This window comes from Theropithecus gelada, chromosome 2, assembly GCF_003255815.1.
Source record: "Theropithecus gelada isolate Dixy chromosome 2, Tgel_1.0, whole genome shotgun sequence".
Classification (NCBI taxonomy): Eukaryota; Metazoa; Chordata; class Mammalia; order Primates; family Cercopithecidae; genus Theropithecus; species Theropithecus gelada.
Genome location: NC_037669.1, coordinates 193,832,540 through 193,904,628, shown reverse-complemented (window position 1 = coordinate 193,904,628; position 72,089 = coordinate 193,832,540). Strand labels below are relative to the sequence as shown.

General features: G+C 42.0%; 2 protein-coding genes across 7 annotated transcripts in view; both read right to left on the bottom strand.

The window, feature by feature from the left end:
* LRCH3 (leucine rich repeats and calponin homology domain containing 3) overlaps window positions 1-32,476 on the bottom strand; it is a 101,425-nt gene extending 68,949 nt beyond the window's left edge. For all 3 annotated transcript variants that reach the window (XM_025377726.1, XM_025377725.1, XM_025377727.1), the window contains exons 1-2: window positions 32,179-32,476; window positions 2,320-2,464 (exon numbers count right to left, since the gene is read on the bottom strand). In XM_025377726.1, coding sequence (XP_025233511.1) covers window positions 2,320-2,464; window positions 32,179-32,440 — 407 coding nt within the window. In that variant the 5' untranslated portion in view covers window positions 32,441-32,476. The remainder of the gene's footprint in view (window positions 1-2,319; window positions 2,465-32,178) is intronic.
* Window positions 32,477-39,516: 7,040 nt separating this feature from the next.
* On the bottom strand, window positions 39,517-71,165 carry FYTTD1 (forty-two-three domain containing 1). 4 transcript variants are annotated; one of them, XM_025374940.1, is made up of 10 exons: window positions 71,067-71,165; window positions 64,359-64,523; window positions 63,968-64,099; window positions 54,804-54,952; window positions 53,262-53,374; window positions 50,438-50,534; window positions 49,965-50,026; window positions 47,046-47,120; window positions 45,532-45,658; window positions 39,527-41,991 (listed from the first exon to the last, which is right to left on the bottom strand). In XM_025374940.1, exons 2-10 carry the CDS (start codon window positions 64,381-64,383, stop codon window positions 41,893-41,895), a joined length of 879 nt encoding a protein of 292 aa, XP_025230725.1. In that variant the 5' UTR covers window positions 64,384-64,523; window positions 71,067-71,165; the 3' UTR covers window positions 39,527-41,892. The 4 variants fall into 4 exon arrangements, with proteins under 4 accessions (XP_025230723.1, XP_025230725.1, XP_025230726.1 ...); XM_025374938.1 differs by lacking the exons at window positions 64,359-64,523; window positions 71,067-71,165 and adding an exon at window positions 70,644-70,968 and having other exon boundaries at window positions 39,517-41,991; XM_025374941.1 differs by lacking the exons at window positions 64,359-64,523; window positions 71,067-71,165 and adding an exon at window positions 70,644-70,945 and having other exon boundaries at window positions 39,527-41,987.
* Between the last annotated feature and the right edge of the window lie 924 nt (window positions 71,166-72,089).

The window sequence follows — 72,089 nt, the reverse complement described above, 5'->3', positions numbered from 1 at the left end:
TAAAACACATCTATCGGCCGGGCGCAGTGGCTCACGCCTGTAATCCCAGCACTTTGGGAAGCCAAGGCAGGTGGATCACCTGAGGTCGGGAGTTCGAGACCAGCCTGGCCAACATGGCAAAATGCTGTCTCTACTAAAAATACAAAATTAGCCGGGCGTGGGGGCTCACGCCTGTAATCCCAGCACTTTGGGAGGCCAAGGCAGGTGGATCACCTGAGGTTGGGAGTTTGAGACCAGCCTGGCCAACATGGTGAAACCCTGTCTCTACTAAAAATACAAAATTAGCCGGGTGTGGTGGCGGGCACCTGTAATCCCAGCTACTCAGGAGGCTGAGGCAGGAGAATGGCTTGAACCCGGGAGATGGAGGTTGTGGTGAGCCAAGATCGCACCATTGCACTCCAGCCTGGGCAACAAGAGCAAATCCCTGTCTCAAAACAAAAAGAAAATACAAAAATACAAAAAAACCCCCACATCTATCAAGATTAAAATAAACTAGATTTTTACGTATGTAAATTCAACCTTATTCCTTAGGACCAATTGCCTCCCCATTTGTAAGATCTTTTACTGAGATCATAAGCCTTTAACACTTCTTTTTTTTTTTTTTTTTGAGACGGAGTCTCGCTCTGTCACCCAGGCTGGAGTGCAGTGGCCGGATCTCAGCTCACTGCAAGCTCCGCCTCCCGGGTTTACGCCATTCTCCTGCCTCAGCCTCCCAAGTAGCTGGGGCTATAGGCGCCCGCCACCACACCCGGCTGTTTTTTTTTTTTTTTTTTGTATTTTTTAGTAGAGACGGGGTTTCACCATGTTTCACCAGGATGGTCTCGATCTCCTGACCTCGTGATCCGCCCGTCTCGGCCTCCCAAAGTGCTGGGATTACAGACTTGAGCCACCACGCCCGGCCAAGCCTTTAACACTTTTTAATCTAGTAACAATTCCACTCCCGACATCTATCTTATGGAAAGAGAAAAGTAAACATTTACATACAAAATTCTCTGCTAATATTATTTTTATCATGGTAAAACACTGGAAGAAACTAAAGATCCCAGAGGAAAATGTATTTTCAACAGTATATAAACTGTACAATAATTACATACAAAAATAGTTTTAAATAATGTTTCATAAGGGGAAAACTCATTTAAAAATTTGACTAAAAACCTGGAAAGGCCAGGCACGGTGGCTCAAGCCTGTAATCCCAGCACTTCGGGAGGCCGAGACAGGTGGATCACGAGGTCAGGAGATCGAGACCATCCTGGCTAACACGGTGAAACCCCGTCTCTACTAAAAAATACAAAAAACTAGCTGGGCGAGGTGGCGGGCGCCTGTAGTTCCAGCTACTCAGGAGGCTGAGGCAGGAGAATGGCATGAACCCGGGAGGCGGAGCTTGCAGTGAGCTGAGATCCGGCCACTGCACTCCAGCCTGGACGACAGAGAGAGACTCTGTCTCAAAAAAAAAAAAAAAAAAAAAAACCTGGAAAAACAGAAGGAAAAGATCACTTATAAAATTCAAATACATTTTGATGAATTTCCTTTATATTTTTCCACACTTGCACATTATCTTCAATGAACATTTGCAAATATTTGTTGTCAAATAAAACAACAAAAGAGTCATTTTAAGATGTGAAAGTGGAGTAGACTAGTTTAATAAATGCATTCATACATTCAGAACTTAACATGCAAAAATATACAGTCACAAGAAACAAAGTAATTTCAGATCTATTATTCTTATTTAATGAAGCTAATTAGAAAATGTAATTGGAGAAGCACTGCTACAAGACTGCTGCAAGCTCATTTGGCAAATGGCTAGTAAGGTTTGTTAATTACAGGCATTCCCAACTAACAGCAGCTGACTTACAATTTTTCGGCTTCATGATGGTGGGAAAGCAATACATTCAGTAGAAACCATACTTTATTACACTATCTAGTAAATTGTATGAGCTATTCAATACTTTATTATAAAATAGGCCTCGTGTTAGATATTTTGCCCAACTGTAGCCTACTGTAAGTGTTTTGAGCACATTTAAAGTAGGCTAGGCTAGGCTATAACGTTTGATGGATTATGTGGGAAATGCATTTTCAACTTAGACGGGTTTACTGCGATGTAACCCCACTGTAAGTCAGGGAGCATCTGTACTGCAAAGCCAAAGACAAACCGAGAAACTGGAGGGACATGGAAATACTGTTAATATATCCAAGAGCACATACAGAAACTGCTGACACGAAGAGATAGCATATATAGAGGTAAATATTTTAGGAAAAGAGAGGGGAAAATTGAAAAGACCACATAAAACCAAAAATTTAAAATAGAAAACAACATCTTACCTAATATTTAAAAACGTTAGAGCTTGTAGGTTTAAAATTGCCTCTGGAATATACCGAATACAATTTTGGTACAAGTTGAGATTTTCCAGAGAAACAAAGTGACATGCTTCTATAGGAATTTCTGAAAGGCGATTTCGTGACAGGTCTAAAAGAAAAATTAAATTAGGTTTAAAATCAGTCCTTGGAACTTATTTTATTGAAATGTTTTGATTTTCCACATAAACTAAAAAATGAAACTATTATTCTTTAAAAGTAACACAACCTCTAAGGCATATATCTGCTTACAAATTATATCAAAGATCGTATCAATCAGTTCCAAATATCCTAAAACAAACAGATCTCTAAAATCCACCTTCCAAAAGGCACAGAAAATATGCTGAGGTTTTTGAAAAGCAAAACAAAAAATACTGTCCCTTTATTTACCAAAGATGATCAAGGTCAGGTCAAAAGGACTCAGGAAGCATCTTTGCTCCCAACGGCCAAAGATGAGGCAATCTGAGCTTTGACAAAGATGACTGCAATAGACTGAAATTCATCACATATATTGAACTACATGAGTTTATGACACACACCTGAAAAAGATGACAGAGAACTAATACAGTATCTTGTAAACTGGTGATATGGTTTGGCTGTGTCCCCATCCAAGTCTCCACTTGAATTGTATTCCCCAGAAATCGCACATGCTGTGGGAGGGACTCAGTGGAGCGGTAACTGAATCATGGAGGTCGGTTTCTCCCGTGTTATTCTCATGATAGTGAGTAAGTCTCACGAGATCTTATGGGTTTATCAGGGATTTCCACTTTTGCTCCCTCCTCATTTTCTCTTGCGCTGCCGTGTAAGTACCTTTCACCTCCCGCCATGATTCTGAGGCCTCCCAGCCATGTGGAACTGTAAGTCCAATTAAACCTCCTTTTGTTCCCAGTTTCAGGTATGTCTTTATCAGTAGCATGAAAACAAACTAATACAACTGAAGGAAAAATCAAACATTTGAGGAAATTAACAGAAAAAAAATCAAACATTTATCCTGCCTTCCCTATATAAAGGTATCATTGAGTAAACCATAGATGAATGGGAGCATCTCACTATAAAAGTATTCTAGCTATGAATAAAAAAGAATGATAGAATATCACAATTGTGAAACCCCTATGAATTAATGGATCTAGAATTAAACATCAACGGCTGTTATCTTTACAAAAGACAATCAGAAATTACATGCCTCAGGCCAGGTGCGGTGGCTCATGCCTGGAATCCCAGCACTTTTGGAGGCCAAGGCAGGTGGATCACTTGAGGTCAGGAATTTGAGACCAGCCTGCCCAACATGGTGAAACCCCATCTCTACTAAAAACACAAAAATTAGCTGGGCATGGTGGCACACACCTGTAATCCCAGCTACTTGGGAAGCTGAGGCAGGAGAATCACTTGAACCTGGGAGGCAGAGGTTGCAGTGAGCAGAGATAGAGCCACCACACTCCAGCCTGGGCAACAGAGCGAGCTTCTATCTCAAAAAAGAAAAAAAAAAAAAAAAAGAAAGAAATTATACGCCTCCCATTAGAAGAACAGAACATTACCTGTGGTCTTGCCAAAGGAACAGAACCTGAGTCTGATTAAGCATCTGGATCAGCTGCAAACTTTCAGAAAATGCAGAGGACAAATGAATATGACAAACCATCTCTCTATCGATACCCACTCTGATTTAATTAATTACTGTGAGATTCATTTGCTTACCACGTTTTCTCTTTTTTTAAAATCATAAAGTCACTGTCGGGAATGACTACAGTCAATGATCATTTATTGTACATTTTGAAATAACTCAAAGAGTATGATTGGATTGTAACACAGCATCAATGCTTGGGGTGATGGATACCCCGTTTACCCTGATGTGATTATTCCACATTGTATGGCTCTATCAGAGTATCTCACAGACATCAATGCTTGGGGTGATGGATACCCCGTTTACCCTGATGTGACAATTCCACATTGTATGGCTCTATTAGAGTATCTCGCAGACCCCATAAATATATGCAGCCATGATGCACTCACAGAAATTTTAAGAACTACAGTAAGATACCACTTCATACCCATTCAGACAACTATTATTAAAAAAGGAAAAAAACAACAGGTGTTGGTAAGAATGTGGAGAAATCAGAACCTTTGTGCTTTGCTAGCTGGAAAGTAAAATGGTACAGCCACTGTGGAAAAGAATATGGCAGTTCCTCAAAAAATTAAACATAGAATTATATTTATGATCCATACAATCCAACAATTCTACTTCTGGGTATATAATGAAAAGAACTGGTTGGGTGCAGTGGCTTGCGCCTGTAATCCCAGCACTTTGACAGGCCGAGGTGTGTGGATCACTTGAGGTCAGGAGTGTGAGACTAGCCTGGCCAACATGGCAAAACCCTGTCTCCACAAAAGACACAAAAATTAGCCAGGCATGGTGGCCATGTGCCTGTAATCTCAGCTACTTGGGAGTCTGAGACAGGAGAATCACTTGAACCCAGGAGTCTGTTTGAAGGCTTCTCAAAAAACTAAAAACAGAGCTACCATATGATCCAGCTTGGTTGCAGTGAGCCGAGATGGCACCTACACTCCAGCTTGGGCGACTGGGCGACAGAGCGAGACTCTACCTCAAAAAAAAAAAAAAAAAAAAAAGAACTGAAAGCAGAGACTTGAACAGATATTTGTAGGCCAATATTTACATCAGCATTATTCACAACTGTCAAAAGGTGGAAACAAAACAAATGTCTACCAATGGGTGAACAGATATTTCCATAAATGTGTTATACTCACACAATGGAATATTATTCTGCATTCAAAAAGGAATAAAATTCTTTGACATGCTACAACATGAAGTTTGCAAACATTATGGTAAGTGAAATATGCCAGACATCAAAGGACAAATACGATTCCATTTATATGAAGTCCCTAGAACAGCCCAATTCATAAAGACATAATGCAGAATGATTACCAGGAAGTAATGGAGAGTGAGTGTTTAATGCATACAGAGTTGCAGTCTGGGAGAATGAAAAAAGTTCTAGAAGTGGATTTAGTTGGTGATAGCCGCACAAAGCTCTTAATACCACTGAACAGATGCTTAAAAATGGGTAAAATGGCATATTTTACCACAATTTAAAAAATCAAATATGTAGTATTCAAAGTAGAAAAGAAATGTAATCTGCCTCTTCTTAGTGACATGTACCTTAAAAATCTCTAAAATTATGGATTTTTCTAATAACCATATCTTATGTCTCAGCAATAAAATGAATAATACAGAAATTACAGAAACAGAATTCCAAAGTATTCCTGAACTTCAAATCTCAAAAATTAGTCTCACAACTGTGTAACGGAGACTGGCAGTTAGTAACTTCTTTCCTTCTTAACCCCATTTCTCTCTGCCAGGGAGAAAAATGCTTAATATTTCATTCTATTTGGCTATGTAATTATGACATTAGGACTTATTTCTTTAAATCTCAGTAACTAAGCCAGGAAAACCACAGTTCACTTCAGTCCAAACACAAATTAATGTTTTCAACAGTATGGCATTTATTAAGAAATGCTAGCAGTCAAAAGTCTTATGTTCTTCTAGTAACTCCTTCAGGCAATCCCACAAAGTGACGTCATCCTTACCCAATCAGCCCATTATGCAAAACCCACATATACAGTACGCTCATTTTCTGTGAGAACAGACACTACTATGAGCCCATTACGCAAAACCCACATGTACAGGACAATCATTTTCTGTGAGAACAGACACTACTATGAATGTGAAAATGGCCAGAGATGATGACAAATAATCTGCATAAGAGATTTTCAACACTGAGCAAGGTAAAATTGTAAAGAATAGTATAGGAATAATATCCTTTAACATATAAAGAAATGGTAAATGCAAACTATGAAAATTTCTACAATAACACAATCAATATGAAATAAACTAAAAAGTAATTTTCAAAAAGTCAAGTTCCTCAAGATTTATATAAAAGTAATAATTTAAAATACGATTTGATAGCTATTTAACAAATCCCAGTGACACTGTCCGTGGTGCGTCCCACAGACTGAAGAACACAAGCAGCAGCCCAGTAACTGAAGACCCTGCGACGAGTCACCAGAGTGTGTCACACTCTTCAGACTTTCTACTCACATTTGTCACATTTAAAAAACACTCTCTGCTTAGGTATTTCCTTTTCGTTTTCAACCACCTTACCATTCCCATGAAAATTTTATTGAGATAATGCAATAAAAATCATTTTAACTATTAATACTAATTATGTAACCCAGGGAGATCACAAAACATAGTTTTTCTAATGCTTTTCATTCAATAGTCTTATTTTTTTTTACCTGACTTTAGTTTACTTTTAAAAACCGTTAACTTTCATTTTATCAAAATAGTAACTTTAAATGCCAATTAGTGACTTTTCCTATTTTTTCTGTATATTTTACCACAATAATTTAAAAAATTGAATGTGTATACTCAAAGTAGAAAAGAAATGTAATCTGCCTCTTGTTAGTGGCATGTACCTTTAAAATCTCTAAAATTATGTAAAATTTTAATTTATAACTAAAAACCCTAGGTAACATAAATAAAACAGATATAAGGTTGAGAGAAGATGGTTAGGGACCTCAGGACTCAAGGAACAACAGCAATGAATTCCCTGGGTTTTCTTTTTGCCACATGTATCCCAGACTTGGAGCTGACCTCTCCAAGTTTAAAAATAAAATAGCCAGGCATGGTAGTTCATGCCTGTAATCCCAGCATTTTGAGAGGCAGAGGCTGGTGAATCACCTGAGGTCAGGAGTTGGAGACCAGCCTGGCCAACATGGTGAAAGCCCCGTTTCTAAAATAAATACAAAAATTAGCTGGGTATGGTGGTGGCCACCTGTAATCTCAGCTCCTCAGGAGGCTGAGGTAGGAGAATCCCTTGAACCCAGGAGGCGGAGGTTGCAGTAAGCCGAGATCATGCTGCTGAACTCCAACCTGTGAGTGAAACTCCATCTCAAAAAATAAAAATAACAAAATAATAATAAAGCACCAGGAAAGGGTAGCTAAGCAAGACAGAAAACTTTTAGAAAATAACTGCTCTATTCCACCCAAATATGTCAGGAAAAACTGGAAAAAAACAGGCTTCCCATGCAACCTTTGAGAAGCCTCACCCCTACTCAAAGGTTACGTGGGGAGCCTAAATTTCCATCCTTGCCAGACTGTAATGACTCTTATAATCCCCAAAATGCACAACTGAAAACATTTATAATACTAAGCACCAGGAAGATCTCAAACTGAATAAAAAACAATAAATGCTAACACTAAGATGACAGAGATGCTAGACCATCCTAAGAATGCTTCAGAGAGCAATTACAAACTCTCGTAATAAATGAAAACCAGAAAGCCTCAACAACAACAAAACAGAAGGTCTCAAGAAAGAAGACATGAAGGGGAAACAGACAGACAAAGCTCAACAGACGGCTCCACAGCAGAGTGGAGGGCAGAGAGGAAGCAATCCGGGAGCCGCAAGGCAGAACAGAAATTACCCAGCCTCAACAACAGAGAGAAAACAGACTGGAAAAAAAAAAAAAACCTGAACAGAGCAAGGACGATGGGACCGCAGCAATATCTAACACTCATGTCATCGGAATCCTGGAAAAAGAGCAGGAGGTCAGCGCGGACACTTCAGCACTTCTCAGGGCTGAAAAGTGAACTGAAGAGACAGCTTCCCAAGTCTGGCAAGAGTCATGAACCCATAGATTCAAGAAGCTAAGCAAACCCCAAAGAGGATAAACCCAAAGACATCTACAAGACACATTCTAGTCAAACTTCTGAAAACTGAAGACAGAGAAAAAAAATTTTTTTTTTTTCCCCAGACAGGGTCTCCCTCTGTTACCCCAGCTGGAGTGCAGTGGCACCATCTCGGCTCACTGCAACCTCTACCTCTCGGGCTCGAGAGATCCTCCCACCTCAGCCTCCTGAGTAGCTGGGACTACGCCACCACTCCTGGCTAATTTTTGTACTTTTTGTAGAGAAGAGGTCTCACTATGTTGTCCAGGCTGGTCCTGAACTCCTGGCCTCAAGTGATCCTCCTGCCTTAGCCTCCCAAAGTGCTGGGATAACAGGTACAAGCCACCGTGCCCGGCCAAGAAAAAAAAAATCTTGAAAGTTGTAAGAGAGAAACAATTGAAATGATAGTAGATTTCATATCAGAAACCACGGAAGCCAGAAAGAAGTGGCACAATATCATCCTTTTTTTTTTGAGACAGTCTCACTCTGTCACCCAGATTGGAGTACAATGGCACGATCATGGCTCACTGCTGCTCTGATCTCCTGGGCTCAGGTGATCCTCCCACCTCAGCCTTCCAGGTAGCTGAGACTACAGGCATGTGCCGCCGTGCCCAGCTAATTTTTTGTAGAGATGGGGTTTTGCCATATTGCCTAGGCTGGTCTTGAACTCCTGGGCTCAAGTGATCTGCTCATCTCGGCCTCCCAAAGTGTTGCAATTACACTATGCCTGGCCCAACATCTTTCAAACACTAAAAGAAAAGACTGTTCACCCAGAATTGTATATATATCCAGCAAAATGTCCTTCAGGAATCAAGAGGAGATGAACACATTCTCAGATGAATGAAAACTAAGAGTCTGTAGCAGCAGATGTAATCTAAAAGAGTGAGTCATGGAAGCTCTCTAAATAGGAAGTGGTGAAAGAAACGAATCTTAAAACACCAAGAAAGGACACAGCGTATTAGTTTGCTAGAGCTGAAAACACCACACAGTGGGGCAGCTGAAACAGTACAAATGTATTTTCTCACAATTCTGGAGGTTAGAAGTCTGAGATGAAGGTGTGAGCAGGGTTGACTTCCGAGGTCTCTCACTGGCTTGCAGATGCTGTCTTCTGAGTCTTCATATCATCTTTCCTCTCTGTCAGTCTTTGTCCTAATCTCCTCTTATGGGGACATCACTTCCAACTAAATGATGCCATCTTGATTTAATTACCTCTTTAAAAGTACTATCTCCAAACACCATCACAGGTACTGAGACTTAGGACCTCAATGTATGAATTTGTGGGTAAGGGATGAAATTCAGTACATAACACTAAGCAAAAATATGGGTAAATATAAAAGACTTTCCTTCTCTTGAGTTTTCCAAATTATACTGGAAGCAAAAATTATAAGATTATTTTATGTGATTCTAATATTTAAATATTTATAGAGAAAATATTTAAGACAACAACAACAGGGAAGGCAAAGGGACGTGAAGGGAGTAAGGTTTCTATACTTCACTCAAACTCATAAAATAACGATACCAATAGACTGACAAGTTAGACATGTCTCCCAATACCTAGGGCAACAACTAAGAGAGCTACACAGAGATACGCTCAAAAACACTACAGAGAAACAAAAATGGAATTCTAAAAAACGTTCCAGAAATCCACGGGAAGGCAAGAAAAAGAACACAGAAAGGAAAACAAGGGAAACAACAAACAAAACGGCAGACTTAGGCCCTAACATATCAATAATAATACGAAATATAAATTATCTAAAAGAGCAAATGACCAAAATGCAGAGAGATTAGCAAAGTGGATTTAAAAACATGATGCAGCCAGGCGCGGTGGCTCACGCCTGTAATCCCAGCACTTTGGGAGGCCGAGGCGGGAGGATCACGAGGTCAGGAGATTGAGACCATCCTGGCTAACCCGGTGAAACCCCGTCTCTACAAAAAATACAAAAAATTAGCCGGGCGCAGTGGCGGGCACCTGTAATCCCAGCTGCTCGGGAGGCTGAGCCAGGAGAATGGCGTGAACCCGGGAGGCGGAGCTTGCAGTGAGCTGAGATCGAGCCACTGCACTCCAAACTGGGCCACAGAGCCAGACTCTGTCTCAAAAAAAAAAAAGATGCAACTCTATGTTATCTACGAGAAACTCACTTCAAGTAGGACATAGGCTGAAAGTAAAAATTAGCACCCAAACAGGAGAGGTCTAATTCCTCGTTAACTCCCAATACCTGCCCCTAAAGCAATCACTTTTAACTCTTTTGTGTGTGGGTTTTTTTTTGTTTTTTGTTTTGTTTTTGACACAGGGTCCCGCCCTGTCGCCCAAGCTAGAGTGCAGTGGTGCAATCACAGCTCACTGAAACCTGGAACTCCTGGGCTCAAGTGATTCTCTGACCTGAGCCTCCTAAGTAGCTGGGACCACAGGAATGTGGAACCATGCCAGGCTAATTTTTCTTTCAAATCTTTTGTAAAAATGGGGTCTTGGGGGTCGGGCGCAGTGGCTCACACCTGTAATCCCAGCATTTTGGGAGGCCGAGGCGGGCGGATCACCTGAGGTCAGGAGTTCAAGACCAACCTGGCCAATATGGTAAAACTCCGTCTCTACCAAAAAATACAATGAGTAGTGCAAAAGATACACAAGTCACAAACAAGCCACAAAAGATGTACAACTCAAAGATGCAAATGAGTCGATTTCATCTGCAAGGTGCCTCCCATATGTATCACAAAGGCCCACCCAAAATGTAGTGGTTATGCCCCTGAAATAGGCTTGCTGCCCTCCATATGCCTGGGCTGAGGGAGAGCCACGCCACCTGTCTGCAGTCCAGCTGGCACTCTGCAGGGCAGTGACTCCAGGACAGCAGGCACACGGTTTCCTGATCCATGGCTCACGGCGTCACTAACTCCACGGCAGGCTTGTCAGCACGCGGCTGTGACATCGGTGTTCTGAACTCGTACAACGTGCCCTAGAGTAGACCTTTTTTCTTGTTTCTTTTCATTACACAGAACACACCCTTTCCACCTAGAGTCTTGTGTTCCTCAGTTTTAAAAAACTGAAACAAGGCCGGGCGCCGTGGCTCACGCCTGTAAGCCTAGCATTTCGGGAGGCCGCGGCGGGCGGATTGCCTGAGCTCAGTTCACACGGTGAAACCCCGTCTCTACTAAAATACAAAAAATTAGCTGGGCGTGGGCGGCGGGCACCTGTGGTTCCAGCTACTTGGGAGGCTGAGGCAGGAGAATAGCTTGAACCCGGGAGGTGGAAGTTGCAGTGAGCCAAGATCATGCCACGGCACTCCAGCCTGGGTGACAGAGCAAGACTCTGCCTCCAAAAAAAATAAAAATAAAAACTAAACGAATTATTTCCTCCCCCTTCTTTGTATTCTGTTTTCTCAATCCGGAACCTAATAGATGTCGAACCTCCTAGACTGATATATTTTTCTGTTTCCTTTTTCCTGCTTTCTGGGAGATTTCCTCAACTTTATTTCTGAACACTTGTGCTGAATTTTCTTTATTTCTGATAGATATGGCGCTTTCCATTTCCAAGAGCTCTGTCTTATTCTCTGAATTCCTGTGCCTTTTATTTTTTATTTATTTTTTTTGAGATGGAGTTTTGCTCTTGTTGCTCAGGCTGGAGTGCAATGGCTTGACCTTGGCTCACTGCAACCTCCACCTCCCAGGTTCAAGCGATTCTCCTGTTTCAGCCTCTATACTACACCAGACTAATTTTGTATTTTTAGTAGAGACAGGGTTTCACCGTGTTAGCCAGGCTGGTCTCAAACTCCTGACCTCACGTGAGGTCAGGCTGTGTCTGGCATTCCTATGCCCTTTTCTTAGACACCCTTACTATATTTCATGTTGGCAGTACTTCCTTTCTGCCTTTTAGGATATTGATTCCAGATTTTTGGAAGTTTTCCTTTTGTCGGCACTGTCTGTTTTCTCTGGGTTCCTTTTGTTATGTTCTTCTCTGTGTTTGATGTCAGAAATGTTCTTCAAGACCAGGCACTCATGCCTGTAATCCTAGCACTTTGGGAGGCCGAGCTGAGAGGATCATTTGAGCTCAGGAGTTTGAGACCAGCCTGAGCAACAGAGTAAGAACCCCTGTCTCTACTAAAATTAAAAAAAGACAGAGAAATGTTCTTCAAATAGCTAGTAGTGTTTAGTTTTCTTTTCATATTTAAAAACACAGGCCAGGTGCAGTGACTCACACCTATAATCCCAGCACTTTGGGAGGCTGAGGCGGGCGGCACCTGAGGTCGGGAGTTCGAGACCACCCTGATCAATATGGAGAAACCCTGTCTCTACTAGAAAAATACAAAATTAGCCAGGCATGGTGGCACATGCCTGTAATCCCAGCTACTTGGGAGTCTGAAGCAGGAGAGTCGCTTGAACACGGGAGGCAGACATTGCGGTGAGCCAAGATCCCACCACTACGCTCCAGCCTGGGCAACAAGAACGAAACTCCGTCTCAAAAACCAAAAAAAAAAAAAAAGTAACATTGAAATTCTGGTTGGAAGTTCTGTGTCTACACTTCCCTGTAAGGTACAATGTAGGGACCTGGCTGTTTCATTTGGGTTCCATAAGTATCGATACCTTAAAATCTTTTCTCTTTTCCCCTAGATTTTCTCCAAAGACAGAAACTCCAATAACCAGAGGAGTATATCAGCCAAGTAGAGAGATGCCTGGAGATCTTGCCATTCTGTATGCCAGTTGTCATTAGGTTTTCTGGAGATATGTCCCCATCTTCGGCAAGCCTATACCCAATTCCAGACCCAGTTTTAGTCCCAGCCCTCTGAAGAAAAAGCCTCCTTGATTTTTCTGTTGCATATTCTTCTCCTTCAAAAATATAACAGAGGTAAGACCCTTAAGAAAATAGTGTCTTACTGGAAAAGTTAAAGGATAGTCCACATATCATGTTTTATCAGTTTGCATCCATTTGATCCTCAGGAAAAGCAATCACATATTCTAAATGACTCGAAAAAATGGCTTTCTTGGCCAGGCACAGTGGCTTACGCCTGTAATCCCAGCACTTTGGGAGGCCAAGGCGGGTGGATCACTGAGGTTGGGAGCTCGAGACCAGCCTGACCAACATGGTGAAATCTCGGCTCTACTAAAAATCCAAAATTAGCAGGGCATGGTGGTGCATGCCTATAATCCCAGCTACTCGAGAGGCTGAGGCAGGAGAATCACTTGAACTCGGGAGGCGGAGGTTGAGGTGAGCCGAGATAGCACCATTGCACTCCAGCCTGGGCAACAAGAGTGAAACTCTGTCTCAAAAAAAAGAAGGCTTTCTTCTCCAGTTATGTTTTCCACATATCCTAGGAGAGTGGGATGCTGAAAAATGTATGTAGGCTGATTAAATTTTGGTACATACTTCCAAAGCTCAGCTATGAGAAAACTTACAAGGAAATTTAACCAGAGAAATAAAAAATGAAATCAAACTCAGATTTAATTTAGCTAAGAGAACTATCCTTGTAGTCTATAAACCTGGGTTCTAGTCTTGCTTAATTGGTGACATATGTTGGACTGGGACAAGGTCAATGTCACTTAATTGTGAAATGTAAAAATTGTATAACAAAAACAAATGAAAGCTTTTCTTTGAAAAGGTGTTTTATGAGGTATTATTACGATGAAAACTTTGCTGCCAAACAAAATTATTTGGTAACTTCTCACTTCAAATTTTAAAAAATCTAAAGATCACTAAAATAAAGACTTTCTCTAGAAATTTTAAAAGAAAACCTTTAAAATGATAACCAAAAATTTCAAGGTAAAACAAAATCCAAGTACAATTCAGGAGGGAACTAAGTGATACATTACAAAAAATGACTTCAGCAAAAAACTCCAGGAAAATATGATATTAACTACTAGTAGTAACCAGTCAACTATCTTCACTATTCATATCAGAAGGAAGATGTCGGTTTAGGATCATGGCAGTTACAATACAGCAATTTAATCCTGTTATATATTTTATAACATCATAATGAAATGTAGAGTAAGAATAACAAAACTAAAAGCTTTAATTTTTTTTTAAATATTACTTCCTCTCCACCCTCCCCACCGCACTGTTACCAGAAAGAAGCTCTCACTCTGTCACCAGGGTGGAATACAGTGATGCAATCATAGCTGACTGCAGGCTCAAACTCCTGGGCTCAAGCCATCCTCCTGCCTCATCTTCCCAAGTAGCTGGGACTACAGATGCATGCCACCATGCCCAGCTAATTTTGTTTACTTTTTGTAGAAACCAGTGTCTCACTATGTTGCCCAGACTGGTTCAAACTCCTGGCCTCAAGCAATCCTCCCACCTTGGCCTCCCAAAGTGCTGGAATTACAGGTGTGAGCCACCATGCCTGGCCTAAAAACATGTTATAACAAACTGGACTTGGTTTATTTAACATTCAAAGAGCATAATTCAAAAGCTATATCCATGCCTAGAACAGTGACTGAAACACAGGCAGAGAATATATTTTTACTAACTAAAAAAATACAGCACTGAAGCAAGCAGAGGAAGGAAAAGAAAGGTGAAAATTTTTTAAAAACTAACATTTGCTAAGCACATATATGCACTGGAACCTGTATTGCTCCATGTGGCTATAATCTCATTTAATCTACAAAACCTCCTTATGAGGTAGACATTGCACAGATGAGGAAACCGCCATTTACAAAGGTTAGAAAACTTTCCTATGAGTCACACAAAGCTAGTAAGAGACTGAATTGATACACAAACCTAGATTTCTCTGAATTCAAAGTCCATGCATAAGTATACTAGGTCTTCTGTACAAAGCACTATACTATAAATTATTTTAAAATGCTGAAAAACAGGTAAGTGACTAACAGGCAGCTGCATTATCCCAGTAAAAATGAGGGATTTTGAAAGAGGTATCATTTAGTGCAAATATTAGATACCATCATTAAACTACCTCTTCAGACACAGAGATTCTTACTTAATATCACCTTTAAGATGCATAGAGATTATAGGTTAGTTAACTATGGTATGCTTGCACTCCGCCATGCCATTGCACTGCATTTTTCTTCAGATCTTAAGAGAGAAAAGTCAAAAAAAATTATAATGGGGGCTGGGCACGGGGGCTTACGCCTGTAATCCTCCAGCACTTTGGGAGGCCGATGCGGGCAGATCATGAGGTCAGGAGTCCGAGACCAGCCTGGCCAGCATGGTGAAACCCCGTCTCTACTAATACAAAAATTAGCCGGGCATGGTGGCGGCGTCTGTAGTCCCAGCTATTCGGGAGACTGAGGCAGGAGAATCGCTTCAACCCAGGAGGTGGAGGTCGCAATGAGCTGAGATCGCACCACTGCACTCCAGCCTGAGTGACAGAGCAAGACCCCATCTCAAAAAAAAAAAAAAAAAAAAAAAAAATTACAATGGGAAGAAATGGGGGCTATTTTCTGAGTCTTACGCAGGATCCCTGCCCTACCACCTTTCAATATCTCCTGGAATTTTTATTCTTTTATTCTCCTAGGGGTAGAGGTAGCAATAGGGAGGTCATTATAATTTTTTTAAAGTATTTAATACATTTTTTTTGTTTTTGAGACAGAGTCTCGCTCCGTCACCCAGGCTGGAGTGCAGTGGCACGATCTCAGCTCCCTGCAACTTCTGCCTCCCGGGTTCACGCCATTCTCCCGCCTCAGCCTCCCGAGTAGCTGGGACTACAGGCGCCCGCCACCATGTCCGGCTAATTTTTGTATTTTTAGTAGAGATGGGGTTTCGCCATGTTGGCCAGGCTGGTTTCGAACTCCTGACCTCGTGATCCACCTGCCTCGGCCTCCCGAAGTGCTGGGATTCCAGGCGTGAGCCACCCTGTCCGGCAATAAAGCTTTTAATAAAATGTTTCATATTATAGTCAGTGCTTTATCCCTCCCCGACCCCAAAATGACTCCAAAAAAGTAACAGGAAGCTTTTCAGGTTTTTAACAAAACAATATGGGTTGGGGGGAATGATGTAACCAAACGTCACAGTTTCCATGTAACAAAAAGCAATGCACTAGGACTTCCAGATGGAAAGCTATAACCATGAAGAAAATTTAAAAATGCTAGTCCTCCAAAATTGGAAGTCTAAAATTTAGATAAATTTCTCTGTGAACTGTCAAAATTACTATACTAAATTTGTTGGGAATTTTTTATGAATAAATTATACAATTACCATGAGATTTTCTACATTCCACAGCAGTGGTTATCCAGCTTCAGCAGGCATCAGACTGACCTGGAGGGCTTGTTAAAACAGACTGCTCAGCCCTACCCTGGAATTTCTGATACCACATGTCTGAGGTAACATCCAATAATGTAAACCTCTAACAATTTCCTAGGTGATGCTGCTGCTGCTGGCCTAGGAACCACACTTTCAGAACAGTGCTCTGTGGCAGCTACTGTGTGCCCAAGAGAATTGTATACTGGCAGAACAGGTCAAGATTTCTAGTCCAAGAAAATGACTGGAATATTTACAACTAAGAGCAATAGTTGTTTGCTTCCTCCTGAGAGAAACTAAATGATTGGGTTTGTAACGATCTCTGTGTGTCTCTGTGTTCACCCACATTTGGAAAATGTACTAAGAAACTTGAACACAATATTACTAAGAAGTTGCAACTGTGATATAGTTGTATGTTGCAGGAAGGTTTCTTCCTCCAGAAAAATGTGAGAATAAAAATAATTCAAACCTTTGATACATACTCTAGTAAAATAACAAGTTAAGCAAAGTGGAAAGTTACGTGTCATACCAAGACCTCTGGAAACGAAAAGAACTGCCTTTTGGACAGGGCAGCACAATGTAAGACAGCAAGACATCGACTGCATTCCGCAAAGACCACCACTGCTCACAGAAGCACAGGTTTTGTGAAATAATTAAGTACTGTGTATTCTAAATAATAAAATTATTTTACCTTGAAATTAAGTAATGGCTGTTACACGACCTAGTATGTTAGTTTAAGTAACTCAGGTTTATGCTAGAAAGTCATCATGCATATATTTCATAAGTAATCCTTTGTTTAAAGAAAGAAAATAAATCCTTGATGAAACTGGCCTTGAATTATCTGCTGAATGGGGACAGGAAATCAGACTGACCATACTGAGTAAACCCAGGTAAGTAAAATTTAGGAGCTTTCAAATATATGGGCCCAGCGGCATCACAAAAAGGAAATTTATTAAAAATGAGCAATCACAAGGCGACATTTAAATGTTGATATTTCTAAAACTTTTGATGGTATTTTAATTCAAAATATGCTTTGGTATAATATATACTAACACAGCCCATAAAATGTGACTATGCTGGGAATGAAAATGGGAAAAGTTGGTAACACCGATCATAAATGAGTATCCATCGAAAAGCTTCTATATTAGGGTAAAAAAAGAATTTGGTAAAATAAGGGTTAAAATTGACCACATTCATGATTTTGAAAGGCTCCTGTTCCTTCAAATGAAATAAGCTAAACTGTCTTTATTGTTATCTTGTCTGGTATCAGTTGCCATGTGAAATGTCAGACAATGAGCTCCAGGAGACAGGCTGTAGTCCTGGATCCTATTGCTCACTAAAATGAACCAAGGCTCCTTAAGGATAACTGCTTTGTTAGGAGAGGGGAAAACAAGATGAACCTAGAAAATCTTTTTGTTTTTGGAATATAATTTCCAGGTTATCAGCAGTAATCAACGTTGGAATAGGAAAGAAGTTTTGCCACACATGGTTTAAGCAATGATATGCGAGTATGGAATGCAGCAGGTACAGTCAGTTGTTAACATTCTGAATCTCTCAGATTCATAAAGATCCTAAAAAGAAAAGGTAATATGAAGGGTACTATGAAAAAATCAATATGTATTATGAAAAAATCCCCTTCTTGTGTGAAAAAAGGAGTGGAGGCCGGGCACGGTGGCTCACGCCTGTAATCCCAGAACTTTGGGAGGCCAAGGTGGGTAGATCACGAGGTCAAGATATCAAGACCATCCTGGTCAACATTGTGAAACCCTGTCTCTACTAAGAATACAAAAATCAGTGGCCGGGCGTGATGGCTCACACTTGTAATCCCAACACTTTGGGAGGCCAAGGTGGGTGGATCGCTAGGTCAGGAGTTCGAGATCAGCCTGGCCAACATGGTGAAACCCCGTCTCTACTGAAAATACAAAAACTAGCTGGGCATGGTCAGAGACGCCTATAATCCCAGTTACTTGGGAGGCTGAGGCAGGATAATAATTTGAACCCGGGAAGCGGAGGTTGCAGTGAGCCAAGATCATGCCATTGCACTCCAGCCTGGGCGACAGGGCAAGACTCCATCTCAAAATAAATAAATAAATAAATAAAATTAGCTGGGAGTGGTGGCGCACACCTGAAGTCCCAGCTACTCGGGAGGCTGAGGCAGGAGAATCGCTTGAACCCAGGAGGCGGAAGTTGCAGTGAGCCACGATCATACCACTACACTCCAGCCTGGGCAACAAAGTGAGACTCTGTCTCAAAAAAAAATAAAAAATAAAATAAAAAAAGGAGTGGATAATCAAGGCACAGATAGATTCTATTGGAAATGCCTTTAAGTTCTATTTGTCATTCTTATGTTAGAAAATAAGGAAGTGTTGGCCGGGCGCGGTGGCTCAAGCCTGTAATCCCAGCACTTTGGGAGGCCGAGACGGGTGGATCACGAGGTCAAGAGATCGAGACCATCCTGTTTAACACGGTGAAACCCTGTCTCTACTAAAAAATACAACAAAACTAGCTGGGCGAGGTGGCGGGCGCCTGTAGTCCCAGCTACTCGGGAGGCTGAGGCAGGAGAATGGCGTAAACCTGGGAGGCGGAGCTTGCAGTGAGCCGAGATCCGGACACTGCGCCCCAGCCTGGGCGTCAGAGCGAGACTCCGTCTCAAAAAAAAAAAAAAAGAAAAGAAGGAAGTGTTTACTAACTACAAGTATTATGATAAAACAGCAAAATTAACAAACCTATGATGGTCACTGTTGATTTGACCACAAGAATGTTTGTAGTTCCTCGTGTTACTAAACATTGTCTTCACAAGCAAGATAAGCAACTGAACAAGTAATAGTCTTTTAAAAGTAGGTACTAGAAACAAATACACCAGTGAGAAATAGAGCCCTGTTTCTGGTATAACAATTTTGGATAGAAAGCCCCAGTCCTCAGGATAGGAGTGAGGACAAGATAATTGAGCTCTGGATACACAATGGGATTTCTGCACTCTGGATCCTTACCACACCTATTAGGAGGACATATGAAGGCTTTTTTATTTTCCAGTATAACTTAAGGAGGGGTGCAGCTGAGGCAAGGCCAGTCTAAAAGGGCTTGCTAACATCAAACTCTAGCCATGTACATATCCATGGTATGTCCAGCGCATCATATTCTAGGAACAAGGCAACTGGTGTCGTAACTTTCTTCTTTGCTTATTGCCACCCCAAAATGTGTGAGTTTTTTTTTTTTTTTTTTGATACAGGGTCTCACTGTGTCGCCCAGTGCAGTGGCACAATCTTGGCTCACTGCAACCTCCACCTCTGCGGTTCGAGCAATTCTCCCACCTAGCCTCCCTAGTAGCTAGAACTAACTTAGAGGTGCACGCCACCACTCCTGGCAAATTTTTGTATTTTTTGGTAGAGATGGGGTTTCACCATGTTGGTCAGGCTGGTCTTGAACTCCTGACTTCAAGTGATCCGCCTGCCTCAGCCTCCCAAAGTGCTGGGATTATAGGCATGAGCCACCGTGCCCGTCCCCTTTTCATTTTTTAATAGACTGATGTTGAAAGTATTCAATTTGGTCGCCCCATATCATATGGGGTTAAATTAACTAAGGCCAATTATTTACTTACTGAGACCCTTCGGAAAAAGAGTTACCTGGTTAACGTTAGAGCAGTGCTTCTTAAGCTGAAATGCAAATGCAGATTCTTATTCTGAGATGAGGCCTGTAATTCTGCATTTCTCACAAGGGCCCGCGAACCCACATGGCATGCCATAGAACCGGATGTGAAAAACTGCTACCCTCCAAAATAACTTTTAGAGTAAAGGAGCAAATTCTATTTCTTTTTTTTTTTAAACAAAAAACAGTCTCACTCTGTGGCCCAGGCTTGAGTACAGGGGCGCAATCTCAGCTCACTGCAACCTCCACCTCCCAGGTTCAAGTGATTCTCATGCCTCCGCCTCCCAAGTAGCTGGGATTACAGGCACAAATCACCACACCTGGCTTAAAGTAGCAAATTCTAAGGAAGTATTTTTCAAGTGGTTCTTAACCACCTGCACCTAGTACCATCAGGATGCTTGTTAAAAACGTAGTTTAATGAACTCCACCCCAGATCTCAATCTCTCTAGAAATCAGACCCAGGGACAAGTATTTTCTTCAAAAAGTGCCCCAGGTGACTTTATGCACAACACCAAAGCCTGAGAAGCAATATGCTGCAGCTTGTCACTTGATAATGGATGGCCAGAAGCCACAAATTTTCTAGGCTAAAAGAAGCATAACCACATTATCTAAGATTTTCCTTACACAAGTGAGACTTATGTAACTACCAAAGTTGAAAACACTGGATAAACAGAAAGCCTCCTTCACTCCATATAAGGTTTAACATTTTTATTCCTTTTATTATAATCAATGAATCTATTGTGAAAGTTTCCAAATACCTAGAAATTGACATTTATTTTGAGAGACAAACTCTTAGCACATGTAACATCATTTCTCTTATCCTCTATGATACCAATTTAAAAAGTTCTGAATGCTTGACTTTTTCACACCAAAGAGAAGCATACCCACTAGTATTATCCTTGAGAATGTTCTGATTGAATTCTACGTATCATTGAAACCTCCAGGGTCCCCACTGAAACCAGTTACTTTATAGTGCAGTCAGGTGTCACTATTTCCAAAGCTATGAAAGTGAAGAGGCTCTCAATCATTCTTTTCGCCTTCTCATTCACGCATCCATTCATTCAACAAACACTCAAAAGTTAAACACCAACAAACTGGATAACTCAGAAGAAACGCATAAATTCCTAGGAACATACAACCTGCCAAGATTGAATCATGAAGAAACAAAATCTGAACGGATTAATGAGTAAGGACTGAATTAGTAATAGCCTCTCACCAAAGAAAAACCATGGTTTCACTGCTGAATTCTGCCAAACAAATGAAGAACTAGTAACAATGCTTCTCAAACTCTTTAAAAAAACTGAAAAGAAGGGAATACTTCCAAACTCAGTTTACGAGGCCAGCATTACCCTGATACCAAAGCCAGATACAAAAAATAAAATTACAAAAGCCACTATCACTGATGAACACAGATGCAAAAATCTTCAACAAAATGTAACACAGCAAGAAGGCCCTCACTAGATGGCAGCACCTAGATCTAGATCTTTCCAACCTCCAAAATTGTGAGCCAACAAATTTCTACTCATTATAAACTGCTCAGTCTGTGGTATGCTGTAATAGCAGCAAAAAATGGACGAAGACACCAGTCTAATCCCTGGAACTGTGAATACAGGATCTCATACCCCAGGATCTTCCTTATGTGGAAGAGGGGAATTTGCAGATGTCACGACGTTTACTAATCAGTTGACTTTAGAATTAAAAGAGGCACAATCTTGGTAAACCCAGTCTCATCACATGAAGGCTGTGGATAGCAGCAGCAGAGGAAGTCTGAGAAACTGGAAGCACGAGAAGTGTTGATGACACACCAATGCTGGCTTGAGGATAGACAGGGCCATGTTGTAAGAATGCAGGTGGCCTCCAGGACCTGAGAGTGGCCTGAGGCTGACAACCAGAAAGGAAATGACAACCTGTTTTATAACCACAAAGACTGAATTCTGCCAAAACTTGAATGAGCTTGGAAGCAAACTGTTCCCCAAAGCCTCCAGGTAAGAGCCCAGCCTGCCAACACATTAGTTTCAGTCTTGCGGAACCTTGAGTCCGGACTCCTAACCTATGGAACTATAATAAATGGGTGGTGTTTTAAGCTGTTAAATTTGTAATAATTTGCTACTTAGCAACAGAAAACTAACATACCTCCTCCAAGAAGCTGCCAATTTAGTAGAAGAAAAGATGATATTGTGTACTGTGACAATAGAAAAATGTGCACAGGGTATTAGGGAAACAGTAAGTGCCTAACTGAGGGGGAGGACAGTAGAGAGAGGACGAGAATTTAAAAAGAGATGGCCATGAGTTAACAATGAGGAAGTTAGCCTCAACAAAAGTAGAACATAAATGAAAAGTGAATAAATCATAAACGTACAATTCAATTTTTAAAAAGTAAAACATGAACAACCATATAATCACCACCAAGGTCATGAAACAGAGTATTTCCAATACTTCAGAAATACATCCCTGACTCCCAACACAAAGCCCCCTTTCCTAATCACAGCCTTTTGCTCCTCCCCTAGAGGGAACCATCGTCCTGATTTTTATGGTAATTATTTCCTTTTCTTCGTACTTTTAGCACTTACATATTTTTTTGTTTTTGAACTTTACTAAATATATTTGTACTATATAAACTATGCTTCACACTTCACTTTCTCGACATTATGTTTCTAAGGTTCATTCCTGCAATTGCATATAGTTACAGCTCATTCATTTTCTTGTCTTTTTCTTTTTTTTTTTTTTTTGAGATGGAGTCTCACTCTGTCACCCAGGCTGGAGTGCTGTGGTGTGATCTCAGCTCATTGCAACCTCCGCCTCCCAGGTTCAAGCGATTCTCCTGCCTCAGCCTCCCGAGTAGCTAAAATTACAGGCGTCTGCCACCACGCCCGGATAACCTTTTGTATTTTTAGTAGAGATGGGGTTTCACCATGTTGGTCAGGCTGGTCTCGAACTCCTGACCTTGTGATCCACCCGCCTCAGCCTCCCAAAGTGCTGGGATTACAGGCGTGAGCCACCACACCCGGCCAGCTCATTCACTGCCACACAATTGATTTATCCATTCTACTGGTGATCATCACTTAAGTTGTTTCTATTTTGTCAAATACGAATAATGCTATGGACAGTCTTATACATGCTATATATCCTGGTATACATACACACAACTTTCTCTGAGGGATATATCTCAGAGTGGAATTTCTGGGTCACAGAATATGTATAAATATATGTATTTATATGTATTATATGTATGTTAAACCTTCCTGGATCGTTCCTAAACATTTTCAAAGTTGAGGCACCAGTTCACACTCCCACAAGCTCCCACAGCATCGTGTGAGTCTCCACTGCTCCACGTTCTTTCCAGTACTTGGAATCATCAACTTTTATAGTACCCACTGTGGTTTTATTTTCTATTCTCTTGATTACTGATGAGGTTGAGCACCTTTTCAAATATTTATTGGCCATTTGGAATTCCTCTTTAGTAAAGTACTAGTTCAAGTGTTTTCTCAGTTTTCTACTGGGTTGTCTTTTTCTTGTTTGCAGAAATTCTATAAATATTCTGGATATAATCTGTTGCATTTATTGGAAATCTTAAGAAGACTGTGGCTTACCTTCCCACTCTGTATGATATGAAAATCATTTTTTAAAAACTGTGGGGTTTTTTTGTTTTTTTGAGACAGAGTCTCACTCTGTCGCCCAGGCTGGAGCGGAGTATAGTGGGGTGATCAGCATGATCTCAGCTCACTGCAACCTCCACCACCAGGGTTCAAGTGATTCTCCTGCCTCAGCCTCCCGAGTAGATGAGTTTACAAACACCTGCCAGCACACCTGGCTAATTTTTTTTTTTTTTTTGGTAGTTTTAGTAGAAACGGGTTTCACCATCATGGCCAGGCTCGTCTTGAACTCCTGACCTCAGGATCCACCCGCTTCGGCCTCCCAAAGTGCTGGGATTACAGGCATGAGCCACTGCACCCAGCCTGTTTGTTCTTTTTGTTTGTTTGTTTGTTTTAATGGAGTCTTACTCTGTCACCCAGGCTGGAGTGCGGTAATGCGATCTCAGCTCACTGCAACCTCTGCCTCCCGGGTTAAGCAATTCTGCCTCAGCCTCCCGAGTAGCTGAGGCTGGGATTACAGGCACGCGTCACCACAGCTGGCTAATTTTTGTATTTTTAGTAGAGATGGGGTTTCGCCATGTTGGACAGGGTGGTCTCAAACTCCTGACCTCAGGTGATCCACCCACCTCGACCTCACAAATTGCTGGGATTACAGGCATGAGCCACCGCACCTAGTCAAAAACCTGTTTTTAATGGGAAAATCTATTATCCAGTCTTTAAATAAGAAGTAAGTTAAAATCCAAGGTTTAAGACTTCCTTCAAACAAAAATTTAGAAATTGTGAAAAGAAAGAAGAAAGTTAAAAGTGAATAGGGAAATGCTTTAAATTTTTAGGACTAGTTTGATTCTAAAATTAGTTGCACCTCATTTGATATTGCCGGCTGCTTCAGGAATTCAAAATAATATTCCTTTGTGTGAATTACCACATTGACCATACATTTTTCCCAAGCACAACTGGGATATTTCACAAATGAACTGCAAAGAATGAGAAACATGTATATAACCATACCACTTAAAGTCATACTTGATGTTATAATATGAAGTAACGTTAACCATCCAGCTCCCAAATACAGCCACTGTAAAAGGAACTGGAACCTGGGAAATCCTTGGCCCCAACACTGCTGCCACTCCCCTACTCTCAACACTGGTCTGATGGTCATCTATGGTTCATCTTCTTGCCTCCCCTAAAGAAACCATCCTACTACCTCCCCTTCCCTTTTAAAAACAAGGGGAGTCTAACATACTATCCAACATAACTTCCAGCAGTGATGAGAAAGTTCTATTATCTGTGCTGTCCAACATGACAGACAGGAGGTGGGTCCAAGGTACTGTCCAAAATGACATATGTGGCTAGTGAGCACTCGAAATGTGGCTACTGCAAATGAAGAATCGAGTTTTACATTTCTATTTTAATAACCACTTACGGCTAGTTGTTACCATACTAGACAGCACAGTTCTAGAAAAATTCATAGTGCATATACTGCGATTGTTACAAAATAGACATAAACAACGATCCAAGAAAAAACACAATCTCAAATTAAGACCTGGTACTCTAGTCCGTATTTCCAAGACTAATGAAACCATAATTTTGTGAGTTACGGACTGCCGCCTTGGAAAATTAAACGGCATTTTAGCAGTCCTCATCCTTCTTACCTAGAAAGTATTAATTTCTTGAAAATTTTCTCATAGCTCCAATAACACTGCATTACTTTGGTTCACCTGCTGCATGTCAATTTGTTTCCTTTTTGTGTGTGTAACCTTAGTCCACCTCCCCATAGCATCCTGCTCTCACCTGTAGGCTTTACCGCAATGTTGAGTCTTTGGTTTCTTGTTTTCTGTATTTCATTCAAGTTTTCTTCAAGCTTCAGCTATGACTCTTATTTGCCTTCTGTAAAACAGTATCACCTCACTATATAACCTTAAGAATATCATTTAATCTGAGATTGCTTCTCTCTTATTTTTATTTATTTATTTTTTGAGACAGAGTCTCACTCTGTTGCCCACACTGGAGAGCAGTGGCGCCATCTCCACTCACTGCAGACTCAGTCTCCCACCTCAGCTTCCCAGGTAGCTGCGACTACAGGTGCATTCCACCAAAACTAATTTTCGTATTTTTTTTTAAGAGATGAGGTTTGCAACGTTGCCTAGGCTGATCTCCAACCCCTGGGCTCGAGCGATCCACCTGCTTCAGCCTTCCAAAGTGTTAAAGTGCTAGGATTACAGGCGTGAGCCACTGCACCCAGCTTCAGATTGCTTCTCATTTGTGAAATAACTCAGAAGGTCACTATGGTTCCTTTTAGGATTTTTCTTTTCCTTTCTTCTTGAAACAGAGTCTAGCTCTGTTGCCCAGGCTGGAGTGCAGAGGCACCATCTCGGCTCACTGCAACCTCCGCCTCCCCGGCGCAAGCAATTCCCCTGCCTGTCTGCTAAGTAGCTGGGATTATAGGCGCCCGCCAACGGCAACCAGCTAATTTTTGTATTTTTAGTAGAGACGGGGTTTCACCGTGTTGGGCAGACTGGTCTCGAACCCCTGACCTCAGGTGATCCACCTGCCTCGGCCTCCCAAAGTGCTGGGATTACAGGTGTGAGCCACTGCGCCTGGCCTAGTTTTAGGATTCTGTGAATTCTAGTACAGGCCTAGTTACTGAATCTTTTTTCTGTTTTTGTTTTTTCCCAGACTGACTCCTCTTTCCACCTTTTAAAATGCTGGTATCTCCCTGAGTTGGCAGTGCCTACCTTTTCCATACTCTACGTCCTTCCTCCAAGAATCTTATAAACTCTCACTATGACTCTCTTGAATTTATTCCACAGTCTTAACCTCACTCTACATTTTTTTTTTTTTTGAGACGGAGTTTTGCTCTTGTTGCCCAGGCTGGAGTGCAATGGTGTGATCTTGGCTCACCGCAACCTCCGCCTCCAGGGTTCAAGCAATTCTCCTGCCTCAGCCTCCCAAGTAGCTGGGATTATAGGCGTGCACCACCACACCCGGCTAATTTTTTGTATTTTTAGTAGAGAAGGGGTTTCACCATGTTAGCCAGGCTGGTTTTGAGCTCCAGACCTTGGGTGATCCCACCTCGGCCTCCCAAAGTGCTGGGATTACAGGCATGTGCCACCATGCCCAGCTAATTTTTTGTATTTTTAGTAGAGACAGGGTCTCACCATGTTGGCCAGGCTGGTCTTGAACTCCTGACCTCGTGATCCACCCACCTCAACCTCCCAAAGTCTCACTCTACATTCTAAAACTCTAGTTTCTATTTGTCCCACATGATTCACTAGATGTGCTACCAAGCCTTCAAAGATATTGGACAAACCAAAGAAATTATAGGAACTTGTCAGTATAATTATTGATCAATAACACAAGTTTTAGGGTCAAATGCATCAGAAATTGAATCCTAGTTCTGTCACTTATTAGCTGTGAGACCTTGATCAAATTAATCTCCTGACCCTCAATTTTCTCACATGTAAAATGGGGTCAAAAACTCACTATGGTTGTTTTTGTTCATGTTTTATATATATTATATATATATACATACACACACAGAGCTTAGCACAATACCTGGAATATGTTAAGACCTCAATAAATGTCAGCTACTATTATAAGCAATAGCATTACTATCTTTCTAGTCTTACAGTTTAAAGTTATCTTGGACTCCTTCTGTCCTTTATTTCTTAAATAAATTCAGTCAGCATTTGTACATTTTCATTTACCAGTATAATCTCAGTGTACCAGGATTTCGTGCCCTCACAGCTTTCTACTATGCAGCTACCCAACCAGATTACTAGATTTAAAAATATTCATAAGGCCTCATGTTTGTTTCCTCTAATTACCCAGCATAAAACATAAAAGTTTAGCTATTATACAATTCAAACAATCCTTCCACCTGTCTGTCTCCCCATTAGATCCCTTGAGTGCTTTCAGGGCAGGGGATGTCTTGGTCCTCTTTGTACACTGATAACTGCCAAAATCCTTTAGTCAAGAAATGTCTGTTGAATGAATGCTGACCTGTCTCTAAACCTATTGGCTATCTAGCTTCCTCATATGTGAAAGGCAGCTCTTATATTCGCTAATCCAATAATTTATTTTGACCAAATTGGTCTCATCACAGTATCATGATGAGCGGTTTCACTGTATTAGTCAGGACCTTTTTATCATCAAAAAATTCTGGCCGGGTGCGGTGGCTCACGTCTATAATCCCAGCACTGTGGGAGGCCGAGGCGGGCGGATCACAGGGTCAGGAGATCGAGACCAGCCTGGCCAATATGGTGAAACCCTGTCTCTACTATATATATAAAAATTAGCCAGGCGTGGTGGCGGGTGCCTGTAATCCCAGCTACTCAGGAGGCGGAGGCAGGAGAATCGCTTGAACCTGGGAGGCAGAATTTGCAGTGAGCCGAGATCACGCCACTGCACCCCAGCCTGGGCGACAGAGCAAGACTCCGTCTCAAAAACAAAAAAATTTTTTTTACTCACCTTAAGCAGAAAGGAGAATTTACTAGCTCACATAATCTGAAAGTACAGAGATAGCACTGACTTTAAGCATGGCGGCTGACCCAAAGGTACAAACACTGCCATCAGAACTTGGTCTCACTGTCTCCATCTTTTGGCTCTGCTTTCCACTTATTGGTAACTTCCAGGCTCACATCCTATTCTCTCAGCAACCCCAGGACTCAAAGCATGCCTCTTTCTCAACAGTTCAACAAAAAATTCAGTTACTTATCTGTGCTCATTGCAAAATGTGCCCACTTTTGAACAATCACTACGGCCAGAGCAATGGACTGTAGACTGACTGACCATGAGCTGGGCCTGAGTCACTGGCATACCATATGTCAGGGTGGCGTTCACTTAACTGAGAGGGTGGTTCCCTGGGAAAATGGGAGTCCTGTTACCAGAAGGGATTGAATGATGGCCTGGCAAAATTAACTGATGTCCCTTATACTCTGACATTTTTTGCATGCTGTCCACCACTGCCTACAATGGCTTTCCTTCTTGTTTCTGCTTGCCCAAATCCAAGTTATATCCTTTCTGCTTCAAGAAGTCTTCTGTGATTTCTTGTCCACTGTATCAAGTCACCCATTCCCAAATAAATATTCCCCTTTTCCAAAAGATTAACCTTTTTCATTTTTCTTTTCTTTTTTTTTTTTTTTGAGATAGCACTTACTCTGTCGCCCAGGCTGGAGCGCAGTGGCACAATCTCAGCTCACTGCAACCTCCGCCTCCTGGGTTCAAGTGAGTCTTGTGCCTCTCACGCAGCTGGGATTACAAGCACCCGCCATCATACCTGGCTAATTTTTGTATTTTTAGTAGAGACCGGGTTTCACCATGTTGGCCAGACTGGTCTGGAACTTCCGATCTCAGGTGATCCGCCCGCCTTGGCCTCCCAAAGTGCTGGGATTATAGGCGAGAGCCACCGGACCCGGCCAGATTAACCTTTTAAAATAAACAGCACAGAAAGTCTCAAGAAAACGTTCTCAATAAATTCAAAATCATGTCTACTTATAAATATGGGTTATATATGCTGTTCCCTAGGATATGAATTCGAAGGACAACAGCTCTACCATGTACCCGCTATACATTATGAGGGAACAGTACGTGAGGCAACTTTTATATATTAGCATTCAACTAATTTTACTTGGCTTTAAATTTTCTATAAGGTCTAAGCTACCTAATAACTACCATAAGTTGGTCCCGAATTAATCAAAGTACCTGCCATAAAAACAGACTATGGCTTTTGGAGTCACCTCAAACTAGAGTAAAATCATGGCTAATACCCCCTCCTCTGTCCTTTAGCCACAGATCTTTGAGCAAATTATTGAATATCTCTAAATGCTGGTTTCCACCATCTGTAAAAACAGGAACAGCAATACCTATTTCTACATGAAGAGGCTGCACGGTACAGTGGAAAGAACAGAGTTAGACGAACCTGGGCCAAAATTCTGCCACTGATACTATATAGTGATAATAGCTACAACCTGGGCCAAAATTCTGCCACTGATACCGTAGAGTGATAATAGCCATATGACTTTCTCTAGGTGATCCCTCACATGTAAAGTGGGGATGATATTTAATCCACAAATTGTTGTGTGCCTTTAACAAGGCAATATATTTCAAAATATCTAACACAATGAATCACAAATAGTGAATACTCAATAAATGACGTCATCAGCATTATGTTTAAAACAATTCAGAGACTGGGTAATGACCAAGGTCTGCCAAATATTTTTTATATTTCATAAGCGATTACTACATGTTAGAAATGAATCTAGTCTAATAGGTTATAAAATACCTTGTAATCTTTTTCTTTTTTGCACTTTTTGACCAGATAAAAAGTCAACTAAAAAATGTGGTTTCTATAGAAAACTATTAAAGTGTGGGCAACGCCATACTTAAAAACTCAGGGCACAGTAAGGAAAAACCTCTTTGGTATTACTTATTATTCTCCATAAATGCACTTGGATGTTCTTAGTCAATAAAATACTTCTTAAGGACTCAACACGTTGCTCCTAGAACTACTGAAAAGCAGGTGAGATGAGCTAGATAGACTCCTGTAATCAACTTGTTGTTTAGCTGAGCTAGATAGACTCCTGTAATCAACTTGTTGTTTAGCTTCAGGCTTGGTGTAGTAACACTGAAATGACTCGCACCAATATGAAATCACTATACCATATAGCCATCTCCTAAACAGAAGTAGGAAATCTGGGGTATGAACGATAATTTCAGATGCTGTCTACCAGAACACACACAAAAGGCAAGTGGCTGCTCATATTTACCTTAGCAAGAAACTTTAATGTAATTCACTAAAAAATATTCAGTTCAACTGTTTCCAAAAAGAGATTAAATAAGCAGGCATTTAATTTCTTCTATTTTAAACTATAGCAAAAGTTTCTTTGGAAAAAACAGCTTCTTGATTTGGTTTAACAGTTCTGTTTATTTTTCCAAAATGAGTGAATCATATGTAATACTTATCAACTTTTAACGGCTGCAAAGCATAGAAAACGTGCTCAATCTAAGATTTTAAAATAAAATAAGACACCAAGTATTGCCAGCCACAGTGGCTCACGCCTGTAATCCCAGCCTTTTGTGAGGTTGAGGCCAGAGGATAGCTTGAGCCCAGGAGTTGGAGACCAGCCTGGGCAACACAGCGAATCCCCATCTCTACAAAAAAAAAAAAAAAATTGACTGGACGCGGTAGCTCACGCCTGTAATCCCACACTTTGGGAGGCCGAGGCAGGCGAAATCACCTGAGGTCAGGAGTTCGAGACCAGCGTGGCCAACATGGTGAAATCCCGTCTCTACTAAAAATCCAAAAATTAGCCGGGTATGGTGGCGGGCGCCTGTAGTCCCAGCTACTCGGGGAGCTGAGGTGGGAGGATCACCTGAGCCCGGGAGGCAGAGGTTGCAATGAGCCGAGATTGTGTCATTCCACTCCAGCCTGGGCCACAAGAGCAAGATACCGTCTCAAAAAAAAAAAAAAAAAAAAAAAAAAAACACACACATATATATATACACACATAAAATTAGCTGGGCGTGGTGGCGCGTGCCTGTAGTCCCAGCTACTCGGGAGGCTGAGGTGGAGGCTGCGGTGAGCAGTGGCGACCCTCACTGCAAACATGATGAACAACAACTCAGGCACCAGACACTGTTCCCTACAACTAAGAAAGCCAAATAATACCTACTTTCTTATCCTCTTTCCTGTTTTCGAAAACATACATAACACGAAGTAATGCTTTAAAAAGGAATAGCAAGCATAGATATGTTAGACTATCTTTTCTAAGGAGCTTTCTTCAACTTTTATTTTGGAGGACATGAGGAGTGGGAGAGGAAACTAAAGGGAGTCGGAAGGTGGGTTCTGGCTATCTTTACAAGTATATTTATTTTGTAAGTCAACTAGATGGAGGCGAAGAAAAGTTCCAGCGTTCGGGTTCACTTTCAACACACCCCCGCAACACTTCTTTCGGGTTCAAACACACACACCCCAAAACTTATTTCGGGTTCAAACACATACACCCCAAAACTTATTTCGGGTTCAAACACACACACCAACACTTCTTTCGGGTTCAAACACATACACATCCCAACACTTCTTTCGGGTTCAAACACACACTCACCCCAACACTTCTTTCGGGTTCAAACACCCACCCCAACACTTCTTTCGGGTTCACTTTAAACACACACACACCCAATACTTCTTTCGGGTTCACTTTAAACACACCCCCCCAACACTTCTTTCGGAAAACCGCCAGGGCTGAGACCGACCCTCCCCGGACAATGCAGCCCGCCCGCAGGCAGCCCTGCTGCTCGGATCTCTGAGGAGCTCGCGCTACCGGTCCCGTCTGAGCAGCTCCATCCGGCACCCCGAATCCGAAAGGGCCTGCAGGAACCGGGGCGGGGCACGCGTCCACCCTCCGCCGCGGCAGAAGTTGGGTTTCCTCAGAAAGACTAAGAAACCATCCATCAATCACTCCGGCGCCCTTCCCCGAGATGCCGCCGCCTCTCCCCAGGCTCGGGGCTGGCGCAGGCCCGGAGGGCTGGGCCGTCGGCTTCTCCCCGTTACCCGGGTCCGGACCCGGCGCCTACAGGACGAGCTCCCGTAACTCCCCGCACCCGCCTCCCCCGGCCGGGGCGGCTCCCGGCGCCCGGTCTCCCGCGGGCAGAGGCGCCCCCGCCCCGCTCACCCGCCCGGGTGGTGTCCGTCAGGTCGTGGTTGGCCGCTCCCCGGGGAAACTCCCTCAGTTTCCGGCCGCTCAGGCTCAGCACCCCGGTGACCGCCGCCTCCTCCAGGGCTCGATCGAGAGAGCGGCTCCACGAGCCCGGGCCAGAACCGGGGCCTGCCCCGGAGCTTGGGCCGCAGTGAACACCGGGGAGGCTGCCTCCCGACGCTACGGCGCCAGAGTACTCGGCCGCCGCGGCCACCGCGACCAAGCCCGCGGCCGCCATTTCCCAGCCGACAACACTGGGCCCTCCGCTCGGCGCATGCGCGGCCGGACCGCTGGGTGGGCGGAGAAAGGGGCTCCCGGACCCCGCCGGTTCCCGTGACGGGCAGCACCGCGGTGCCCCTCGGCGCAGCCGGGCGCTTGCCCCCGCCCACATGGCGAGCTTTTCAAGGGGAATTAAAACGGACTCTCAAATCCGGAGCAGCCCCTACTCTACCCTCCCAGAGGCATTTCTAAAATGCCTCTGCAAGAACATCTTCCAGACAACGCTCCGCATCAAAACTTCTCCGCCTTGCTCCCTCAGTAGTGGAGGATTAGACTAAGCATTAAATTAAGATTTTTTTTTTTTTTTTCTTGAGACGGAGTCTCGCTCTGTCGCCCAGGCTGGAGTGCAGTGGCGTGATCTCGGCTCACTGCAAGCTCCGCTCCCCGGGTTCCCGCCATTCTCCTGCCTCAGCCTCCCGAGTAGCTGGGACTACAGGTGCCAGCCACCACGCCCGGCTACTTTTTGTATTTTTAGTAGAGACGGGGGTTTCATCATGTTGGCCAGGCTGGTCTCGAACTTCTGACCTCGTGATCCGCTCGCCTCTGCCTCCCAAAGTGCTGGGATTACAGGCGTGAGCCACCGCGCCCGGCCAGGATCCTTTCTTAACACTGTTGCTGCAGAAACTTGGATGGTGAGAGGAGAGGACCCTCGGAGATACGACCTAAACCGTTTCCCAACTTCATTGTATTACCAGATGATCTAAGTCGAGATTTGATGGACTTAACTATGGTTGCTGGAGAGAAAACAAACATGTGCTAATTGGGCTCAAAATTCTCATTAAAAACGTTATATAAATACTTTATATCATCCATCCCTTTTATAAAATAGCTCTTCTTAATGAAAATACAAGAAATATCCTCAATAGTACTTGTCCTTTTGGCAAGATTGTATTGTTGTTGGATAAAGCAAGATTAGAATAGTATTAAAATCTAAAATGTTGGTCTGGAGCCAAAACTGAAGAATAGAAAATGATCTGACCATAATCTAAATGTGGGAATTAAAGGTAGAACCGAAGAGATACTCTAAATTGAAACCACTCAAGTAATGAAAGAATGGAAAATGCTTCATTTAAAACCAATTAGACCTCACTTATATTGCAACCAGTCTCTAGCACATTCTTCAGTCTGTTTTACTGAAGAAGCCATTTCTGCTATATGACGTAAACCTTACCAACAGTCAATCAGCTAGTATTTACTATGGAAATAGAAGAGGCTGTCAGATACAATCTTTTTCCTGGAAGATCGCAATCTAATTATGGAACCCAGACAGGCCAATTAGAGAATGAGCCTTAAAAAGGGCTAAGAGTGATGGGGCTTACTTACGAGTTCAGAGAAAACTGTATCATGGATAAATTTTGAATTAAACCTGAAGGATTATGAAGTAGGACAAACTGGAAGGTGAGACTGGAAGATGGATCAGCATGAACGCATCCAGATACGACTTATAGTGGTAACATGTGGAGGATATAAAGACCACAGATCAGAAAGTTCGGGTCAGAGAGCAAAAGAAAAATAAGGATGAGAGATCCTCTCATTCAAGCCCCAACTCTTCAATGACACCTCAATTGGCATGAATTGCTAAATGCTAGAAGGTATAAAAATGTTTAATCCCAGTGCCAAAGTTGATTAGTTAAAACAGCTGCCCAGAGAGCTGTTCTATAAACTCTCAACACATTCTAGTTACTTCAGCAACAAGTTCCATGATACATAATCAATATGTTATGAGCATGGGTCACAATGGTGGGTGACGTATTTGTCATCTCCAGCAAATAATATTTATCTGATGCATATATAGGTTTTTGTTATCCTGGGCTTCCTAAAATTGTTATTCGAAAGATATTAAGCTATTTAAGGGCAGTTTTTAATTTATGTTTTTAGGGAGATTTCAACTACAATGACTAATTTGTCTATTCACATATTCCATACTAATGCTACAATGCTGTAGAATTAGTTGCCAGATGTACCTTTTCAAATGCACTATTGTCATCCGATTGCTTATTACCTTCTACATCTACACTAAATTCTGTCAAGTTCTCTGTAACAGGCCTCATTCCTCCTATCTACATGTATGAACACATCCATTGTAATAGCAACATACTATGCTAGCCCTGAACTGACCAAGCTTATAGATTAATGTTTGAATATTCAACAAGATTTTAAGGTCCTTAATATAGTAAACTCTATGCTATCCTAGGACTGAGTATATTTTTAGGAGTTAAAAAATTAGTCAACCCTTGCTTGTGCCTGTAATCCCAGCTACTTGGGAGGCTAAGGTGGGAGGATTGCTTGAGGCCAGGAGTTCAAGAGGCCTGAGCAACACAGTGAGGGCACCCCACCTCCCACCCCCGGTCTCTAAAATTTTTTTTAAAAATTAGCTGGGCGTGGTGGTGCCTGACTGTAGTCCCAGCTACTTGGGATGGTGAGGCAGGTTTGCTTGAGGCCAGGAGTTGAGGCTGCAGCAAGTTATGATTGTGTCACTGCATTCTAGCCTAGGAGAGAATGACATCCCATCTCTAAAAATGAAAAATAATTTTAAAAAATAGTAAAAGAGTGGAAAGCAGCAGAAACTAAAGATAGATTACGTACACACACAGGAGAGGTTGTGAGGAAAGAAAAAAGAATTACAATTTTCGGGTCAGGTGTGGTGGCTCACACCTGTAATCCTAGTACTTTGGGAGGCCGAGGTAGATGGATCACCAGAGGTTGGGAGTTCGAGACCAGCCTGACCAACATGGAGAAACCCCCTCTCTACTAAAAACACAAAATTAGCCAGGTGTGGTGGCGGGCGCCTGTAGTCCCAGCTACTCGTGAGGCTGAGGCAGGAGAATTACTTGAACCCAGGAGGCAGAGGTTGTGGTGAGGCGAGATTGTGCCATTGCACTCAGCTGGGCAACAAGAGGGAAACTCCATCTTGGAAAAAAAAATTACAATTGTTAAGGAAAACAGGGTTCCTAAATCAGTAGATCCCTGTCTTTATTAAAAATATAAAAGTTAGCTGGGCATGGTGGCGGGCACCCGTAACCCCAGTTACTCGGGAGGCTGAGGCACAAGTGCTTGAACCCGGGAGGTGGAGGCTGCAGTGAGCCGAGATCACACCACTGCACTCCAGCCTGGGCAACACAGCAAGACTCTGTCTCAAAGAAAAAAAAGAAAAAAGAAATGTAGATATTTAAAAGCCAAAAGAAACACCTGCGCATACGGGGGAAACTGAAGATGTTATATATACTATTATATGAGAACAAGTTCTAGGTAAAGGAAGGATGGGAGGCAAGATAGAGGAGCAGTTAACGTTGCAACTTCTAAGGATTTGAGGCTTCAGCTGCAAAGTAAGGGTAGACTATGAGGGAATTCTTACCCTACTCCCTCCATCATCTCCACAAAGTAGGTGACAGCGTCTTATGAGAAAGAGATACCGGAAATGGAAATGGAGTCTTTGTGGGGAGTTCACCAAAGAGTCTACTGATGAATAAAAGAAATGATGAAAGATAGTGGCACAAAGGCCAGGAGCAAAGTGGTTTATAGGGATCTGTAACTTCTTCCATCACTGGTCTGTGGTCTGGGAGCAGAAGCGGAAAAAACAGGCAGCGCAGGTTATTCAGTGTAAGCAATTGATACAGTGTACTTCCCAGCTTCTTCCTGTTTATTTTACAGACTGAAAGTTAACTCATTCAAAAAGTTTCACTAAAATCTTAATCTTTCCAGCTCTGCGCTACACTATACCATGCAAAGGTTATGTCCTCCCTTCCCTCTTCTACTCACTAGAAATTTATCACGGCCACTCCTTCTAAGACCCCACTTCTAGGCCGGGCTCCGTGGCTCGTGCCTGTAATCCCAGCACTTTGGGAGTCAGAGGCGGGCGGATCACCTGAGGTCAGGCGTTTGAGACCAGTCTGGCCAACATGATGAAACCTCGTCTCTACTAAAAATACAAAAATTAGCTGGGCGTGGTGGCACGTGCCTCTAATCCCAGCTACTTGGGTGGCTGAGACAGGAGAATCGCTTGAACCCAGGTGGCAGAGGCTGCAGTGAGCCAAGGATCACTACTGCACCCCAGCCTGGGCAACACAGGAAGACTGTCTCCAAAAAAAAAAAGACTCCACTTTTAGGGCAGACACAGTGGCTCACACCTGTAATCCCAGCACTTTGGGAGGCTGAAGTGGGCAGATCTCCTGAGGGTAGGAGACCAGCCTGGCCAACATGGTGAAACCTCATTTCTACTAAAAACAAAAATTAGTTGGGCGTGATGGCTCAAGCTTGTAATCCCACCTACTCAGGAGGCTGAGGGACAAGAATCGCTTGAACCCGGGGAGGATCCTGGGAGGCAGAAGTTGCAGTGAGCCGAGATCGTGCCACTGCACTGCAGCCTGGGTGACAGAGTAAGATTCCATCTCAAAAAATAAAAAAACTCCACTTTTATAAACTCAAAGCAGTATGAATAGGATTGAGGTAAATCCCATTCTCTTCCTTGCTGAATACATTTATATATTTGCTGAATATATTTAATAAATGTTTGATCCTTCCATTGCTTACTCCTTTAAAAAGAAGTCCTAATAATTAACTTTTTAAAACTTTAGGCCGGGCGCGGTGGCTCAAGCCTGTAATCCCAGCACTTTGGGAGGCCGAGACGGGCGGATCACGAGGTCAGGAGATCGAGACCATCCTGGCTAACACAGTGAAACCCCGTCTCTACTAAAAAATACAAAAAAATAGCCGGACGAGGTGGCGGGCGCCTGTAGTCCCAGCTACTCGGGAGGCTGAGGCAGGAGAATGGCGCAAACCCGGGAGGCGGAGCTTGCAGTGAGCTGAGATCCAGCCACTGCACTCCAGTCTGGGCGACAGAGCCAGACTCCGTCTCAAAAACAAAACAAAACAAAACAAAACAAAAAAAACTTTATACAGGAAAATTCAGACAACATGATTCTTTTCTCATTAAAAGGAAATGAAGTAGAAATTACACATGCACACGAGGAGAATAGCTTCCAACTAATCTTTAAACACTGGTACACCTCATCTGAATACACTCAGAGGAAGACATTTCAGTCCCAGAATGGCATCACATTTGCTTGTGTTATCAAGCTTCCTATTAAACATAGGTAGAAAATAAGCTGTAGGCCGGGTGCGGTGGCTCCCGCCTGTAATCCCAGCACTTTGGCCCAGGCAGGCGGATCACCTGAAGTCCAGAGTTTGAGACCAGCCTGGCCAACATGGAGAAACCCTATCTCTACTAAAAATGCAAAATTAACAGGTCGTGGTGGTGGGCACCTGTAGTCCTAGCCACTCGGGAGGCTGAGGCAGGAGAATCGCTTGAACCCAGGAGACGGAGGTTGGGGTGAGCTGAGATCGCACCATTGCACTCCAACCTGGGCAACAAGAGCGAAACTCCATCTCAAAAAATAAAATAAAATAAAACTGTAGTGAGAAGGGAAATAAAAGATATCAGAAGTCTACAAGTTCTAAGTAAACCTTTAAATCCCTATTAATGGTCCACCATAGTCCACAATTCTTGTAGTAAATGCTGTTGATTGAAGTATCATTTTTTTAAAAAAAGAAGCTAGTTCCAAATTGATCTATCCAAAAAGAACCCTCTCTAAAGGAAGCTTTACATGCTTAACTGCTTTTTCACAGTGGCAAGAAAAAAATAATAATTCTGATGAAAACTGAAAGCACTACTGATCAGAAATGAATTATTTTCTGCTTTAATATTACCAATATGGTATTCATTTTCTCTACTGCCAAGTGAGTTTTTTTTTCTCTAATCTCTTTGTAGTAAAAATAAATCAACAAAAATTACTCTGGGCCTGTATATTTTGTGTGAATTACAAAGCTATTAACAGCAAAATATTAATAATTAAATATACACACCTATTCTAATAAAAACTAGCCACTGAGGATTGAAGCTTGTTTCCTCAGACATAGTATTTTATGATTGTCTTAAACAGCTGACCCCTTGAACAACGTGGCTTTGAATTACTTGGTTCTACTCACAAGCAAATTGTTTTGAACCAAAAAAAATCTTGGAATGCAAAATCCATGTACACAGTGGGCCAACTTTTCGTATACACAGGTGGACTTCAGTATTGTGCAGGGTTGGGTATATACAAGGGTCTGGAACCAATCCCCCATGTATACTGAGGGACAACTGTAATTAAAATTGTGGTGAAGAGTTTATGCCTGCTTTTAAAAACTGCGTATCTGATTAGGAATACTGGACTTTTCTAACAGGCCTACCTAACTTGAATAACAAAGTAATAAAGTATAATCATCACTGGTAGAATATATTTACTTACCATGCTAAAAATGCTAAAACATGGCTATTACCAATTCTTAGGTATTTGAAAACCATACACCATTCCACTATTTTCTGTGGGTGTTCAATTCACAGAAGCAGTTTATTATCAATTAAGAATTAGAAGATCTGAGCTCAAAAAATAACTCTGCCACACGCAACTCTTAAAAACACTGGCACTCACTTTATTAAGATGTAAAAGGAGCGGTAATCCAGTATTCTGCATTGCAAAGTATATTGGATTCTTTTCTTTTTTTTCTTTTTTTTTTTTTTTTTTGAGACAGAGTCTCACTCTGTCACCCAGGCTGGAGTGCAATGGCATGGTCTCGGCTCACTGCAATCTCTGCTTCCTGGGTTCAAGCAACTCTCCCGCCTCAGCCTCCTAAGTAGCTGGTACCACAGGCACATGCCACCACACCTGGCTGATGTTTGTATTTTTAGTAAAGATAGGGTTTCACTGTGTTGGCCAGCTGGTCTTGCTCCTGACTTCGTGATCTACCTGCCTTGGCCTCCCAAAGTTCTGGGATTACAGGCATGAGCCACCCTACCCAGCCTGGATTCTATTTTTTAGATTCATTTGTTGGAGCTACAAATGAAATCATCAAAAGAGAGACGGATGCTAATAGGAGAGACTAGAGTGAGTTACCAATTTTGCTAGTAGATAACGTTTCACACTCTAAAAACTACAAATAACCACTACAAAGTTCTTCATAACATAGAACAATCTAAAAACCACAACTCAATCTTTAGAGCTAAGAATAAATCATGTGAAACCTGTAACATTTTATTTGTTAAAAATGAACAGCTTCAGAATAGATCTAAATGTAACTTTTCCAAAAAACACCAAAAAGTACAGTGTAAAGCACCTCCTCATTAAATACAAACTTCCGTTTTGTGATGCACTGCATCAATGTTTTGCATATACCTTGATGCAAAGAAAATTTTAAGTTGCATCCTGTTTTTTAAAAAAACCAAAACTTAAGAACTGAACAAGGATTACAACCACATTCCAATAAAGAAAATTTTCCTTCAACAAAGCATATTGTTTTGTTTATATACATGTGACCACCAAGAGTTTTAATTTAGTTGTACCAAAGGCAAAACATTATACTTAAAATTAAATTACAGATGCATGAAGAATAAAAATTTAATATACCAAAGACAATTTGTTATTTGATGCACTCAATGTCAGTATTTGGGGCAATTTTTAAGGTTTTCCCAAAAAATGGCATTAATAGCTCTATACAATAGGTAAGAACAGGAAAATGAAAACACCTTTATACCATATTTTCACAAACCGTTCTAAAGACAGCAAACTCGAGCTCAGCTGCTTTTCCTTGCTTTAAAATAAGCTACCAGTAATTCTAAATCAGACTAAAATGTACTGTTCCTAGACCAAATACAGGCATTCATACTTGCAAAAATGTTTTGCAATGAGTTCTTGGCCTATATGAAAAGCATCAAATAGCTAAGGAGAGACTAGAATTTATTTTCAAATTCTGTGACTGACTTCCAATAATCACTTATCAGTACAAGTACCAGCAAAATATCAGATATTAAGAATCAGATTTAATTCTTTGGTATAAGCGTGAAAACTGTTACTGATAGCTTTCCATGGCTAGCATAAATCATTAAGTAACTCAAGAAGCATGAGAGGCAACAATGAAGTCTAGTATACAATGCAAGGCAGGCCAAGAACGATGTTTGTTTTACAGGAAAAGTCAACACTAACAATCTACTCCTGAGAAACTAACACCTATTTAGATGTTTTTAACATAATGGCAAACTAAAACGTCAAGCCTCAAAATGACCAAACTTGTAACGTATAGCTGGAAGATTTTGCTGCATTTGGCATTATACCGTAATTTACAGTATACAACATCTGAGGACTCAGTACTATCTTGGCACAGACTCACTTCTCCCACTCCCTCAGAGGTGGCAGGTGGCGGGGTGGTGGGGGAGGGCATTTTTTCCCCATAAATGCCTGAACTTTAATTTATACAAGAAATCAGTGAAAGGTAAACAACAAGGTTAATGTAACTCTATTATAAATTTTGCATTTTTTCTGTGACATATACAAGTATATTTTTGTTTTTGGAGCTATAAATTATTTAATTTTGCAATCTTCAAAGCTCATAAATTTCAACTTTTCAAATAAGAAATGTTAACTTCAAATAAGAAGTCTAGGACTTTATGGCTATTAATTTTACTATCAAAATATCCAAGGGACTCAATTCAATGTAATAGTTATAATTCTTCTAAATATCATTTGAATACTTTGTGGACACTAGACTCAAGACTATGCTAAATCCAAACAGTACACCTATAACCTGGGTTTTGAAGTTTTTCATCTCAACTACCTGTCCTTCAACTTGCTACTTACTTCCTCTCATGCCTTCGTTTATTAAACACAAACTGTCATTTTTAAAAATTGGATCTTCTCCTCCAAGGCCCTATCAGATAACCTTGTAAATATGCATTTATAGTCTTTAACACCAACATTTTAAACTGAGACTAGTACCTAGAGTCACATTTCTTGTTAAAAGTTCAGCACTAAAGCTGTACAATTCCAAGGGATTACACTGTCTGAAAAATGAACCAAGTTCTAGATATTCCCATAAATCTCAAAACCCAGAACCGGAATTCTAATGCATTTTTTTTTGTATCTCTAATGAAGAAAAGGCAACTGTACTGACTACATCAACACTATTAAAGGGTAAGTGACAGCAACAAAGGGACCTACTCATGTTTCTGAAGACCAAGATTTACCATGACAAAGTCTAAAATATGGGCAAAGGTGATGAGATCCTGAATACCACTATCATAAAAATAATCAATTTCGATCTTTCTGTCTTCCTTCTGCTGCATGAGGAACCAAAGAAGTCAAACAGATGATTGTTCTGTCTGAGCCAACCATGAAATCTTCAAGAACAGATAGGTATAATCCCTATTATTCTTTCAGGGCATTATTTTATACGTTAAAAAAAAAAAACTTCAAAAATAAAAATAAGAGTTATTTAGCCTTGTGAATATTTTGAAGTAAAGTTTCTTGAATTTCTGTGATGAACTCTTCAAGCAATTCAACTTTTCAGAGTCATCTCTCAAAAGTTCCTTTGACATGGGACCTATCCCACGGTTACAAAGCGGCTTCCCCCTTTGTTGTATGTGAGAGTGGCTCTTTGTTCCTTCAGGATCCCAAACCGCTCATTCAACGTCATCCCTGTCTAGAGAAAAGAAAAAAACAAAAACAACAGCAAAGCAACAATTAACAATTTTACTGAAAGCCACATTTGCTTTGGAACAATAATGTGATCTTATGATTAATTAAAAGTAGCGACAACTAACATTTTACTATTATGTGTATGACCTCATATAAAGCCTACATTATATACTACATAAAACACACATATGCTATAATGCCTAGAAGTCATACACCCAAAGCCCCTATCTGAATTATTTTCAGGCTGTGTAAACACTGCCACCAACTCATGATGTCACTGATAAAATAACTCTTCAGACCTGTAAATATTTTATAGCAAATTTTCTTGGATTACGGTGAGTTCAACACAGAAATTCAAATTCAAAGGAAAATCTTTTTTTTTTATTAACAACAGCATCTATAAACTATACCATTTCTGGAAAAAAAAAATAGTAACAAAATAAAAATAAGCAAAACAAATTTGGTCAAATTTTTTTTTTCTTATTTTTTTATTGAGACAGTCTGTCTGTCACCCAGGCTGGAGTGTAGTGGTGCAATCTCAGTTCATTGCAACCTCCACCTCCTGGGTTCAAGCAATTCTCCCACCTCAGCCTCCCGAGTAGCTGGGATTACAGGCACGTGCCACCACACCCAGCTAATATGTTTTATTTTTAGTACAGACGCGGATTTTCCATGTTGACCAGGCTGGTCTCAAACTCCTGACCCCAAGTGATCCACCCATGTTGGCCTCCCAAAGTGCTGGGATTACAGGTGTGAGCCAGCGCACCAGGCCAATTTGGTGAAATTTCTATCCATCCTTCGTATCTTCAATTTCACATTATTTCAAGGAATACCAAAAAACCATCTGACAAAATCGAATACCTATTCATGATAAAAATTCTCAGCATATCGGGAATAGAAAGAAGTTTCCTCAATCTGACAAAGAGAATCTATTAAAAAAAAAAAAAAAAAAGAAAAGAAAAAAAGAAACTGGGCCAGGCATGGTGGCTCATTCCCGTAATCCCAGCACTTTGGGAGCCTGAGGCAGGCAGATCAAAAGGTCAGGAATTCGAGGCCAGCCAGGCCAGTATGGTGAAACCCTGTCTCTACTAAAAATACAAAAAACTTAGCCGGGTGTGGTGGCGCATGCCTGTAATCTCAGCTACTCGGGAGGCTGAGGCAGGATAATTGCTTGAACCCAGGAGGCAGAGGTTGCAGTCAGCCAAGATCGCGCCACTGCACTCCAGCCTGGGCGACAGAGCAAGACTCCATCTCAAAAAAGAAGAAAAAAAAAATATATATATATATATATATACACGGCTAATATCATACTAAATGGTGACATATTTATTGCCTTCTCATCAGGCTTTGGAACAAGGCACGCCATACAAGTATACATCTTAACCACTTCTACTCAACATTGGACTGGAGGTCCTAGCCACTGTAACAAAGCAAGAAAAGGTTTAAAGATTGGAAATGAATTAGGAGAATGAAACGATTGTTTACACAGAAGATCCTAAGCTGGGCAGCCACAGAAGGCAGGCAGATGGCTTGAGCTTAGGCGTTCAAGACCAGCCTGGGAAATGTAGTGAAACCCTATCTGAAATCCTGTCTCCACAAAAAATATAAAAATTAGCCAAGTGTGGTGTGTGTGCCTGCATCCCCAGGCGTGGTGTGTGTGTGCCTGTATCCCCAGGCGTGGTGGTGTGTGCCTGTATCCCCAGGTGTGGTGGTGTGTGCCTGTACCCCCAGGTGTGGTGGTGTGTGCCTGTACCCCCAGGTGTGGTGGTGTGTGCCTGCATCCCCAGGTGTGATGGTGTGTGCCTGCATCCCCAGGCGTGGTGTGTGTCCCTGTACCCCCAGGCGTGGTGGTGTGTGCCTGTATCCCCAGGTGTGGTGGTGTGTGCCTGTATCCCCAAGTGTGGTGGTGTGTGCCTGCATCCCCAGGCGTGGTGGTGTGTGCCTGCATCCCCAGGTGTGGTGGTGTGTGCCTGCATCCCCAGGCGTGGTGGTGTGTGCCTGTATCCCCAGCTACCCAGGAGGCTGAGGTGGGAGGAAGAATCGTTTGAGCCTGGGAAGTCAAGGCTACAGTGAGCTATGATTATGCCACTGCATTCCAGTCTTGGTGGCAGAGCGAGACCCTGTTTCAAAAAAAAAAAAAAAAAAGGCCTAAGGAATCTACAAAGTCAATACAAAAGTAAGTGAATTTAGCAAGATTACAGGATACAAGGTTAACATGGTTAATACAAAATTGTCAATGTGGTTTTTGACTTTTTTTTTTTGGAGATGAGTATTGCTCTGCTGCCCAGGCTGGAGTGAGTGGCACGATCTCAGCTCACTGCCATCTCTGCCCCCTGGGTTCAAGCAATTCTCCTGCCTCAGCCTCCCTAGTAGCTGGGATGACAAGCACCTGCCACCACACCAGGCTAATTTTTGTATTTTTAATAGAGACAGGATTTCACCATGTTGGCCAGGCTGGTCTCGAACTCCTGACTTCAGGTGATCTGCCCACCTCGGCCTCCCAAAGTGCTGGGAACAGAGGCGTGAGCCACCGCGCCTGGTCGGTTTTGACAATTTTGTTATTAACCTTGTATCCTGTAATCTTGCTAGATGGCTATAGTCAAACAGCAGGTAACAGTGAGTATTGGTGAGGATATAGAGAAATTCAGAACCCTCATAGACGCTGGCGGGAATATAAAGTTGTAGCACAGACTCTTCTAGGGAAAACAGTCCAGCAGTTCCTCAAAAGATTAGATAAAGAGTTACTATAAACCGGCCGGGCGCGGTGGCTCAAGCCTGTAATCCCAGCACTTTGGGAGGCCGAGACGGGCGGATCACAAGGTCAGGAGATCGAGACCATCCTGGCTAACATGGTGAAACCCCGTCTCTACTAAAAATACAAAAAAAAATCTAGCCGGGCGCGGAGGTGGGCGCCTGTGGACCCAGCTACTCGGGAGGCTGAGGCAGGAGAATGCCGTGAACCCGGGAGGTGGAGCTTGCAGTGAGCTGAGATCTGGCCACTGCACTCCAGCCTGGGCGACAGAGCGAGACTCCGTCTCAAAAAACAAACAAACAAACAAACAAACAAACAAAAGAGTTACTATAAACCTAGCAATTCTACTCCTAGGTATTTACCAGGGAGAAATGAAAACAGAGGCTCACACAAAAACTTCTGCGCAAATGCTCAGAGCAGGATTATTCATAGTGTCCGAGGAGTGAAAACACCCAAATACCCATCCAGTAACGAAGGAATAAATAAGATGTGGTATATACATATGATGAACACTGTTCAGCAGGAAAACAAAATTAAATACGGACACAATATAGATGAACCTTGAAAACATTATGCTAAGTGAAACAATTCAGTCACAAATATATACTGTATGATCTGATTTATATGAAATGTCAGAATAGGCAAACTGGCAGACAGAAGTGGGTTAGTGGTTCCCTATGTTTCAGGGGGCAGTTAGGATACCTTGTTTATAATTTACAATTATAATAAATGTTTTGTTAATTAAAATATTCTCAGCAGATGACCCAAGAAAATACAGAAAATGTTTTTTACCTGTTTTCCGACGCTGTTTATGTCAAACTGTAGGGGAACACCTTTAGGAACTTTCCGGGCGTCACTTTGCTCCCGCTTTGTTAAAAATGAAGGTGCAGCAGTGCGAGTTAATCGTGGTTTCTGAGTTCTATTAGAAAAATATTAAAGTATCAGAGCAGCTTAACAATGAAAAGAAAAATAAATTAATTTGGTACTTAAGACATCCTGTACACATGTTCAAATGTATTAGGGCCATTTTGTGTTTTCAAAAAAAAGGTGTCATTGGCTACTCTAAACTAAAATATATCATTGTTCTGAGAATACCTCTTTAAATAGAACTACAAACTTTTCAACAAGTTGGAATGTTTGGTGATTCCTAACTCTTGATCTTCCATTAAAATAAAGCAACCTCTAAAGTCCTAGGCACCCATCCTACACTCTTTTCATTTCAATCATTAAGATGGCTGGATGGCTATGCACTGTGGCTCAGGCCTATAATCCTGGTATTTTGGGAGGCCAAGGCAGGAGGATTGCTTGAGGCCAGGGGTTAGAGATCAGCCTAAGGAACATAGCAAGACCCCACCTGTACAAAAAAATATATAAAATAAATAAAATAAAATTAGCTGGGTGTGGTGGTGCGTGCCTATGTTCCCAGCTACTCGGAGGCTGAGGCAGGAGAATTATTGAAGCCCAGGAATTCGAGGCAGCAGTGAGATATGATGGCACCACTGCACTCCAGCCTGGGCATCAGAGTAGACCTTATCTCTTAAAAAAATCAAAGAGATGCTTGAATAGAACATAAGCTCCATAAATCGACAACGTTTATAAAGCAATAAATTTAAAGAGAAGGTAGGTCTGTATGGTCTGAAAAATAAAGACATCAAAAATATTACAGGCATTGGGGGAAGAAGTAGCATGTATACTGTCATCTCATTTATTATTGTACATAAAAATACACATATTGGGTCAGGTGCAGGGCTCTCGCCTGTAACCTCAGCACTTCGGGAGGCCAAGGTGAGAGGACTGCTTGAGTCTAGGAGTTCAAGACCAGTCTGGGCACAAACAAACAAAAAAGCCAGGTGTGGTGGTGGCACCTGCAGCCCCAGCTACTCAGGACTCATGGTGGTGGCACCTGCAGTCCCAGCTACTCAGGACTGGGGAGGCTGAGGCAGGAGGATTGCTTGAGCTTGGGAGGTCAAGGCTGCAATAAGCCATGATCATGGCACTATACTCCAGCCAGGGTAACAGAGCCAGACTTTGCCCCCAAAAAAGGGTACATATGATATACATGCACATAATTTTTAAAATATTAAAAAACACTGTTCAACGTGGTCATTTAGGGCTGCAGAATCAGGAATCCAGAAAACTCTTCCTTTTAACTTGACATGATACTGTTTCCATATTGTATCACAGGCATTGCTGCTGCTTGGTTTAGCCTCACTTGGACATCACTCTCTGGGCAGAAGTCCAATACTTTCTTATGATCTTGTGTAATGAGAGGTTATAATTTTTGCAAAAAGAAAGAAACAACTTACACTGGGCATTGAACTGCTCCAGGATTGTCAATAGATACAGTCAAAATCCCTCCATTTGTGGTGGAAGTCCGCCATCTAGTATCAAAAAAAATAAAATTCACTAAATGTAAGTTGATAAACCCTATGTATATTCAAAATAAAAATAAACATTTTAAAAGCAGCCATTACTTTTTCTTAGCTTGCAAGAAATAAATACCTAAACCCCACCATGACATAATGAATCAACACCTTGGGTGCAGAACTGGGCATCTGAATTTATTAAACATTTTTCAGTGTGATAAATATATACAAATTTTAAAAGATCAAATAGTACAAAAGAACTTCTAATAAAAAGCAACAGTCCCTCACCCCACTATTCTCCTGCTTTCCATTCCTACTCTCCACAGGCAGCACTTTTAACCTTTGTTTTTACTGCTTGCTGGTTACTTCCAATTCACTAAACAAGATGCTTATGTAGTATAAAACCTTGCTGCGCTGGGCGCAGTGGCTTACACCTGTAATCGCAGCACTTTGGGAGGCCGAGGCAGGTGCATCATGAGGTCAGAAGTCCAAGACCAGCCTGGCCAAGACAGTGAAACCCCATCTCTACTTAAAAAAAAAAATACAAAATTAAGCTGGGCATGGTGGCGGGCACCTGTAATCCCAGCTACTCGGGAGGCTGAGGCACAGAACTGCTTGAACCCAGGAGGGGGAGGTTGCAGTGAACCGAGATTGCGCCATTGTGCATTCTGAGCAACAGAGCGAGGCTCCATCTCAAAAAAAAACTTGCTATGATGAATAGATTTAGTTCATCAAACTATCCTCCAGTTTCCTTACCTACCTTGAAACATTTTGATGGCTATGTCACTACTTCCCTGCCTTTGTAACTTAAAATACTTAAATCTCTGTTTCCTTCAGCAGAATCGCTTGACCCCGCCCCCAGCTCTGTGGGAAAGGACCTCAGTGCCTCTATTCCTTCCTTCCACCTCTGCCCCTTTGTTTGTGCCTCTCACTTTCTGTCAGCTCTTCCTTTATATCCACGAGTCAAAATCGGACACTTACATTACATTCTGTTCTCAAATTAACTATGTTGTGCTTTGACAGGTTGATTCTCAAAGTTCAAAACAAGTAACATTTATATATGATCATGATTATGTAAATATTGTTTTGTTTTTTTTTTTAATTCTTTTTTTTGAGACGGAGTCTCGCTCTGTCACCCAGGCTGGAGTGCAGTGGCCGGATCTCGGCTCACAGCAAGCTCCGCCTCCCGGGTTCACGCCATTCTCCTGCCTCAGGCTCCCGAGTAGCTGGGACTACAGACGCCCGCCACCTCGCCCGGCTAGTTTTTTGTATTTTTTAGTAGAGACGGGGTTTCACCGTGTTAGCCAGGATGGTCTCGATCTCCTGACCTCGTGATCCGCCCGTCTCGGCCTCCCAAAGTGCTGGGATTACAGGCTTGAGCCACCGCGCCCGGCCAATTATGTAAATATTGTTCACTGCAGAAGCAAAAAGGCTACGATTATTCTTTCCTTCCCCATGGTTTCTAATGTCATGACCCCTGTGCTAAAGAATACTACCAGTATCTGTTTCACAGTTTCCTAACACTCCAATTGCTAAAAATCATGCCCCATAGTTTGCATCATATCTGGACCATGACCATGTTTTACAGCCAGCTCTCTGTATCCACAGGTTCTACATCCATGTATTCAATCAATTTCAACCACAGACTGAAAACAATCCATGGATATGGAGGGCCCATTGTAAGGGACTTGAGGATCTGAGGATTTTAATCTCTTCAATGGTCCTGGAACCAATTCCCCTGAGACACAGAAGGCCAACTGTATATATTTTGTTTTCCAAAAAGTAGCCGTAATTTTAAACAGTTAATCTCAAAACCTAATCACACTGATGGAATTAGTATGTTACAACTCACACTCAGGAGGTGTGATTATAACAGGATAAAATAGATTTTCAAAATTTCTTTTATAGGGTTAAGAAAAAAAGACTGTGAAAAGGAAAACTATTGTTTTTAAAGTTGTACAAATTTTCTAAAAGTTGTACTGAATTTTATTCTATTCGTTCCCTAAATAGGTTCATTTGTATGAAAGCAGTTATAGCCAAAAAAGAAAGAAAGAAAAAAAAAGCTGTTTCATTAAAATGGAATAGCCAATAAAAAATAAAAATAATAAAAAACAAGTAATCTACTTGGCACTAAAACTGTTACAATATCGACATGTGAAAACTCAAAAGGATTTTTGGCGAAAATTAACAAAGGACAAAACAGGATTTATTTATTTTAGGTTCAATTTTTTTTTTTTTTTTTTTTTTTTTTTTGAGACGGAGTCTCGCTCTGTCGCCCAGGCTGGAGTGCAGTGGCCGGATCTCAGCTCACTGCAAGCTCCGCCTCCCGGGTTCACGCCATTCTCCGGCCTCAGCCTCCCGAGTAGCTGGGACTACAGGCGCCCGCCACCTCGCCCGGCTAGTTTTTTGTATTTCTTAATAGAGACGGGGTTTCACCCTGTTAGCCAGGATGGTCTCGATCTCCTGACCTCGTGATCCGCCCGTCTCGGCCTCCCAAAGTGCTGGGATTACAGGCTTGAGCCACCGCGCCCGGCCTATTTTAGGTTCAATTTTTAAAATTTTTTTTGGAGACAGTCTCCATAGCCCGAGCTATGCTGCTCAGGCCGGTGTGCAGTGGCGATGCACAGGTGAGATCATGGCACTTCACAGCCTTGAACTCTTGGGCTCGAGCAATTCTCTTGCTTCAGTCTCCCCAACTAGCTGGGACTACAGGTGTGTAGCGCCACTATGCCCGGCTTTCAGGCTCTATTTTATTTTGGGTTTCAATTAATTTCTTCTGGACTGAGGCACATGATAATTTGGGTAGTCAGTATTCTGGGAGTTTTGAAATAACATCTTGAAAAACAAATGGAAACTTACTGACGAGTTCTCTTTGCTACTACATCGTCTAGCAGTTGTTCTGTATTCAACTGGGCCTGAACCTGAAGAGAAAAAAAAAAGCAGTAGGTCCCACAGAAAGCAGAGGATTGAATCCAAAGAGCGATCCTGCTCTAGAACCTTATAACCCAGTGGGGCGTGTGCATGAATGCAGAGAGGCCTGTGCTATTCTGGCAACACTTCCCTGTCGGAATTCCTGTATCAGAACAAGTGGCAAATACAGGTTTATTCCCAAATAACATGTTAAATTATTATAAGACATTGCTATTGAGGGTAAGGACAGGAAATAAAAAACGTACAACAGAAAGAACTAATCTACTGCCATGTTCCTCATATCCTGAACCCAATGCTGCCTGTGACTGAGGCTTACTGAAGATGGCTGCTCAGGATCCTCTTTGGGTTAAAAAAAACAAAACAAAACAAAACAAAACAACACTGCCACAGTTTTTAAATACCTTCAGGCCTCTTCTGAAAAGAAAAGTTGCCTGACGAGTATCTTTCTGATGATTTAATTTATTTCCACTCCTGGTAAAATTAGCTGGAATGTTATTTCTGCAACAAAAACACATATGCCATGCTAAGCCATTTAACTGCTTTCAAACGTCTTGAGGAAAAATAAGCAAAAATAGTTAAATTCATAGGCTGAAAACATGAGGTGCAAGTAACAAACAACTCTGAATTATTTCCTTATTAACATGAAGCTATTGAGATTTGATTAACAAATACCTCCCTCCGAAGCACAGCACATAACCACCTGTTAATTTCGAACCACTTTATCGTCCAAATATTCAATCCTCTAACATTTCATATATCTTCTGAAGACAATAATAATCACATTTTTAGTGCTATTTCCTATATTTGGTGAAAACGTAACTTCACAATTTACAGGATTAGTACAAAGAAAAACTACACATAGGCCAAACTGAAGACCTAAAATAAACTGAAGACCAAAAATAAAGACAAAGGTTTGAAAAATAACATCTCCTCCTCCAGCTTTCTCTTCCTTCCTCACTCAGAAACTGTTATGTATTAACATAAACCATAAAGGCCAGGCATTATGGCTCACACCTGTGATCCCAGCATTTTGGGAGGCTGAGGTGAGTGGATCACTTGAGGTCAGGAGTTTGAGACCAGCCTGGGCAACATGGTGAAATCCTGTCTCTACTAAAAACACAAAAACTAGCCAGCCTTGGTGGCACGCGCTTGTAGTCCCAGCTACTCAGGAGGCTGAAGCATGAGAATTGCTTGAATCAGGGAAGCAGAGGCTGCAGTGGGCCGAGATCACACCACTGCACTCCAGCCCAGCGACAGACTTCATCTCAAAAAATAAATAAACCACAGAAAAACTTATACTCTTCTGTTTCTTGTTCTTTCATGCACAGAACAATGCTGTTAATTATGTTTGACTTTCACCAATTCTTTTTTCTTTTTTTAATTTTACTTTAAGTTCCGAGACACATGTGCTGAACATGCAGGTTTCTTACGTAGGTATATATGCGCCATGGTGGTTTGCTGCACCTAATTTCTTGTTTTCTATAGGAAGTTGGTGAAGTATGAAAAATTAAAATTTCATATTTATGCACTATTCAATCCTCTAATATTCCATGTCTTCAACTGATCTATTGATAAATATGAAACACTATACAAACAAGTGTTCAACAGATTCCTTAGTCTTACCTCCAATCTTTCAGAGATTCAAGTTCAAAATTTCCCTAGCTAACCCAATTAACATGTAAGTCTCATGTAAATGATGGGTTCTTATTTGAGAAGGTACCTCATTATCAAGTGATTCCCAAAAGATGATGGTTAAAACTGCAATTCCAGCCATTACATTTTTTGTTTTGTTTTTTATTTTTTATTTTGTTTGAGACAGTCTCACTGTTACCCAGGCTGGAGTGCAGTGGCACGATCTTGACTCACCGCAATCTCCGCCTCTCAGGTTTAAGCAATTCTCCTGCCTCAGCCTCCCAAATAGCTGGAACTACAGGCATGCACCACCATGTCCAGCTAATTTTTATATTTTTAGTAGAGATGGGGTTTCACCATGTTGGCCAGGCTGGTCTCGAACTCCTGGCCTCAGGTGATCTACACGCCATGGCCTCCCAAAGTGCTGCGAATACAAGCATGAGCCACTGTGCCCAGCCATTGCATTTTTAAAAAACTCCATTCCAGGTTTTGTTTGCTGAATAATCTTCCACGAAAGATAAATAAATAGTACTTGAAACTGAATAAGGAAACTTCACACCTCATTAACTTCATCTACTTTGTCCTTACAGAGAACAGAATGCCGTAACAATAGATCATAATTTTTCTTTTTTTTCAGAGATGGGGGTCTCACTATGTTGCCCAGGTTAGCCCTGAATCCTGGGCTCATGTGATCCTTCTGCCTCAGCCTCTTAAGTAGCTGGGACCACAAGCACATGCCACTGTGCCCAGCTCACAGGCCATAATTTTTGGTTTTTCTTATTCAACTTAGTATAAAAATAATTTCAGTTTAACAAGTGTTCATCAAGAATTCTTCCTTTCTAGTTTGATTTTTCCACAAATAACATACATTGTGATTCAGTGTTCCAGTAAGGGCCATCCAGACTGAGTAACAAATTGAGCTTTCAGAATTCCCAATTTTGAATAATTCCCACTGAGATGTTAAGAGTTCTACCAGGGCTGGGCACAGTGGCACATGCCTGTAATCCCAGCACTTTAGGAGGCTGAGGTGGCAGGATCACTTGAGGCCAGGAATTGAGACCAGCCTAGGAAACAGGGTGAGATCCTGTCTCTACCAAGAAAAAAAAACTAGCAGGGCATGGTGGCATGTATCTGTGGTCCCATCTACTCAGGAGGCTGATGTGGGAGGATCACTTGAGCCCGGGTGGTGGTTGAGGCTCCAGTGAGCAGTGAGCAGTGATGGCGCCACTGCACTCCAGCCTCAGCAATAGAGCGAGAAGACCCTGTCTCAAAAAACACGAAAAAAAAAAAAAGAGAGAGAGTTCTACTAAAGTGATCAGCTTTTGCAATTTTATTCCATGTGTCAAAGAGGTAAAGAAGCAGAGTGATGCTTTTTAAAAAGCTTATATTGGTTAAATTCATCAGTAAGAATTCATCTAATAAACGAGCTATTACTGGATACATCCATGTGGATGTTCAGATAGACATCCCAAACATCTGTCTTGAAAATGACCAGGTAACTAAAAAAATCACTGCAAATCTATTCTTCACACCACTTAATGCAAGAAGTGTTTTTTAATGCAAAATAACACATCATCATATTTGAGTACTTACTTTCTGTTTAGCTGGTTAGGTCTCTTGAGAACTGCCACTGGTTTCCTCTGCCCTTCATTTTGTCTCAGAAGGTTTGCCTTCCTTTTTAACACTGGAAAATATTGTTCTATATTCTATCAGAAGGCAAGAAACTATGTTAATCAAATTGCATTTTTCTATATACCCTACTACAATAAACATTTCTGATGCAGAATGAACAGGGATTGACAACAGCTTGAATGTGTAGATAAGGGAGATGGAGAAACAGCTTGAAAATTTACAGCCTAAGCGATTGGAAAGATGAAAACCCCACATTATATTTAAAATATGTGAGGTACTCAGGGGACCCACAGGTGATGGGGAATTGTGGCTCCGCAACTCAAGAGAAGAATCAGAGGGCCAGAGATATAAATTAGGGAATAATTTATATAAACATGATTTTTGATACTAATAGATTTTAAAAAGCCAAGTTCCAAAACAAATGCCGAAAACAAGAAAAAGCGGGGAAGTCATGACAGCAAAGGAGCTGGAATAGACATGGTCAGAGGCAAAAAGTACCATAAAAAACAAAAGCACATGAAACACCCTCTTTTTCTTCCTCCACATATGTAAATTAAATCCACCATTAAAGCCTAATTCAGATATCCATATTGTCCATAAAGACTTCTCGAAAGTTCTTGACAAATATGAACCTTATCTTATACTTTATCTGGATTTCTCTGTTAAGTATATGAGAAGTACTTCATAAATATCCACTGACTGACTCACATTAAAAAGTCTTAATTTGGTCAGGCACGGCAGCTCACGCCTTTAATCCCCGCACTTTGGGAGGCTGAGGCAGGTGGATCACGAGGTCAGGAGTTTGAGACCAGCCTGGCCAACATGGTGAAACCCCGTCTCTACTAAAAATACAAAAATTAGCCAGTCATGGTGGCACACACATGTAGTCCCAGCTACTCAGGAGGCTGAGGCAGGAGAATTTCCTGAACCCAGGAGGCGGAGGTTGCAGTGAGCCGAGATTGCACCACTGCACTCCAGCCTGGGCGACAGAGTGAGACTCTATCCCCCCCCTGCAAAAAAAACCTCAATTTTCGGCCACGCATGGTGGCTCACGCCTGTAATACCAGCATTTTGGGAGGCAGAGGCGGGCAGATCACTTGAGGTCAGGAGTTCCAAGACTAGCCTGGCCAACAAGGTGAAACCCCATCTCTACTAAAAATACAAAAATTAGCCAGGCGTGGTGGCACACACTTGTAATCCCAGCTACTCAGAAGGCTGAGCCAAGATCACGTCACTGCACTCCAGTTGGGTAACAGAGCAAGGCTCTATCTACATATAAAAAACAAAAAACAAACAAACAAAAAACTTACTTATATTTGAGAATGTGGAAATTTAGGTATTCTTTATGAATGGCAGTGATTTTTATTCAGATATTAAATTTGATATATCAGTCCCAAAGTACTATATAAAAACAAATAAAATTTTCTGTTAAGCTTATTCACAGAAATGTTAGTACAAATAAAGGAAAAGGACATCTAATCCAGGATTAAGCCATCATCCTACCTTGTCACTTAGAGGTGGACGATTCATAGGACTAATTCCTTTTCGAATTCCAGTTGTTTTCCTAGCTGCAAGGCCAGTGATAACTCCATTAGGACGTCTCTTTCCAGGCATGGCTCTTCCTCTACGATTCAGACTAGTCTTACCAAAACCTAGAGGAAGCAAAAAGAGAAGAAAATGTCAATTTAACAATTCAGCTGGGAGGGTCACAGGATATTCTATTTTCCAAGGAAGGGGGAAGTTATGAACATTTATTATGTTATGATTTATGTTTTTTAAATTACGTAAGATATGTCATTTTAAAAAGCAATCTGTTGCATTGGGAAGTGTTCTGTGACTATACCGGACTGTAAATAACTAGAGGATTCGCACATGTGGCCATACTCTTTCGTCATTAGTTTCTCAACAAACAGGACAGTCCAGAGTCTTTACCTGTGCACTAGGGTCGATACTAACCATCTGTGGTTACTACTGAGTACTTGAAGTTAAGTACTAGTCTGAATCGAGGTATTTCAAGGTAAAATATTTCACTATATGATTTATATAAAATCATCAGTGAAATATTTTAGAGATACTCGGCGAAATAAAATATATTCATATGTGCTCAATCTTTATTGAACAACGCTGATGTAGAGTGGAATCACTATCTCATTTCCAATTTACTTATGACAGCACATTGCCATCTGGCTTCACTTTCAGCCCTACTCCATTCAAATCACTTTTGCTAAGTCGCCAGTGCCAATAGACACATTTTAATCTGTGGCATGTGACATTACCAACTTTGGTTTTCCATTATATATCTTACCTATTTGAATACTTTTTCTAGGCTGGGCACAGTGGCTCATGCCTGTAATCCCAGCACTTGGGAGGCCGAGGCAAAAGGATCCCTTGAGCTCAGGAGTTTAAGACCAGCCTGGGCAACATAGTGAGGCCTCACCTCTAAAAATTAGTTGGGCATGGTAGCACACGCCTATAGTCCCAGCTACTCAGGAGGCTGGGGTGAGAGGATTGCTTGAGTCCAGGAGCTCTAGGCTACAACAGAGTGAGACCCTGTCTCCAAAAAATAAATAGATTAAAAAAATAAATAAATATATAAATAAGTAAATACTTTTTTCTAGTTAAAAAAAAAATAGGGGCCGGGTGTGGTGACTCACGCCTGTAATCCCAGCACTCTGGGAGGCCGAGGAGGGTGAATCACGAAGTCGGGAGATCAAGACCATCCTGGCTAACACTGTGAAACCCATTTCTACTAAAAATACACAAAATTAGCTGGGCGTGGTGGCATGCACCTGTAGTCCCAGGTAATAGGGAGGCTGAGGCAGGAGGATCACTTGAGTTTGGGAAGCAGAGGTTACAGTGAGCTGAGATCACACTGTACTCCAGCCTAGGGTGACAGAGCGAGATCCTGTCTCTCTCACACACACACACACCCTGTCTCAAACACACACACACCCCTATATTGTGAAAATATTATCCCATGTTTTTGATATACTTTTATTGAATTACTTTTTAATATGCCATACTTGATCCAACCAACTTTAGAGTAATCATTTCAGTTAGTTCTAATTATAAATAATATCACAATGGAACCATAGATATATTTTTAAACACATCCACGATTATTTTCTGAAGATGTGAGTTTCTAGAAGGTGAAATGTTAGTTAAACAGTAAAGCAAACTCTTTTTTTTCTTTGAGACGGAGTTTCACTCTGTCCCCCAGGCTGGAGTGCAATGGCGTGATCTCAGCTCACTGCAACCTCCACCTCCCAGGTTCAAACAATTCTCCTGCCTCAGCCTCCCTAGTAGCTGGGATTACAGGCACACACCACCACACCCAGTTATATTTTTGTATTTTTAGTAGAGACGGGGTTTCACCATGTTGGTCAGGCTGGTCTCAAACTCCTGACCTCAGATGATCTGCCTGCCTTGACTTCCCAAAGTGCTGGAGTTACAGGCGTGAGCCACCACAGCTGGCTTAAAGTTTTTAGTTTTTAAATCAATTTATTGCTGCCCTACGTGTGGTTTCCTTCTGAAATTGCAACCAGATGAAGATTAAAGCATATTGGGAAAAACTGTACATTAAAACTAATTCCAATATAGAATGACTTGCTATTTGTGTTAAATAACATGACAGCTACCCTTCACTGTCCTAGGCACTGTGCTGAGTACCCTAATTCGTACGGTAAGCTGAGCTGAGCGCTGTAATTCGTATGAAAATCTGAGCTGAGCACTATAATTCGTATGATAATCTGAGCTGAGCGCTGTAATTCGTACGGTAAGCTGAGCTGAGCGCTGTAATTTGTATGAAAATCTGAGCTCAGCGCTGTAATTTGTAAGAAAATCTGAGCTGAGCACTATAATTCCTATGATAATCTGATAAGACTGATGCTAAAGATCTTTCTTGAGAAAGGAAGAAACTGGAAAATATTCCAAAAGAACGAGTGAGTTTGTAGGGCAAAAAAAAAGATTAAAAGGAGGAGGAACCCATTATTATACCGAAATTTTAGGACTAGATGAGAAAGACTGACAAGAGTCTCTCATAAATAGCAATCAAATGGATTAAAACAAGATCTTAAGTATGAAATAAGGTTGGGTACCGCAGCTCACGCCTGTAATTCCAACACTTAGTGAGGATGAGGCTGGTGGATCATTTGAGGTCAGGAGTTCGAGACCAGCCTGGCCAACATGGTGAAACCTCGTCTCTACTAGAAATACAAAAATTAGCTGCCAGGCGTGGTGGTGGGCGCCTGTAATCCCAGCTACTCAGGAGGCTGAGGCATGAGAATCGCTTGAACCTGGGAGGCAGAGGTTGCAGTGAGCCGAGATCGCACTACCACACTCCAGCCTGGGCGATGGAGCCAGACTCCATCTCAAAAAACAAAAAATAAATAAAAATAAAATAAACAAGTATGGAATACATCTCTATCCCTTGGTGCTATTTCTATTGATAGTACAGTACATTGTTCCCATACTTATCAATCTTTCTACTGTCTTTTTTTTCTCTTATCCATGGTGTTGCCTTTTTTGGTTTGTTTTTTTTGAGATAGAGTCTCGCTTTGTCATCCAGGCTGGAGTACAGTGGCCGATCTCAGCTCACTGCAAGCTCCGCCTCCCAGGTTCAAGAGATTCTCCTGCCTCAGCATCCCAAGTAGCTGGGACTACAGGTGCCACCACCACACCCGGCTAATTTTTGTATTTTTAGTAGAGATAGGATTTCACTGTGTTGGCCAGGCTGGTCTTGAACTCCTGACCTCGTGATCCACCCACCTCGGTTTCCCAAAGTTCTGGGATTACTGGCATGAGCCATGGCGCCTGACCTCCTCCTCTACTTTCTAATCAGGCCTATGTGATTCGTTCTCCCACCTTTCTACCTTTGAACAAACTTCATTAGCTGTATGTTTTAGCAATGATTGTATTTTTCACCCTTTCATTGTCACATTACATAAAGCAAGAAAGATCTATACATACTGCCCCAATTATCTCCCCTCCCCTCTTATGCTCTGTGACTGTCTTATATTCTAAAAAGCACTATGAAGGGGTACTAAAGACATCATCCAATGCAACAGTCTTTTCTTAGTTTTCATTCATTTAGTCTCTCTGCAGCATTCCAGAGTACCCACATTCTCAATGTACTACAACTACCACCCTTTATGAAGACCTTTCTGCATTTTCAGCTCCACCACAGCAGTAGTTTAATACTAGTTAGGTATCAGAATCATCCATGAAGCTTAAAAAAAGTTCCCTACCTCTACAGGTTCCGGTTCAGTAGAAATAAAGTACAGCCAGAGCATCTATTTCATAAAGCTCCACAGGTGCAACTACGGTTGATAACAACTAAAACTAGAGAAAGACATTTTCATCTTTCTTTTAAATCCCAAGACTAATCTATTCATGAGTTTCTTTCCACATACATCATATGCCTCAATAATTTCAGGAGCCTTACCATCTAAATAAAGATTTGAGGGATTTTCTGGGAACTGTCACATCCTAGGGTATATGTAATCATATTATTGGCTCCTTTCCAAAGCAACATACAAATATTCCCATCTCTTCTACTTCTAATAAGAACAGCATTCTCAAACTTTTCAGTCTCGGTACCTCTTTACACTCTTTCTTTTTTTTTTGTAGAGACGGGGTCTCCCTATGTTGCCCACGTTGGTCCTGAAGTCCTTGGCTTAAGCAATCCTCCTGCTTTGGCCTCCCAAAGTGCTGGGATTACAAGCACAAACCTCTTCATATGCTTAAAAATTGAGGACTCCAAAGTTTTTGTTTCTGTGGGTTTTATTTACTGCAATTAAAATAAAACCTTTTTTTTTTTTTTTTTTTAAGACAACAGTCTCACTCTGTCACCCAGGCTAGAGTGCAATGGCATGATCTCAGCTCACTGCAACCTCTGCCTCCCCAGTTCAAGCAATTCTCCTGCCTCAGCCTCCTGAGGAGCTGGGATTACAGGTATGTGCCACCACACCCGGCTAACTGTTGTATTTTTAGTAGAGACGAGGTTTCACCATGTTGGTCAGGCTGGTCTCAAACTCCTGACTTCAGGTGATCCACCAGCCTCATCCTCACTAAGTGTTGGAATTACAGGCGTGAGCTGCGGTACCCAACCTTATTTCATACTTAAGATCTTGTTTTAATCCATTTGATTAATGCCCACCTTGGGCTCCCAAAGTGCTGGGATTACAGGGGTGAGCCACCACACCTGGCCATAATAAAAACTATTAATAAGATAGTTAAAAACCATTTCACTTAATAATAATAAACTCATTACACATAGGGTACACATCTCTTTTTAAATGAAAAATAACAAATTTTAACTTTTATTTTAAGGTTGGGGTACATGTGCAGGATGTGCAGGTTTGTTACATACGTAAACATGTATCACAGGGGTTTGCTGTACAGATTATTCCATCACTGAGGTATTAAGCCTGGTATCCATTAGTTGTTTTTCTGTGTGTGTGTGTGTGTGTGTGTGTGTGTGTGTGTTTGGAGACAGAGTCTTGTTCTGTCTCTCAGGATGGAGTGCAGTGGCCGGATCTCAGCTCACTGCAAGCTCCATCTCCCGGGTTCACGCCTTTCTCCTGCCTCAGCCTCCCGAGTAGCTGGGACTACAGGCGCCCACCACCACACCCGGCTAGTTTTTTGTATTTTTAGTAGAGACAGGGTTTCACCGTGTTAGCCAGGACGGTCTCGATCTCCTGATCTCATGATCCACCTGCCTCGGCCTCCCAAAGTGCTGGGATTACAGGCATGAGCCACCGCGCCTGGCCTTTTTTATTTTTGAGACAGAGTCTCGCTCTGTCACTCAACCAGGCTGGAGTGCAGTGGTGTGATCTCGGCTCACTACAACCTCCGCCTCCCAGGTTCAAGTTATTCTCCTGCCTCAGCCTCCCGAGTAGCTGGGACGACAGGTGCCCACCACCATGTCCAGCTAATTTTTATATTTTTAGTAGAGACGGGGTTTCACCATATTGGCCAGGCTGCTCTTGAACTCCTGACCTTGTGATCTGCCCGTCTCGGCCTCCCAAAGTGCTGGGATTACAGGCTGAGCCACTGCGCCTGGCCTAGTTATTTTTATTTTCTGAAACAAACAAAAATATTTAGTAAGAAGAGTGTTGTTGTTTTTGGATCTCCTTGGTGTTTGCCTTAATAGAAGATTCTCACTAGATTCTCACAACTGCTTGTTAAGGACTAAATGTTTGTAGTTCTCCAAAATTCACATGTTGAAGTACTAACACTTAATATGATGGTATTAACAGGTGAGGGCTTTGGGAGGTAAATCATGAGGATGGAGCCATCGTGAACGGGATTAGTGTCCTTACAAAAGTGACCCTGGAGAGCTCTCCAGCCTTCTTTCTGCCACACAAGGATACCACAAGAAGTCCAAAGTCCGCAACCTGGAAAAGAACCCTCACCAGAATCTGACCTTGCTGACATCCTGACCTTGAACTGCTAATCTCCAAAACTGTGCAATATAAACTTCTGTTGCTTATAAGCTACCTAGTCTACGGTACTTTGTTACAGCCCACTGAACTAAGATCCTGCTTTTGCATTCTATCTACTTTAATTATCAGATATCGTGTAGACTCCAGAAAAGCCTACTGTACATTCCTGAGAGAGCAAGAGTGAAAATACAATTAATGCCTTAGTATTAATATTAAATTAGTTTTGATCTTGTGGATCCCCCATGTCTTAGGGATCCCCAAGGGTCCCTGATGACATTTTGAGAACAACTCTATACATTCTACCACTGAAGAACACTCTATACACTCTACCACTGAAGAACACTCTATACATTCTACCACTGAAGAACACTCTATACACTCTACCACTGAAGAACACTCTATACCCTCTACCACTGAAGAACACTCTATACACTCTACCACTGAAGAACACTCTATACACTCTACCACTGAAGAACACTCTATACATTCCTCCACTGAAGAACACTCTATACACTCTACCACTGAAGAACACTCTATACATTCTACCACTGAAGAACAACTCTATACATTCTACCACTGAAGAACACTCTATACATTCCTCCACTGAAGAACACTCTATACATTCTACCACTGAAGAACACTCTATACATTCCTCCACTGAAGAACACTCTATACATTCTACCACTGAAGAACACCTGGGTAGTTTCTCCAAGTATTTACTGAGTGCCTAAATTATTATTCACACATGAAGTTAGAAAGATTTCATTCACTGACTTGTTCCACCATCAGAAATCATACTGCGGATCTGCAAAGAGATCTCTGTCCTAATTATTTCTCTTACCTCAAGCTAACATCTTCATTGACATTACAAAGTGGAAATCTGAACTTTTTCCTAGCCAATCAGAATTTAAGACAATCTTCTATCTCTGTACATTCAGTAACAGTGGCTGCTGTTCTATTTTAGCCCCTGTCACATGTAAGCAATAAACATACAAGGACAAGCTCAATCTTATGAAATCCTAAGCTGCCCCTAGATATCATTTATTTCAAGGCTCAGATCACAACATCCATAAAAGAAAAGCTTTTCTGATCCTTCATGGACCAGCTCACATTTCACCTTATTCATGAAATCACTCCTGATCTTCTTAGTACAAAATCTCTAAAGTCCTATAATACTATTTGAATTTCTCTTATGACATTTCTCCCGTACTACCTTTTCCATCTTATCTCTAACACTGGAAATTAATTCCTTGAAGTAGAAGACCATATCTTTATATAACCCTAGGACCCAATCAGGTTAGAGTATCTATCAAGTATTTAACACTGAAATATATTAATGTTAAATATTTGATAAACATTAATTAATGAATATATTTCTGGCTTCTATGAACTCTCAACAGTTATTTTAAAAACAAAGAATACAAAAACAAACAAATAATACAAAAAATACATAGTATGTTCAATAACGTTTATAAGAAATATTTAGGCTGGGCACAGTGGCTTACTCCTGTAATCCCAGCCCTCTGGGCGGCCAAGGCAGGAGGCCAAGGCAGGTGGATCACCTGAGGTTGGGAGTTCCAGACCAGCCTGAACAATATGGAGAAACACCATCTCTCCTAAAAATACAAAATTAGCTGGGCGTGGTGGCGCATGCCTGTAATCTCAGCTAGTTGGGAGACTGAGGCAGGAAAATCGCTTGAATCTGGGAGGTGGAGGCTGCAGTGAGCCAAGATCGCGCCATTGCACTCCAGCCTGGGCAACAAGAGCGAAACTCCATCTCAAAGAAAAAATGTAAATATAAATCACTGGAACTAAACTTCATTTGCTACAGTTAAATACCTGTCATGAAATTCACTCCTTTAGGTTCAACTATTCAAAAAATTATTACAGATGAATAGTTTCTTTTTAGGGCCCAATCTCAGTTATATGTACTTTTCTTGAGACAGAGTCTCATGCTGGAGTGCTGTGGTACCATCATGGCTCACTGTGGCCTTGATCTCCTAGGCTCAAGCCATCTTCCCACCTCAGCCTCCCAAGTGGCTGGGACCAGAAGGAGGTCCCAGGTTACCACACCTGGCTAATTTTTAAAATTTTTTGTAGAGACAGGGTCTCCCTGTGTTGCCCAAGCTGGTCTCAGATTCCTGGATTCAACTGATCTTCCCAAAGTTCTGGGATTACAGGCATGAACCACTGTGCTAGGCTTCAGTTATACATATTTTGAGGATACAATGGGATATTAGCTGTAAACACAGAATTATGTTCAACCTACTGGAGATTATTTTTATGTTTTTCAACATATAGAATAAAAATCAATTTGGAAGTTAGTTTGTCAAACATATTTTCACATATCTGAAAAAGGTTTAGTTCTTTTATTTGAACAAAGATTTATTCTAAAATTCTGATATTGCTGATAAAGAAGTTAACAAGCCATATATATTAGTGTTCAATTACGGCCTACAATCGAGATGGTTATAAATAATATAAATACAAAAATGGTTATATATATATAATGGCAATATATAATGGTTATAAATAACATAAATATAAATAAATAAGCTTCCAGATTGTCAAAAATAACTAAATGTATAGAGATCCACATTATATCTAAAGCATTCAATTCTGAGTGTCACCTTTGGAAGATTCAACAAATCCTAAAGTTCTTGGATGATAAGACAAGGAGTCTGAAGGTCATTTTCTACGCAGAATGTAATAGTAGTCTCCACATAATTAAAGAGTTCTCATATACGAAAGAGAATTTGCTTTCTATAACTTTACTGAAGTGCCAGGCATGCTTTAATTCAAATTAAGAGGCCAAGCACAGTGGCTCATGCTTGTGAGGTAGTATACTCTTTCGCTGAATGTATTTAAGCTGGAGTTAGTCATCCACTAGGCAGACTATTAAAGGAACATCTCACTTGGATGGAGATAGGAGCTCATGATTTATAAGATCCTTTGCAATTCTAAACTCTGAATATAATTTAGACTATGTATAAACTGAAGTTACTTTTAAATGACTTAAATGTTTAAGAAACAGTGTTATGCCTATTGAAGGCTACTGAAATTTTTACCAGGTTTTAGATCTAAACAAACACCTAGTCATAGAGGAAACAGAAAACACAAAGAGTACTGATGCATTTCCTCCACATTAAGCATACGCTAAAGACAGTACACTATGAACACACAAATAACAGCTTTTCATTAAAGCTTCCTTTCAAAACTTACCAGAATTCTGTTGGATTCCCCATCGTACTCTCATCCTGAATTGCCGGGCACCACTTTGCTGGAGGAGTCTTCTATTTAGTCTTGGAAAATTCTGCTTCTTCCCTTCCTTTCGATTCAACTTGATGATATCATCTATGATAGAGGAAATGCCAATTATTTTCATTTTAACTTAACTCAATTACTCAGTTTCATTTTCCAGCTGATAGATTTCCTATGTTCCTAACTTCTCTTCTATTTTGAAAGCACTTCCATAAGAGGATAACAAGAATCAGTCATTTTTCAATAGCCCAAAGCAGATCTACCAATTAATGAAGAGTGCTATTAGCCATAGTATTTCTTTACCTGATGAATCTAAGCAGAAGCCTGTTTACAAAAGTTATTCCTTACTTACTTTCCATAATGACAGAAGCCTCCATTTTTTAAAGATGACCCCCTTCTGGCCGGGGACAGTGGCTCACGCCTATAATCCCAGCACTTTGGGAGGCTGAGGTGGGAGGATCATCTGAGGTCAGGAGTTCGGGACTGGCCTGACCAACATGGTGAAACCCTGTCTCTACTAAAAATACAAAAAAAACAAAAAAAAAAATAGCCAGGTATGGTGGTATGCCCCTATAATCCCAGCTACTCGGGAGGCTGAGGCAGGAGAATTGGTTGAACTCGGGAGGCGGAGGTTGCAGTGAGCCAAGATCGCACCACTGCACTCCAGCCTGGGTGACGGAGGGAGACTCCATCAAAAAAAAAAAAAAAAAAGGAAAAAAAGATGACCACCTTCCAATATGTAGGTAATCAAAAATTAAACCATTCAACTAAAATACTAAATGCTGAAATTCAGCCAATATTTATTGAGCATATACTACATGCAGTGAATATATGTGTCAGGTTGTGCTGTAACTGAAAGAAAAGTAAAATACGGTCCTTTTTCTAAGTAAGTTTAAAAGTACTGATGGAAACAGACATGCAAATACAAAATTAAACAAGTGCCATAATAAAGGTATAGTACAAAAAAATACTAATGGCTCACCTCTAGCAAAGTACTTCAAGGTTACCTTATTTTTCTTTCTACACAGATCTGAGCCTCATTACTTCCAAACATACTACCAAACTGCCCCAAGGTAATTCACAAACAAAAATACCACAACAGAACAAGGTGAAGACCAGAAAATTAAATGTACTCCAGATTCCCATTTATATCTGTTAAAAGAGATTACCAGAAGCCAAACATACTCCTTTAAGAAATATCCAGCTGGGCACAGTGGCACATGCCTGCAATCCCAGCACTTTGGGAGGTGACATGGGAGACTACTTCAGCCCAAGAGTTCAAGACCAACCTGGGCAACACAGCAAAACCTCATCTCCACAGATAATTTTTAAAAATTAGCCAGGCATGGTGGTGCGTGCCTGTGGTACTCGGTACTCAGTGGTGCGTGCCCCAGCTACTCGGGAGGCTGAGGCGGGAGAATTCCTTGAGCTCAAGCGCTCGAGGCTGCAGTGAGCCACGGTCATGCCACCGCAGTCCAGCCTAGGCAACAGAGCAAGATTGTCTCTCAAAAAAAAAAAAATATATATATATACACACACACACACACACACACACACATTTTCTCCACAGTCCTAATTTCAGTATTATTTGATAATTGAGAAAGCAAATAAAACAAAGAAATTGCACACAGTCAACAACTTCTTAATAAAACTCTACAAAACTAATTAAACTCAAATTTTTTTGTCACTATAATTAGTCTTTCCAGAAGTCAGAGAAGGAAATATAACTTGAAGGTCCTTTGTAATATATTACTGTTCTACCTAACCCATCTCTAATCTTTAAGACTCTTAATTACACTCAAATATTCACACAAAATCTCTCAAATCTCCCCCAAAGTATTTAGTTGTCTTCTTAAAATTAATGTCCAACTGCGAAAGAGTTCACAGTTCATCAAAGTTAAGGGCACTCAAAAACTTTTGTAAAAAATTAAAACGTCTCATGAACATCAGATATATAAACATGCATCTCAACAAGCATCAAGCGAATACTTAGGAAGACACTCTTTATGAGACACTGCTTTCCTTTAACAAAGTGCTACTTACTCTTCATCAAAAGTCTAAAATCTCAAGCCTTGAGAGTAAATCAAAAAAATGAATTTGGTCTGGGGAGCATTAAAAAAAAAAGAGGCGAAGTACAATGTTGACTAACAAAGTTAATCTTAAAATACAGCATATGGGCCGGGTGTGGTGGCTCACGCCTGTAATCCCAGCACTTTGGGAGGCTGTGGGCGGATCACGAGGTCAGGAGATCGAGACCATCCTGGCTAACACAGTGAAACCCCGTGTCTGCTAAAAAAATACAAAAAATTAGCCAGGCGTGGTGGCGGGCGCTTGTAGTCCCAGCTACTCGGGAGGCTGAGGCAGGAGAATGGTGTGAACCCGGGAGGCGGAGCTTGCAGTGAGCCAAGATCGTGCCACTGCACACCAGCCTGGGCGACAGAGCAAGACTCCGTATGAAAAAATAAATAAAATAAAATACAGCGTATAAAGTCTAAATATAACTAAAAATGAGAAGTAGCAGAGCATATTAAATACAAAATTACATTTCACATTTCAACATTTTACTACCTATATCTTCAAATAAGTCAAATGAGCTACCATGGCTGAGGGGCTTCTCTCAATCTAAAAAAAGAAAATGGCTTTCTCCTGCCCAATGAATAGACACAGAGGTATCAGAATTTTTTTAAAAATTCCTTACAATGAGGTATTTTAAGTTTCTCCCCCAGCACTAGGGGAGTATACATGGTAATAGTAACAGCAGCAGCAGTGGTGGTAGTAAGCACTACAGTACAGGCATTAGTGACGTTAGTACCAACAGTTCTGACACGTATTCATTTAATTCACAACAATCCTATGAAACAAGTATCATCATAACACCCATTTTCAAATTAAGAAATTGAACCATGAGGGCAGCTGCTGGTAAACTCGGTACTCTATATGAAATTCATATACACCTAGCAAAGCCATGATTTAAAACAAAAAAATCAGGTTCTAAAACCTCTGCAAACCTGGTAAGATTAAACATTCACAAAGCATAATAACTGTCTAAGATAGACGATCATCTCTTCATCCCGTTTCTGTAAAATTCTCACCAAAATGCAATAGAGAGACTGCTGTACGTTCCTGGGGGAAAGAAAGAGATCAAGCTGCTTCAGCTCTCCACAGCACTTCATTGCTACCTCCAAGAGAACGACCCCTTGATTTTCTTCACTTGAACGTACTAATCATCAAACAAAACACATACAAAAAGCAAACAGGAAATGTAGAAACTTAAGAAATCTAGGTGTAAAACAGTTTGAGGCTCTAGAACCAGACTGAAATCCTGGTACTATCACTTAACTAACTCGTATGACTTCAAGCAAGTTACTTACTTTCTCTATGCCTCAGACTTCTATAAAATGGAAATAACAACAAATAACAAAGGCATATATACATACATACATATATATAGTGTGTGTATAAAAATAACAAAGCCATATATAAACATACACTCATATATAGTGTGTGTATAAAAATAAAGCCATATACACAGACATGCACACATATAGTGTAGTATAAAAATAAAGCCATATACATACACACATATACATAGTGTAGTATAAAAATAAAGCCATATACAGACATACACACATATACATAGCGTAGTATAAAAATAACAAAGACATATATACAGACACACATAAAGTGTACGTATAAAAATAACAAAGGCATATATACAGACACACACACATATATAGCGTATGTAAAAAAATAACAAAGCCATATATACAGACATACACACATAAAGTGTACGTATAAAAATAACAAAGGCATATATACAGACACACACACATATATAGCGTATGTAAAAAAATAACAAAGCCATATATACAGACATACACACATAAAGTGTATGTATAAAAATAACAAAGGCATATATACAGACATACACACACACAGTGTATGTATAAAAATAAAGCCATATATACAGACATACACGCACATATAGTGTAGCATAAAAATAAAGGCCTATATAGACATACACATATATAAATGTATGTATAAAAATAAAGCCATATATACAGACATACACACATATATACAGTGTATGTATAAAAATAACAAAGCCATATATACAGACACACATACATAGTGTATGTGGAAAAACAACAAAGGCCTATATAGACATACCCATATATATAGCGTATGTATAAAAATAAAGCCATACAGACACACATATATATAAAATGTATGTAGAAAAATAAAGGCATATACACAGACACACACATATATAGAGAGTACGTAGAAAAATACAGTGCTGTATACCAGGTCCTGTTCTAAGCAGTTCACATATGCCTTCTGACTCATTTAATGTTTTCAGCAACCCTATGTGATAAATACTAATTACTATCACCTTTCTACAGAAGAGGCACTGGGAAATCATCTGCCCACGGTTACATGGCTACAAAGTGGCAGAGACAGGACCTGAACTGAGACAGTGTGGATCTGGATTTCACGCTGTCCATCACTAGGGGTACAACCCTCCCAGACTTCTCATGAGGATAAACTGAGTTAATATACAAAATGCTGGCCGGGTGCGGTGGCTCACGCCTGTAGGGGAAGCCGAGGTGGGCAGATCACCTGAGGTCAGGAGTTCGAGACCAGCCTGGCCAACATGGTGAAACCCTGTCTCTACTAAAAATAGGAAAATTAGCCGGCCATCAGTGGTGGCGGGCGCCTGTAATCCCAGCTACTCAGGAAGCTGAAGCAGAAGAACCGCTGGAACCCGAGAGGCGGAGGTTGCAGTGAGCCGAGATCACGTCACTGCAATCCAACCTGGGCAACAGAGCGAGACTCCATCTCAAATAACTAATTAATTTAATGTAATGCTTAGTCCAGGACCTGAACTGAGACAGTGCGGTTCCGGGTTCCATGCTCTCGATCTTCTGCTAGAAGTACAATCCCCACAGAGTTACTATGAGGATAAACTGAGTTAATGCATAAAATGCTTAGTGCAGTACCTGGTAGGTAGTAGGCAATCTATATATATATAAATATTCATTATTACATTATTTCTTGGCCTTACCTCAAAAGGTTTCTCATTTTTTTTTGGGGGGGGGGGTGGCGGACAGGGTCTCTGTCTACAGCCCAGGCTGGAGCGTAGTGACGCGACCTCGGCTCATTGCAACCTACGCCCGCGGGTTCCAGCTATTCTCATGCCTTAGCTGGGATTACGGGCACGCGGTCACCACGCCTGGCTAATTTTAGTATTTTTAGTAGACACGGGATTTCACCTTGTTGCCTGGGCTGGTCTCAAACTCCTGGACTCAAGCCATCTGCCCGCCTCCGCCTTCAAAGGGCTGGGATTGCAGGCTTGAGTCACCGCGCCCAGCCCCGGCTTTCTCATTTCTTACAAGCTCACTACTAACCAGCAGCAAGGCAAGACTTGAGGCCAAACCTATTATTTCTGATCATTTCCTTAAATTCACATATTGACTGTGGCAATCCTAGAAACCAACAGTTCTCTTCTCACCTGGAACCAAAAATGTTCCACCAGACAAACCACAACAAAAGACACACAAGACAAATGGGGAGAAATGACAACCGAAAGAAGGTTTCCCAGACGGTTATTACCCCAAAGACCGTCCTGGGAAACGGCACGCCTCGGAATCCACCAGTCAGGTACTTTTAAACATCCGAAAAGCTGCCGGCCGAAGAGCTGGCAGAGCTGACTTACACCCAACGCCACCGAACCGCGACACACATGTTCGTACTTCAGCCCAGCCAAGCTGACCACAGCGGCTGCTGCCTGGGTAGCGTCAGGGCTGAATTTCAAAGCAATCAACAACCCCCTGCTTTTTACATAATCGACAAGAAACCACGCCGGCCCTTAGGCACGCTCAAGAGCCCCACGCCTGACCTGGCTTCCCAGCGAGCCACAGCGATGTCTCCTTCCAAGATCGCTGCATTCTCCCCACGAGCTAACTCTGAGGCCTGGAGAGGGAGACCATGCTTTCCCAGCAGCGCTCAACACACAACACCCCGCAGGCGGCCGAGCGCCGCTTCCTTTCCTTTCCGACTCACGCTCCGGGGCCGCGGCCGGAGGTGGCCCGAGAGTCGCGCCCGGCAGCCAGGGCCCGCGCCGGCCCGGAACGCCCGGCGACCAGGGAAAGCTCCGGCCCCGGTTCAACCGATCGCAGCCCGGCCGGGCTCTCACAGGTCTTTCTTCAGCGGGCACGGTCGGTCGGACCGTTCCGCTGGCTCCCGGATAACGCCCACCGCGAACGCGCTCCGGGGAAACCCGCGGAGCCGTCCTCACAAAGAGCCGGCGGGCGGCGAGCCGTAGCCCCTCGGGGGAGAAGAGACGCCCCCCGCGACCCTCCGAACCTCCGGGCCCGCAGCGCCCCGGTCCCCGCCCCCACAGCCCCTCCTCCGACCGCCGCGGCCGAGGGGACGCCCGGGTCCCTCGCGGTCCCGCCGGGCACCTGGCGTCCAGCCTGCGCTCCCGGCTGTCCTCGGGGCCTCCGCTCGGGTCCGCCCACCCGCGAGAAAACTCCGCGGCAACTGCGGCCGACCGCCCCCGCCCCCACAAACCGCGCCGCCTGGTTCCGCCCGCGCCCTCCCCCGCACTCCAACTCGGTCCAACTAGGCCCCTCACCCAAAGACATGTCTATTTTGTCGAGGTTTTCATTGCTGCGGGCCTTCGGCGGCGGCGAAGAGGTCGCCGTGGCTCCCACCAGCCGGGTACCAAAGCGGTTCATGGCTGGAGACGTCGCGCTGGGAGCGGGCGCCGCGAAGGCCGGAGTCGCAGGCCTGCCGCCTCCCACTCGCGCACGCAGCCCGCCGCACCGAGGGAGCGCGCACGCGCCGGCGCCGTCCTCCGCCTCCACCCGCGGCTGCGGGCGGGGCGGGGCCACTGACGCTCGCGGGCGACCAGAGCGGCCCCGCGCCGTGACTCGCTCCTAGCGGCCCTCGCAGGACCGAACGAGGCATTGCAGCCGCCGCGCTGGGCGCTCGCGAGGACCGCCGTTGTGAGCAGCTCGACTTTCCGCCCAAACTGGGGGAGCCAGACCGCGAGCGCCTGTGAATCGTGTGCCTTCGGTGATCTCCTCATCCTCCGTGTCCTTCGAGTCCCTCCTGCTGCAGACAGGTCCCCTGTACTTCGGTACACGCGAGCCTTGCACGCCCACTGCAGTGCAGCCTCGGAGGCAGGACAGAGCCCTGCGAGCGCAGACCGCAGCCGCATCCCAGCTCCCCTCTCCCTGCACGCTCCTCCACCTACAGCTGCGCTGAGCTGCCGCCTCTGAACGCAAAGCAAACGCTGCAGTGACGGTTCCTGCGTCACCTTAACATCCAAAGTAAACGCTAACGTTTCGCGTATATGTACCATCTCTCAATCGGCACCCTCCAAACGTTTGGCACGGCGTTTACTACCCTAATAAGACGTCAGCTTCCCTGGGGAGGGGTAAGTACCTCTGTTGAGGCAGCTGCATTTTCCTCTAATTCATTTGCATTGGGAATGGATAGAAGGGTTCGTTTACTTTTTAATCATCCCTACGGAAAAACAACTTAATATCTGATGAATTCCTGCATGACAACTTTTTTCCTTATATCCCCCCCTTCTTACCTCATTCGCCTTCCCTGAAGTAACTGCGTTTATGTGGAAGCATTTAGGTTATATCATCCTCACAACAGCTTGAAACTATCTCGGATATTTACATCTAAGGACAACACCAGATGCATTCTGTCCACCTGGAAATCTCGGTCGCCTTTCTCCTCTCCAATTCATAAAGTGCAAAAATTCCTTTAGCATAGAAACGAGCCATCTCGAAACCACAGCACCCTCTGCTTAATTCAGTCATGTCACAATGTCATGTGGCTTCCAACTGCAACACCAATGACACATTTACTATTTTTTGCTTGGGGATCCCATGTTTTAAAATATTTCTGATGCATGTCACACTTAAAAATTAAAGCCAGCTGTTCCAGCTCCCCTTTCCATGCCTGAATTTAAAGCAAAGCTCGGCAGCGACAATTTTGCGGTCACCTTAACAATAAAAGTAAATGCAAACGTTTCCTGTATATATAGCATGGATAAAACCAG

Coding starts and splice junctions, on each gene's coding strand:
- FYTTD1 (XM_025374938.1), bottom strand. CDS start 70,746: ATGAACCGCTTTGGTACCCGGCTGGTGGGAGCCACGGCGACCTCTTCG. Junction 54,953..63,967: donor GGGAATCCAACAGAATTCTG/GTAAGTTTTGAA, acceptor TGCTTCCTCTAG/GTTTTGGTAAGACTAGTCTG. Junction 41,992..45,531: donor TAAACAGCGTCGGAAAACAG/GTAAAAAACATT, acceptor TCTTTTCTCTAG/ACAGGGATGACGTTGAATGA.